The sequence below is a fragment of the Gambusia affinis genome, linkage group LG12, assembly GCF_019740435.1.
Source record: "Gambusia affinis linkage group LG12, SWU_Gaff_1.0, whole genome shotgun sequence".
NCBI lineage: Eukaryota > Metazoa > Chordata > Actinopteri > Cyprinodontiformes > Poeciliidae > Gambusia > Gambusia affinis.
This window is the reverse complement of record NC_057879.1, coordinates 3275532-3336479: the sequence shown is the minus strand read 5'-3', so window position 1 is coordinate 3336479 and position 60948 is coordinate 3275532. Positions and strand designations below refer to the sequence as shown.

Sequence of the window (60948 nt, the reverse complement as noted above, 5' to 3'; positions counted from 1 at the left end):
AACCCACCAAACCTCTGCAACACACATGCTGCCTAGAGCATCCACCCATCCATCCACCCATTTTCTATACACCCTTCGTCCCTAATGAGGTCGGGAGGGTTGCTGGTGCCTATCTCCAGCTGCGTTCCGGGCGAGAGGTGGGGTTCACCCTGGACAGGTCGCCAGTCTGTCGCAGCTGCCTAGAGCAGTGTTTCTCAATTCCAGTCCTCGGGGGGGGGGGCCCCTGCCCTGCATGTTTTAGGTGTTTCCTTCTGCCACACACATGGATTGAATCTTTGGGTGATTAACAAGCTCCTGCAGTACTTGGTGGCTGCAGAAGATGTCATCCAATCATTTGAATCAGCTTTTCTGCAGAGCAGGGGGGGCCCTGAGGACTGGAATCAAAAAGCACTGGCCTAGAAGTCAGCTCCACATGCTCACCAAGAGGCAGAGAGGAAGGAGCCATGCCTGTTTACGCTGCAGGAGCTCAGCAGCAGTTTGAAATGGGGAAACATGCATAGCATTCAGTCACCAACGCATGCAACAGTCAGTCACTGATTTTGTGAAAAAAAAAAAAAACACACATTTCTCAAAAATCCCAGGCCTATTGCTTCTGCTATCGCATCTGGTGCAGCCTGGATTTCTGCAACCGTTTGGCCACATTGAGGTTTCTGCTACAGTTCCTACAGCGCAGAGTTCTGTTTCTGGTGCAGCCAATCTAAACGTGCACCTGACAGTCCTTCAGATCACGATGTTAGTTTGATCTATGGGCACAAACAAGAATGAATTTCTGTTCAGTCAGGCAGACATTTGAAACATTGTGTTGAAGTTAATCAGCATCACCATTATACACAAACTAGTAGACTCCAGTAGCTGGGTGGTTTTGTTTTGTTTTTTTTGTCTGAATTTTACCAAACAGGATACTATTTGACAGGTGTCTAAGTACTCAACATGACCTATTTTTTTCTACGATGAAATGTCAAAGTACTATTTTTTTTTTTTTTTGTGGGTTGGTAGACCTCAACGTCAGCTAGCAATTCAAAAGCACCGTGGATGTGAGTTGTAGTAGAGATGGTGGATTTGTACACAAAATGACTTTTGTTTTTAACTCCCTCTTAACTCTTGGCCATTCTATCAGATAGTATGGCCATGTGATGGGAAATTTATTTGGGGATACATTTCCCAAATTAAATTGGGAATTTTATTTGCAGCAGACACATGTACACCCTTTAGAAAAACATTATACACACACACACACACACACACACACACACACACACACACACACACACACACACACACACACACACAGCTGCCAAAAGAAGTTACTTGTTATATTTGCTGTGATGTATTTGTGAACACACCCAACCCAAACACAAAGATTATGCCATATAGTAGCCATGGTAACAACAATCAAACTATCAAGATGATTCTTTAAACTTTTACAAAGTAAACTTCCTAATTAAATCCTAAATGTACTTTTTTTTTTTAAATCAGCTGAATGAATTATATAAAATTTAAAAACATTGTCATTCTCTATAAATGAATGCTACAGGTTTAGATCTATGGTGTGAGGTACAATTAAACCATTTCTAGAGGCCCCTGAATGTCTGGAGGGCCCCTACCAGTAGCCACAGAGTTTTCTTTGCCTTGATATTCCAGTCTTAAAATTCTAGATTTCAAAGGTGGTAACATCAAAACATTATATAGAGTTCACCCCTTTGTGCTTTTTTGATTTATAAATTAGTCTGCAGCCAAGTTGTTGTAGAGGTTAAATAGATATTAGGGCTTAATTAGTAAAATGGCAGCAAATCTGCTTATTTCATAACCAGCGACCTTCTCTCCTCTGGTCTGTTTAACACCTACAGTCTCAGATCAACTCAGACCTCCAGGACTATCAGCACCAGAAACAGCAACTTCCTGTTATATTTTACCCCAACAGGTAAAATATACCCGTTCCCCAACAGGTATATTTTACCTTTTGGGGGAAACTATACCACATTTGCTTTGCATTGTCCCCACATGATTGTAATAATATAGTAGGATCCAATTCTTGATAAATATGGGTCGTTGCTATGTTCAATGTGCCCCTTTTTAATTTGAGCCCATACCCCTCCAAAGGTCTCTGCACGGCCCTGCTGATATCACTAATCTTTTAATCATTTAGTGTACTTTATTCATACATGTAAATTGAAAAATACCGCTGCTTACCGTTTTTCTGAACTGTTTATTGAATATTTTAAGCCTGCTTTTGTAATACAAAAAACTACCATGTGTCATGATGGGTTCCAGTTTCTTAACCCACATGCGGAACACCACCAGGAGATCAGGTAATAGGATAAATAAAGTTTATTTGAACAATATGAAAACGTTGGTGAAAGGCTCTGGTCCTTGGTGGAGGCACACAGGTTCGTCTGCACACTGAAGAGCAGCAAGGAAGACGGTAAGTTTGAGGTAATCAGGAAACTGGAACTTTGAAAAATTAGACTGGTCTTACTTGATTTACAGGTTCCTTCAACCCAGAAGAGTAAAAGCTGTTGGTTAGTGGTTTTGGTATCTTTGTGTGTGTTCTTAAGGTGATCCAGGTTCCAGAGTGAGGTCTTGACTGAGTGAGTTCTGGGTAGATGTCGTGGAGAATGCGGTGAACCTAGACAGGTAAGTTCAGGCGTGGAGGAGAACAGAGGAGCGAGCCGACTGACAGCTGGGTAATCCAGGAACGGTTTATGGTTAATCTGCAGAGATGAAGAAGGGACTCAGAAAACCAGTGGGTAACTATCCACGGCATCACGAGGAAGGAAAGTCCAAAAGCCAGGTCAAGGGTTTTCACAGGGAAACTTCCAAGGCGTCACGAGGAATCACCTGAGAGAGAGGCAATAAGAATAGATTACTAGAAGGTCTGCTAAGGAAAACACAAGAGAGCTAACTCAGAGGGCTCAGAGTACCATTACTGGCAAAGGTCCTGACAGTCTGCGCCTCCTCTCAAACTCCAGGATGATTGGGTGATGAGTCACAGGTGCGCTGACTGAGTCAGCGGGCACGCTCCTCCAGGTGTGCAGCCTCTAACGTCATCTGGTGGATAAAGGATGAAGCAGAAGGCGATCAGTGAAAAACCCCACAAAGAAAACCAAAAACCCGATTCCCAACACGGCGATTTACCAAAAATAATAGCTAAAACAACACTGCTTTAATCATGCTATGACATGTTTGTGTTTGACTGCTTTCTTTATTGACCCTTTAACAATTACGCCATTCAGTCATTCGAGGCGCCATGATGAACGAGAGTATTGAACTGAGCAAATAAAGTTGTTTTCGCCAGTTTACTCATGGCTTTTACATGTTCTAATTAGTCTGTGAACGTAACCTGGTTCGACATAATGCCATATTTGATATCTTTCTAATCACACTTACTTATAAAGTATACGAACGTTAACCTTCTCACTCGGTTACACCGAGGGCTGGCAGTCATGAATGACAGCAGCTTTCCATCCCAAAGGTTATACAACAAAATAACAGGTTTTCACCCGTCTGTTAGTGCAGTCGACCGCACAACACTCTGTGGCCATTTTTACTGCGAAATCAACCAAATAATTGCAATATTAGGCTACCTTATGTGCGTTTCTAGACAGAATTTACAGGAGCTCAAAGGTTGTTTTGACAACAGCCGTCATGGCGGAGAGAGTGACGTCACGTGCAAAAGGTCAATTCAAAAAAAAATTTAAAAAATTATTATTTATTTATTTACAAAAAATATTCACTTCACGATCTCTGGAAACTGGAAGATGTCAGACTTAATTCAACTTGACCGTTATACATTTCGAATGCTGTGTTTGTCCCTGAATGCAAATTAAGTTAGTGTTTAAAAATAAGAGTAAAAACACAAGTTATTAAAGACAACCACAGTAAACAGGTAACCGTAAATTAATTTAGCAAGTAAAAAAAAAACTGTTTTAGCTGTGTGTCCTTTGTCTCGTGAAGAGAGTGATTTCTTTCTTTCTTTTTTTTTTTAAAGGCAGACCAATCACACGCGGTGGCTCAGCTCCAGAGGAGGAAATGTAAGTATCTCTGTTTCGCTAAGTGCTAGGCTAACGGTAACGTTAGCATCATAAACAACAGAGCAACTGGTGTACGAGGGTTGTTGGAGGAAGACGGGCGAGACCAGTTTTATTTCAGCACCCATACCACTACTTGTTGCTTAATCTGAATTGTGTTCTGAAAAAGTATTCATACCCGTTTGTCACTTTACCACCACAAAACATCCACGTATTTTGGGCATGCTATATGCTACATGAAACAGAATTTTCCAAATAAAACCCTGAAGTGTGGCGTGGATTCGGGCCCCCAGCAGCCGGCTGACACAATTTAGTTGTAATTTCCAGCAGCTTTGCAAATCTAGAGGAAACACCGCCGAGCTCAGACTGGGCGGAGAACTTCTCTAAAACAGCAAGTTGTTTCACAGACCTTGTACTTATCTCTAGACTTTGACTGGGCCACTTTAAACATATGCTCCGTTGTAGCTCTGGCTGTATGTGGGTAGGTAGGGCCGTTGAAAGGTGAGCCCGGGCCAGCCACCTTTGGCTGCAATTACGGATTTTTTTTTTTCTTCCCCGGGTTGTTCTGCATTTAGCTTCATCTTATCAGCTCTGACCTACTTCTTTGTCTCAGCTGACGAAAAGCGTCCCACATGAGGTTGACTAGCCACTATGTTCCGCAAAGGAGATGATGTTTTGATGTGGAGCGTTAGCTTTCTGCCACACATCACACCCCTCTCCATCCCCCAAACCCATATCTGTGGTTTGCAGAACTAATAATTACACCATCAATAGATGGTCTTTGGGTGTTTTCTAACAGGACCCTGCTTTTAAAAGTCTCATTGCTCTGGCTCACATGATCCTTGGTCCTCCATGATGCTGTTTAGCTCTCTAATGTCCTCAGTCAAACCTCTGAGGTCACAAACAGAAGATCTGCAGTTATATTGAGATTAAAGAAAAACAGTGATGTACCGTTAGGTGATATTTGAAGGGGTGCGCGGATTTTCTTTATTTTGGGAGATCAATGATTGGCCGATACTTAAGTGAAGCCAATCTTATCCACCTCTGCAAAGGTCTAAAAATCAGCTGCTGTCCCTTTCTGCTCTGCTGTGAGAGAGGTTTGACTGTTGGCCCCACTTAACATATTGTTACATGTCTGTAACTATAGACAATAGACATGTTGTTGCCAACTCAGCGACTTTTTTGATATATTTCCCAACATTTTGGGCAAAAAAAGAAAATCAGCTTCGGCTAAAATTAGAATCGACAGTCGGCCAAAAAACTGCAATAAGTGCACGCCTAATATGAAGGCAGTCGCTCGCACTTGATTTTATTTAGGGGGTAGCAAAGTGAAGGGAGCTGTATATAAATGCAAGCCACACTTTTAAGATTAAAAAAATATATATTTTGTTTGTTTTGTTTCTAATGAAAACTATCCTTTCCCTTCCACTTCACCGCCACGCGCTACGTTGAGTTGGTCTACCTCACAGGACGTTCTGTGGTTGGACTAGGACAAAAATGTGGAAAACATACTTTTGCGCGGCTGTATACCTATGGGTTAGTTTTCGGAGGTGAAAAGAGGCTGCATAGGAGTCGAGAAACGGTTGGTGTTGCCAAGTGAACCAGAAAAGGAAGTGTGAAACTGAACAACCTGTAGGCGCGTATGTGTGTGTGTGTGTGTGTGGTGTATTGCATTATTAAACTGGGACAAAGACAGGAGGATACGCAGGCTGCAGCTGCAGAGTTTCCAATCGGCTTCGTTCGACGGCCGTTTGAAACTCTCTTTGGGTCTGGATCCTCCGTTCCTCTTCCTGCTTCAGAGCCGGGCTGCTGTGAAAGCAGGAAGGGAGGGAGGGAAGAAAGGAGGGAGTGGAAACAGCACAGTCAGAGAACCTGGCTCTGTTTTTTTGTTTTGTTTGTTTTTTCTTCCTCGTTTATTACCAGCAACTTTACAATCAACGCTATCAGTCTCAGGCCAGGCGTCTGATTGAACTTTGACACTCTCTCTCTGACGGAGGAACAATGTGATCCTTCCCACGTTGGGTGGACTGAGAGCTGAAGCCTGCCCCACCTCCTCACCTCGGGGCTGACGCTTTACACTTGAAGCAGAAAGAGAAAGTCTTTCAAAGCGGAGCAGAGGGAACCGTAGACCCACTCCGTCGACCCGGTGAGTTCTGGCTGTGCTCCTTACTGTGGGCTGCTTCCCACCCGCGCCTCAACTCTGGGCTTCAACTCTTATCTATACAAGCGGTGACTCTCAAACTGTGTTTGTGAGCAACTCTGGTTTTAGAGTCACCTGTGAATCAGGAGTGCCGCCCGGCTTAGATCTGTCCTCACGGAGAAAACAACTGGAATAGGTATATTCTTTAAAAATCAGGAAACTTCAGTTTGGATCGATCGATGACTTCAGTCTCAGCTCACCACGCGGCGAAGGAGCCTGACTACGTACTCCTAAATATGTCCTCCTTCTTAAAACCCCAGTTTACTTTGTCTGCTCTCGCTGAGCTCCGGTTGTATTTATGTATTGCTGCTCTAGTTTTTCTTTTTAAGATGTTGGGTTTTTTTTGCTTCCCTTGCTAAAACGGTTACGTAAGTGCTGTAAGCTCTCACTAGTCTAGCGTCCTGAAGCTCTTTTGTACTCGATACGTTACTTGTAAAAAAAAAAAAGAAAGAGGTCTTGAATCCGACGATCATCTTTAAGTCTTTACGGAACTTAAAAGAAAATAAAAATAACAAACAGAAAGAGCTTTAAGGGGCTCGACTAGTGAGAGCTTGCCGCACTTACAAGTTGTTTGGACGAATTGATAACTGAATTAATCAGCTAACTTAGTAATCGATTAACCGTTAGCTGGAGTATACGAATTCAAAAAAAAAAAAAGGTGGCTGAAAGAAGAACATATTTATCAGTGGTTGAGCCACAACTCTACAAAAATATCTACATTTTGCATGTACGATTAAAGAAAAAGAATTATCGGTAAAAATGTTCCGCCCAGAACTCCCCAAGTTCTGTAAAACATTACAATGCTGCTAACCACTTTTTGTGGTCCAGTTATTAATAGATTGATAAAAAAGAGGAACAGATGACACTGTGTTATTCTTAAGTTCAGCAGAACGGCCTGGGCTTTTCATTTGTTATTTTTAACGTTTTAGCTGCATTTCCTTCCTTTGCTCCAAATGTTTAAGCATACCGCTGAGCACACAGCGATCAGCGACATGTTGTTGTATTTTAGGCAAAACAATAGTTATTTTATCATTTAAAGAATGAATTGAATAATTTGTTTATTTGCATTTTTAATGTTTTTTAAAATAACATAAATAACAGATTTTGTTAAGTGGAAAATCTGCTGGATGTAAATTTTTCTGTGCGATTAATCGATTAATCACCAGAATAATCCATTACTAAAATAATCATTAGTTGCAGTCCTGCAGGCAATAACATTTAATTTTTTTTTATACAAATTGTTATTTATTTATTTGTATATTTTATGTATTTTTAGTCTTGTATGAAGTAACATTAATTGCTTAAAGGAAAACTGCAGAGTGGGCCAATTGTTCTCTGATTAGTTGTCAGAATAATCTATAAAATAATCTATATTTATTTTAAACGTATTTTTACTTTTTTTATGTAAGTTATTTATGATGTATTTCTAATATTGTATAAATAACTTTAAATGGTTACATGAACAATCTGTGAAATTTGCTTATTTTTCATACGATTGTCAGAAAAATCAGTTACTGAAATAATCGTTACTTGCAGCCCGAGTTGTTTCCTGCGTGTCTCTGCTTGCATAAACAGGCACACGGGCATATGAGCAGATGTATGAAAATATTCATATAACATTGTATGAACAATGCTAAGATGTGTGCATGCACAGTTAATAAAAGTGAGTCTTGGTGTAGCCCACGGATGACACAGTGAGTAGTGACCTCATTAGGCCCAGAGTAGGCAGTGAAGTTTGAAAAGCCGTCAGGTCGCAGTGGGAGTCCTATGCCCTGGGTGTGATCCAATCCTCCCTCCCTCCCCTCCCTTCCCTCCACCCGGGATTCGGCTCTGGCCCAGGCGGAAACAGGCTCTCCTCATCCGGCATTGTGCCGCTTTCACGCGCTCCCATTGTGTCCGGAAGTTTTCCGTGACCCTCAGCGCTTTTCGCCTGGCTCGCGCCGTAAGCCCCCCCATTATAACCAGGCTCACATCGGCACATCTGCTGCGTTAGCTTTTATCTTTCAGCGCTACATCGCTTCAACCCCCGCACCCCCCTCCACCTCCCCCGTTTCCCCTCCCCAACTACGTTTTGACTTTTCAGCGTACGTCGCTGCTCAGTTTCCGCGGGTAAACACACACACACACACACCCACACACTCAGGTATTTTCTGCCGCAGAAGTCAGCGTTGCCAGAGAAAATTGGGGCTGCTTCTTGAACGCGTTTGGATGGGGGAGCGGGAAAACGGCTGTGGGCGGGTCATTAAAATTTTGGGCTGCTTTTCACAACAGTTGGCGGGTCTTTGGAAAAGTTACACTGGAAAATTCTTCTGAAATAGACGTCAGCGTGTGGCAGAATAGCACAAAGCATTTAATAAAATACCGTGTTATTTCACTTAACTTGGTTCACTTGTTTGGAAATCTCTAGGATCTGAACATGTCACCATCAACAATTTGTCAATGATTATTACTCAGGTGTCACTATGTATTGTAAAACACAAACGTCATGATTTAAAAGGACACGTGGCCACGAAGAACTCGAGTCACATTGTGTTCGAAGAGTCAAGTTCTCTGCTGTCCCACTGGGATCTGGGACCGAATTTAATAAAGGACAACCAAAAATGTAGTCGATGATGCTCGGGACACATGATTATTTAATTAATATCTATGTATAGATATTAATTAAGAAAACAACAGAGTTAGCTCTCTGTTGTTTTTTTGAATGGAAAATGTCAGTCAGGCTTGGAAACCCCACTTGTTTGCAGGTTCGCCATACCGCTGCTTTCACTGGAGTAACCTCGCTTAGATGAGTAGTATGTTTTTGTCTCTTAAAGTCATAACTCATCATGCAATGATTCATTCATTTCTATTTTATATGAGACTCAACGACCTAAGAACGTGAACACACACTGCTGGGAAACAGCAATCCTAAACTTTAGTTTTGTTCATTTTTCATCACGTTGCAACCACAGGCCTCAAGGTGTTTTATTGGAGTTTTATATGAAAGACCAAACAACAACTAGAAAACAGGGTTCATGAACCTTGTTGAGGGAGGGAGAAGTGGGTCAGTCATGCTGGCTCGACTTTGGATGTAGATGTGCTGCATAATGCGGCGTGTTTTGATTCAGTTTAGTTAAACAAAGGCAACCCACATACAAACTATCTGATAGGTGAGTCGTAGAGAAAGTTTTTAAAACAGCTAATCAACCACTGCTGCTCTAACTATAGTATTCAAGTCTACAGTTTAATAATCTCAAAAATAAGCATAAAGCCTGAAAACATAAAACTGTAATGGACTGACTGTTCTGTTCTTTGTGTTGGAAATGTTTGCTTGGTTTTTTTGGTGTTGAATCCTCACACATTAGTGGAGGAAAAAGGTATCATGTACCAACCTGTCTGAGTTACTGCGGCAGCAGGTCTGTGCGTAGCGTAGCCGACACAGAAAGCCACAAAAAAAAAGAAGAAGAAGAATACAAGTGATTTTGACTTGTTCAACGTTTGTTTCTGACACACTAAATTAAAAATGCCTACATCTCCAGGTTTCTTTTTGATTGTGGAATAGTTTTACTCCGGCTGCGCCGCTATTGATGGCAAGTGAAAGAATTAAAGTGTTTGCCTTCCAGTGTTGTATGCTTGTGTGAAATTTCCGGCTGTTGCATGAAACCTGTCCGTAGGATTTGCATACAGTCCAGGGTAGGGACGGACTACATGGCTGAAAAATGTGTCATGATACATTTTTCATTCCGAATGAATGTATCAACCTAAATGTTGATTAGTGTATCCTGTAGTAGGGCTGGGCAACAGATCAATAACTATAGCTATGGCAATAGACAGGTGATCAGTATCAATAGAATGTTTGTCTGATAGAATGGTCAATAATTTCACTGAACGCCAATCCACAAGCGTATTTTAGAGGATGTAGGCAGACAAAAGACTTTAGCCACTCAACCCCTCAAAGCCCACCAAGCAAGGTTACCTAACAACAACCTAACATGCGCAGCAGCAGTTTCAAGTTTTGCCACTGTGTTTCATAACTTCTTAAAAATAAACAATGGTGAGGAGTGAAAATCAATCAAACTTTCAATCAAACTTTATTTGTATAGCACATTTCAGCAGCAAGGCATTTCAAAGTGCTTTACATCAAATCAAACACAAAAATACAATGCAACATAGAATCAACAATAAAAACACAACATAGTCAGATTCCGTCAATAATTTGCAATTGATTACGTTTCAAATCCAACTCTAAACAAGTGGGTTTTTAGTTGAGATTTAAAGGAAGTCAGTGTTTCAGCTGTTTTACAGTTTTCTGGAAGTTTGTTCCAGATTTTTGGTGCATAGATGCTAAATGCTGCTTCTCCTCATTTGGTTCTGGTTCTGGGGATGCAGAGCAGACCAGAACCAGAAGACCTGAGAAGTCTGGAAGGTTGATACAACAGCAGCAGATCTTTAATGTATTGTGGTGCTAAACCATTCAGTGATTTATAAACTAACAACAGTATTTTAAAGTCTATTCTTTGAGCTACAGGGAGCCAGTGGAGGGACTTTAAAACTGGTGTTATGTGCTCTATCTTCCTGGTTTTAGTTAGAACACGAGCAGCAGCATTCTGGACCAGCTGCAGCTGTTTGATTGATTTGTTGGACAGACCTGTGAAGACGCCGTTACAATAATCAATACGACTGCAGATAAACGCATGGATGAGTTTCTCTAGATCTGGCTGAGACATTAGTCCTTTAATCCTGGAAATGTTCTTCAGGTGATAGAAGGCAGTCTTTGTGACTGTCTTTATGTGGCTCTGAAGGTTCAGGTCAGAGTCCTTCACTACTCCCAGGTTTCTGGCCTGATCACTAGTTTTTAGTTGTAATGACTGAAGCTGTGCACTGACTCTAGATCGTTCCTCTTTAGGTCCAAAAATAATAACTTCAGTTTTGTTTTTGTTCAGCTGGAGGAAGTTTTGGCACATCCATACATTTATCTGTTCTAAGCATCTGTTCAGTGATTGGATGGGTTCTGAGTCAAAAACGGTGGATAAAACAGGATTGGTCATCAGTTTGGCGGTATCTCAGACAATATAAACAAAAAGCTAATCTGTGGGATTAGGCCAGTACAAGAGTTCTAGATTTTCCCTGTAGATTTGGTCTAAACTGGTTTCAAAGCCAAAAAAATGAGTAAAATCACATCGTACCACATTTCAAGAATCGGAAGCCAACCTCAGCTTTGTGTGGTTTGGTGATTTCTAGAGCCCTTAGATGAGACTCCTAAGCAGTTCAACATGCGGGATTCCATTTTCCAGGATGGTTTAAGAACTGCAGAGCCCTGCCAAAACATTTGAGCCTGGAAAATCGTCGAATTCTGACATGCAAAATGTGTAGAAACCCTTTAAATAATCTTAAACATTGGAAAAGTGTGGCTTGCATTTGTACACTCCTCCCATTACTTTTTTTTTTTTTTTACCAGTAAATTAAACCCAGTGCAACCAATTGAATTGAGTAAGCATGCGGTCCCAGGCAATGTTTTTATTAAATTTTTTTTTTCATTTAGTTTTTTAAATTTGTGTGCAGATAATCTAGCACTGCATCTATCCTGAATTTCCAGCAGAGTGGAAACACTCTGGCCAATCTGACTGAGCTTGAACTCCTTGTGCAAAGAAGAAGAGGTGAAAATTGGCATTCTGGGAAAGACATTTCTGCAAAGTAATGACCCCTTACCTAAAGCCATGCACCATTAGCCTGTCTTGGGCTACATAAAATAGATTGTTTCTGGTTGTAACCTAAGAAATCTGAAGAGTTATGAATACTTTCAATAGGGGGCTGATCATAAGAGAACTTGGTGCTAAACTACAACACAAGGACAACCATTTATTTGCAACACTAAACCTTTTGGAGCCAGTCCTGGCCTAGGAGACCCACATATGTATACTTTCAGGTTCTGATCTCCATTTCCTGTTTTCAACACCGATTCCACTTCATTTTTGACAAAAGGAAATGAGAGTTAATCACAACAACACCTGTGTTCTCTTTTTACAGAACTACGGGCTTCATGGAGGGAAGATGATACACCAGGTGATTGACAGCTGTGTGTGTGAGAATGATTGCACCAAGATGGAGGCCGTTTCCACCCAGAACCGTTGACTCCCAACACTACCCTTACCTTGGACTGAATGAGCGAAGCTTAGGATGGAAGACCCGTCAAATGCTGCTCTAAGAAACTGTAGCAACACTCTCGGACTCCTTTACCTCGCCGCCTCCAAACACACCTCCTCTCCCACCAAACGGGGCCCACCGTCAACTGCTGGCCGACTTCCAGGATGTTCATGAACTTGAAGCGCATTCGAAAATGCCAGTTGGTGCAGCTGATGACAAGCTGCCTGCTGCTGTCGGTGGTAATGATCTGCTGGGAGCAGCTGGACTCAGCCGTTGTCAGCCACGTCAGGTCCTACTCCTTCCGCTACCTCATCAACAGCTTCTACTACGTTAATAGGAGCCTCACCATTCCTCGCGAGCAGGCCAGAAGCTTCAGTGACTTCCCCTACCTGTTGGACCATCCCGACAAGTGCGCAGACGAGGACGTCCTCCTCCTTGTCTTCGTAAAATCCTTCCCGGAGAATTTTGAGCGTCGAAACGCCATCAGATCCACCTGGGGCAACGAGGGGTACATCCAAAATGCCCTGGACGTGACGGTCAAGGTTCTGTTCGCCTTGGGAACCGTTGAGAGGAAAAATGCCGAGTCTTTGTTGAGCAAAAACGGCAAGAGCAGCTTCCAGAGGAAGCTTGCCCGCGAGGATGCTGTCTATGGCGACTTGATCCAGAAGAACTTCAAGGACTCCTTCCACAACCTGACGCTCAAACTCATCATGCAGTACCACTGGATGCACAGCCGCTGCGCCCACGCCCGCTTCTTCATGACCACAGACGACGACGTCTTTGTCCACATGCCCAACCTGGTGAGGTACCTGCAGGAGCTGAGCAGCCAGGGGGTCACCGACTTCTGGGCAGGGAGAGTGCACATTGGAGCGCCGCCCATCCGCAGAAAAGACAGCAAGTACTACGTTCCCTATGAGATGTACCAGTGGTCGGCTTACCCTGACTACACGGCCGGGGCCGGCTACGTCGTCTCTGGTGATGTGGCCCATAAAATCTACCACGCCACGCTGACCCTGAACGCCTCCCTCTACATAGACGACGTGTTCATGGGCATCTGCGCCAACGCGGTCAACGTGTCGCCACAGCGGCACGTTTATTTCGCGGGAGAGGGCAAGACACCGTACCACCCGTGTATCTACAGCCACATGATGACCTCTCACGGCCATGTGAAGGACATTTATGAGCTATGGCGGGAGGCGACGCACCCAAAGGTCCACCAGAGCAACTCAGGACTGTTCGGGAAGCTGTACTGTACCGTAATGAGAATGTATCTCCTCTGTAAACCCCAGTTTGTTGACACTTATCCTTGCAAAGCAGCATTTTTATAGTGCAAAGAGGAAGCAAGAGTCCACTATAACACCGACAGTGATGACAGATGGGTTCATTTCTAGAAGTATTACCTCAGTCCTTTCCCTAGGACCTCTACACACACAGTGGTTTACTGCCGCAGAAGAAGCCAGAAGGAAACAGATTGTGTTATCACTGCTGGAGTGAGACTGCCATCTTGTCTATGAATTTTTGTCGTGGTCATTTTTAAAGTGCAGGCGTTGTGGGCCGACCACCGAATGTGAAATTAAAGTTCTGCAAAGATGTGTCTTGTGTCGTGCTAATTTTAAACCCTAAGCCTCATGCGAATGAGGTTTTTATGTCGGCAGTTCTTCAGTTTTGGGTTTTGAAGCTTTCCACAAATGACAGCAATTTTGCAAAAAAAGAATCCACGATTAGCCTTCAAAGGTAAGAAGATATGAAGCAAGAAGCACATTTTATTTGCAAAATAGAGGGGAAATTCATAGAGGTGCTGGTTAAAAGAGATAAACTTGGTGCAACAAAATTGGAATTTTCTGACAGCAATAATTCAATCCGATCTGGAGCAAAAATGATCCGTTCAACCTGTTGCTACTGGAAAGTTGTTCACTTCCAGCTATTTCTATTTCTGCAAAGCAGAAAGGGCGGAAGTCCTTTTGATTTGGCTTCTCTATCACATCAACGGTGAAACTTAAAACTTGTCAATGCCGCTTTTGTGTTTACTCATTTGGCTGAGGTTCATAAAATGGTTTCCATTTACAAATTTGTATACATTTCTTCCTCGACCACGGCCGCAGGCGTGTCGCATGTCGCTTGCCGCAGGGGTTTTTTGTTGGCTGCAAAAGGTGTCAGCGAGTTCAGGGGAACAGGTGAACGGAAAAATTATTTACGTGTATACCACAAATCATGTCTGTCCGAAAAGAAAGAAGTGCATAACCAACGTTTTATTTTAGATTCAGTCGGGTTTATTATTCTTCTCTCGGAGGAGTGAGAGAATCAAAATGAATTGCTCGTCAAAAGCCGGCTGAATCGTACTCTACTGAGGACGATGTCTAATTCCAAAGTATTTATTGAAAAATCTATTCTTTAGTTGAAATACTTCAGGATTCAATGAGAGAAAACTTTGTGTTGATGATTTTTCCATGTTTAAATTCGATCCCGCTGGAAGAACCAGGGACGGCCCATTTTTTTAAATGAAAAATGTCCTTGCATGTGAAAGAGTCAGTGATGCCATGCTGATAGTATTCAGGTGTGCCGTCGTAGTTAACATCAGACATCTTCCTCTTTTGTTTCTCTAAAGCTCAGTCTTGGTCTCATCAGTACTAGCTAACGTGTCTGGTTTAGCAAAACCCGTAAGTTTACTCTTATGATGGGAGGACTGGGGGGAAAAAAATCACCCCGCTCCCCTCCGGCAACACTTCCAAATATCTAGTTGGCCTGTAAACATAATTTAATGATTTGTGGCATCATGCTGGACAATTCAACGTCTCTCTGCCTGACGTTCTAACCAAACGACCAGACAGGGATTTAAAGAGGAGAGGCAAAAGCAAATGAGGTGGATTAGCATTAGCAGTGTATGCCAACAATGGATGGTGACGTCCAGTACACTGAGCTGTTGGCATGACAACAATATTCAGTCAGAAATCCTTCATGGCTGCAGCATCACCATCCACAGCAACTGGGTTGCTTTGCATTTAATTTAATTTAAAGTGTTTCTCAGTGGTAACAATAATTTAGATTTTAGAGGGTTTTTTTCCCCCAGGACTTCGGGGGGAGAGACTCCAATTAAAAGTTGGATTCTTCATATTTTTTGGAGTATGAATTGTGCTCCTGCTGTAAAATAAGATTTTAAAAAATGCATTTCTTTATTTATTCTTTTTTTTTTTTTTTTTTTTAACCAAATCTGAAATAAAGATGGTCGGCGCTGTGGCCAGCAGTCAGTCCTTTCAGTACTGATGGCTCAGAAGACGCCATAGTTCAGTCACGGTTTCAGAGTTTTGCCTAATTGCAACCGAGAACTGCAATCAGGAAGTAAATTATTGTGTGTGGTCACTAATTAAATTAGTTCAATTTAATTTAATCACGGTGACCACACGGTAATTAAAGTAATTAGATCCTCTGGTTGTGGTGTGAGATTTGAGTCACAGTCACATTTCATTCTGCGGCGACACATAGCATCGATGCGATGCATGAAGTGTGAACGCTGCTGCACTCATTCAGTGACCTGGTAGACAAAATGTTCATGCTGCATCGTCAGGTGAAGTAAGGGTTTCCCGTGGAGTATCCCAAGGATCAGTGCTTGGGCCAATTCTCTTAACTATTTACATGCTTCCACTCGGTAAGATTATTAGACAGCTTGTCATGACGTTCCACTGTTGTGCTCATGAAACATGATGCTCCAGCTAGGTGGACGGCAGGTGTATTTAGAAAACATAAAAACAATGTGATGGTAATTCTTCTGCTCCTCTTCGAGCTGAATGGCCAGTAAATACGTCTCGTGTTAACTATTACACTCTACTTGTCAGTGGGGTTATTCTTGTTGCATGTCATAGGTAAAAAAAATTGCTTAGACCATTACTTTAGGAAGGTGACAACATGTTGTTTTTTTCTGTGGTTTATTGGTTCTTTGTTTATCTTTTTAAAAAATCTCTTTCTGGAAATGTAAAAACAGATATTGCATCATTTTCTGGTTTTCTCCTCAATTCTTACCACTTTATTTCCCCTTTTAGATTTTTTTATTTATTTTTTATTTTTTTTATTTTATTTTTTACCAGACTTCCCTTATTCTTTTTTTTTCTGCTTCATGTTCCTCTCCATCTCCGTATCCATGGCACTGAAATAAACCCAAAGCAATTCGTAATGAAGTTCATTAATATATATTTGTAGCGAACGCTGAAATGCTCCACAAGTGAAAGTAAATATGTTGAGCTTCACTTTGGCACTGAGACATTATTTCAGATAGCTACCAGATAGGGTATGCAAAACAAACAAATGAACCACACACTCTCTCTCTTTCTGTTTCTGTTTCTCATATTGCTTGGAAAACCACAGAGGAAGCCCAGAAAAGCATTTCCAAAGCAACCGATTTGTTATCAGTGACTTTATACACCGTGATCCAAATTTTTATGCAAATTGGATTTAAGTGTCCTAAAGATAATTTTTTTTGTTGTGCTATTGAATGTATAGATGGCATTGTGTGTCAGGGCTCTTTGAATCTCTATAATTAATTTCAGAGAGCTGGTTGATTAGTTTGTCTGGTGAGCTCAATTAAAGGAAATCTACTTAAGAAGGATGTTCCACATTATAAAGGAGGCCACAGGTTTCAAGCAATATGGGAAAGAGAAAGAATCTCTGCTGATGAAAATCATCAGATAGTTTAGTGAGGCATGACAAGGTATGAAAACATTAAATATTAAACAAAAAGTGAAGCGTCATCATCGTACTGTGAAGAGATTTGTGGCTGATTCAGAACAAAGATGGGTTTGTACAGATAAAGACAGAACGAGGGAGATTTTTGTTGGACTAATTCATCGGATTTAGAGAGCAGCTGTTAAAATCCCCTTAAAAAGCAGCAAACAGTTATTTGAAGCTGCTGGAGCCTCAGGAACCTCAAATTAAAGTGAAAAACAGCCTCTAACATCACTTCCTTTCCAGAATTTGGTTTATCATTGTGAATGCTACTTTTGTTCAGTCTTTTTCTTACTGTTGAATCAACACTGATCTTCCCACTGCTTCATGCTTTCTCCGAAATAGTAAAGGTTGGTTTAAATACTCAGAGATGTTGTTTCTATAACACCTGCTAGTGTGATGCATGTCAGTAAAAGTTCCTCATCTGTAAATTGATTTCTGATGTGACAGAGACTAAACAGGTCTGGGTGAGGAAACTCATATGTATATTTCAGCTTTCCCTAAAGTTGAATGTTTTTTAGATTGCACAACCACGCTGCAAGAGTTGCTCCAAAATGGGAAATTGGTTTATTACTTTTAAAATTATCCACTACTTTTGTCTCTGACTTACATGCTGTATGTTTCTTCCCTCCATCCATTATCTTACACACTTAAGTGTGTTCACTAACAAAATATAATACACATGTACTTGTTGAAGGTTCCGTTACTAAAGCTTATGAATGATCAATGTAAACCAACAGTCTCTATTAAAATATTTAATACAAATCTAATCTAAATATTACTTATTTACATTTGATGTTTTGATGTGTGCACTTGGATTTCTATCGACTTATTGAATGATGGTTTGTGTAAATATTTATCAAACTGAATGGCCATTCGGGTTTTATATTGTTTTTTTCTTTCTTCTTTTGGCGTTTGTTGCACAAATGTAAATATATGCAGGCTGTCAATCAACAATTCAATCAGTGAATTTGTGATTTTTCTTAAATACTCTCACTGAGACTTACTGACATCTTCTGACAACTAACCCAACTTATAATAACACTGACTAAGTTGTACTCTACAATACTGTGAATTGTAGAGTATAACTGATAACTTTCCTCTAGTAGCTAAACGTGTATAATGTAAATGAACAACTTTTATTTTCATTTATAAAGTGTTCTATCATTTGCGTGTAAAAGAAACAAAACTTAGATTTTTATTTTTTTTTCTCCTTACAGGGACATTTTGTCCTATAGAACGGACAAACAGTTGATTCTGTTAATCCAGAGGCTGCAGAAGAAGAGAAGAGCAGATCCAGTAGTGATGGATGATTAGAGTTCACTGTGATATTATTCACTAACGATAATGTAGCTTATTAGCTAAAATGTACTGTTGTGACTTATAAAGCAACAGTTTTTCTGGTTGTGGTCCGTGTTATTCTTTCTTCTTAAAACTTTAACATAATAAAAGCTAGAGGATGGTTTTGTGCGGCGGGTCGGTTTAGCATGATGCGCTCTGATTGTGTCTTAATGTGATTTTTACTACGAGACTTTGTGGAACTCCAGTTGTGTCCAGTAATAGTGTTTCAAGCTCTATCTTGGTAGATCTAAAAACCAACCTGTTTGGGATTGTATTTAAAACCTAATCAATTACAAATGTATTGATGGAACGTGACTTATTGTCGTGTTTTGATTGTTGATTCTATGTTGCATTGCGTCTCTGTGTTTGATTCCATGTAAAGCACTTTGAAATGCCTCGCTACTGAAATGTGCTATGCAAATAAAATTTGATTGATTGATTGATTGATTGATTGGTTGATATAAACAAATTTGGGGGGAAATTTCCCCCCAAATTTCTTGGATGGTGCTTGGAGGCTCAGAGTGACACAACCTAGTGTTGGGATAGATGGAGAAGAGTTAAGCAAGGCTGGGATACTCCACGGGAAACCTTTACTTCACCTGACGACGCAGCATGAACATTTTGTCTACCAGGTCACAGAATGAGTGCAGCAGCGTTCACACTTCATGCATCGCATTGATGCTACATGTTGCTGCAAAATGAAATGTGACTGTGACTCAAATCTCACACCACACAGAGAGGCTTTAATCACTCTGCAGCTCTGTGTGATCACCGTCAGTTCTCGGTTGCAATTAGGCAGAACTCTGAAACCGTAAATTAACTACAGCGTCTTCTAAGCCATCGGTACTGAAAGGACTGACTGCTGGCTACAGCGCCGACCATCTTTATTGCAGATTTGGTCCGTGATAAAGATTGCTTCTCGGCCTTCTGGCTAAGACACCCTGAAGCATCTCCCATCCATGTTAGTCCTGGGGAAGAACAGAGGCTATGTCCACTATCAGGACCAACCCAAACTGTGCTGTAAATGCGGCAATCATGGTCATCTGGCTGAAGCACGCGATAAGGTTTTTTGCGGGAAACGTAGGGAGGTGGGACACATAATGTACGAACGGCCGAAAACGTAATCTGTGTGGCGAACGGGACAACCTGTTCAGAGACTATCCAAAATCTTTTGTAAATAAACTGAAAAGAGGAAAAGAAACAGAAACGGAAAAGGTAAACGAGCAAATTGACGCCGCTGGGCCAGAAAATTCAAATCTCCCGCTAATCCCTCTGATTGGAGGAGAGGACGAGATAGTGGGAAACGAGAAGGGGAAGGAAGCGACCCCCCAGATCGAAACATTTAGTGAGAGGGGGAAGAATGCAGACTGAAGGCGGAGCTGGCCTGGACTCTGAGGAAACACCGTCAGACAGCAGCGATGATCCCCCTTCCCCGATGCCCAGCTGGCAAAGAGGCCAGCATCAGAGTCGCCCTCTGAGGTCACCAACACGGTGGAGGAGAGAGGAAGACTGGAGGAACTCTTCGGTTCATTCGGAGAGGAATCCAGAGTCTTCCTCTCTGACTCACCCAATGAGGTCTCGTTTTGAAACTTTGCTCGGCAATCAACCCCGGAAAACTCTTTAAGGGTATCGGTTTTAGAACAGCGACCGAAACCAAGAGTCCGAAGGGGGAACGGAGCTCCGGCCCGACCTGCACCACCATGCGAGGTTGAGGAAGAGCTCTGTTCACAGGACAGTCTCTGAGTCCGGGTTTTAATCCTTTAAAATGTCTTACCTGATTTTTAGCCACCATACTCATGACTCTCACCTTCTCAACCATTAATGTTAGAAGTGTGAAGTCGCGAGTTAGAGTTCTAGAGTTAGTGTTTTATCCGTTTTAAGTTCTGTACAGTCGGATTTGTTTTTATTACAAGAAAGTGCACTTCCGTTTTTAAAGAACTACACCCGGAGTCCACGACCGTCTATACGGAGTGGCTTCAACGAACATAAAAACGACGGCGTGGCCATTTTAATAAACAATCCTCACGTCCTGGTGAAGGGGAGCACTGTGGTGAGAGAGCACTTTTAGCAAATCTGACTTTTAATGGACAGGATTTAAACCTCTTAAATATTTATGGCTTTAACAATAAACATGACAGGTATAACTTTTTAGAGGAACTGCAGCCCCACATGCCAGGAAGAAAACCACTGATACTTGGAGGGGGGATTTTAACTGTATTTTAACCAGAAAAAGACAGGAAAAGAACCAGACAGGATTTTAAAGTAGACATCGCTTTTATTAAAGTCCACTAGAGATTTTAAACTAGTGGACTGTTTTAGGCCCATGCATCCTGGAGAGGAGGGCTAAGAGAAGTAAAAAAAAAAGAAAGAAATATCACCTGCATAATAATTTGGAACACAGTGTATATAATCTGCACTTTTCTATATTAGTTTACATAATTATATGAATGTGTTTTTATGGAAGCATTAAAGCTAATCATGTAGCCTATCTGAACATCAGCTGGCATTACCAGGGTATGAACGTGAAAGTTTCCTTTTTTTCCCCCAACTGTGTTTACTCACAGCGTCTGCAGTATGCAAAACACAAACAGTTCACACTTTGCTGCAGCCTTTGCTGCTTACCGCTGTAAGTCCTCCAGTGTGCGGTTTAAAAAAAAAAGAAAGAAAGAAAAAAAAAGTAGGTCTTCAAAATGTCATTTTTCCACGCTGGGGTTAGCGATGACAGAATGGACCTTGTGCTTAAAAGGGGTGTTTTACAATGAGCACCTTTTTACAGGTGAGGAACGTTGCATAAGGTTGGTGTGTTTTTAGTCGGCCGTCGGTGTGTGTGTGTTAGGGTGACCAGATTTGGGTTTCTGAAAAGGAGGACACTTCTCTTTTTGTTGGCGGGGAGGGGGTAGAATCGGCGGACAAACATGCGCCAATAGGTACCAATAGGTAACACTATGTAATGTGTTTTGAGGCAGTTCACCAAAATCCCGGACGATTTTGAAATTCCCCCCAGACATTTTTTTAGGTCTGAAAAGTAGGACATGTCCGGGAAAAAGAGGACGTCCGGTCACCCTAGTGTGTGTGATCTGTGGTGACGTCTCACGCAGCTCGCAGCAGAAGCTGGGGCTGGTACCGTGTGAACAGTTACGTCTGGTAAACATGCTAACCCTTGGGCTCGGCCTCAGCCACGAGGGACACTGAGTCACCAAGTCCAGCTCGTCAGCTCAGAGTTCCCATAAACCCAATTTATTTATTTATTCTTTTTCTCATAGACGCTTATCTTCAATCTAGGCCGAGGTTTCATTGCATCCGGATCATGTGCAAACACATATAATGTGTTTTCCAGGGCACACTGCCATTTCACAGCACAATCAAGTAACTATGTTACCCTCAGTTCTTAAAAAAATGTTACATATATCAGATACGACTTAAAAGAAATGTGACTTCATAATTTAACGCCTTGAAATTTAATCTCTGTCTCTTTGATAATCTCCTGCTCTTTTCGACACGTTGATGCGTGAATGACTTTATAACTTGACGTAAAGCTAAAAGAAAAAAAAGAGGCAGATTTTACTTAATGACCCCAGAAGAAGTTATAAGTATTTGCATTTGGAGCTACTGCTTTTGTCTGCAGGTTTCAAATTAGCCCTAGAAATGCGAAAACAGGAAATGGAAACAGGACACCCGCAACAAAGCCTGTTATCTGAGATTTTCATTACAATATAGCTGTAATGCAGAAAAAAACACTTCTGTCTTTTTCACTGGAGAGAAAAATGTAATCTACTATTTACAATTACATAAAAACTGTCATTGTTGCTGTTTATGTTTATATGTTTAGTTGTAGGCCTATAAATGAACTTCTTATCATTATGGTTCTTATGCTGCATTCCAGTTGTACTCAGAACTGGGAAATTCCTACTTCCCAGTGAGAAAGATCAACTTGAACGCCCTCTGAAGTAGGACTTCCCGCTGCTGAATATTTAGCCAATATGCAAATTAGCGTGCCGGTAAGCGGAAGTGGAATGTCAAAAAATAAAAACAGACACAGCAGTCATAGAGAAAGTTAGAGCAGAACACCAAACCAGAAGGGAGCGAAACTTCCGAATCCAGGCTAAGAACACTAATGAGGCTCATTCCACAACAGGTGTGGCCATTTTAAGGGAAGTAATATTGATGTGCGCATGCGCGTTGCCGCAAGGCGCTGCTCGATAAACCGCCACAGCTACGCTACTACAATAACAGGCTAGGCTTTAACATTGCCTTAGGAAATAGTTGGCCTCATGCAGTGTAAACTTAACTTAAAAAAAAAAAAGAATTATGGAGAAATTTCATGTTGGGGATATTTGGAGAGAAAAATATCCAGATGACAAAATCTTTACCCGGAGCAATAAAACGGGATCCAGGCTTAGAGTCAGGCTATCAGGGGTGTTAATGTATTTGTCGCTCCTCTTTACAGATCAGAGAGTTGTTCACATAAGTGTCCAAGTTTGTGCTCCTGATGACACACCTTACAAATGTTCTTATCGGAAACTAAATAATTGATTGCTTCAATGTGAAATAGTTGAAGTTCAAATTAATGAATGTATCATATATTATCGGAATAAGGCTAACAAAGAAAGGTCCTTCTGCAGCAATCAGAACTTTTCACATTTGAAATTTGCCAATTCTTAAGACACATTTTTAAACTGAGGAAAGCTGAAGAGAAAGAAGGAATAAGTAGGATTTTGTGGAGGAAGATAAGTCAGATTTCATAGAACTTCAAAACAAACTGGACACCTTGTATCAACTCGAGGCTGAAGGCGACTTAATGGCTACTGGAGGGAGAACTACATCCTGCTTCCTTTTCTGGACTTGGAAAATATAGAACCAATTTTATTTGCAAACTTAATACTAGTGCTACTATCTCCAACAATCGTAGACACATTTGATGAGACACAGTCAGGGTTTATGAAACAGTCACGTCTTTATCATATCTGACTAGTTTTAGACCTACTTGATTACTCAGGCTACCTGATTAGTTATATTTTCTTTCTGGATTTTTTAAATAAAATCTGGTTTTAGAAAAAGACTGTTACGCTGTTAGTTTGTAAACTAAATATTTAGCTTGTGAATTAAATATTTAATTTGAAACTCTGAGATATTTAAATGTCGGAAAGAAACCTGTTGAAAATCAGACTTTTTTTCCTCTGTGACAGGCTAAATAAACCAAATTTTCCCCGTTAATTATTTATTGCCTAATTTTACAAACAGCGCCCTGTATATATTTAACTGAATATGCGATCTGGAGAAGGCCTGTTGGATTCCACTAAAACTGAGCAGACGTTTTTGAGAAACTTTAATAGGGGAGGGGCAGGGCAGAAGATTGTGTCGTCGGCGTAAAGATGAATACATAAATCTACGATGGAACTTGCTGTACGAAAAGGGCGGGGCCAACTATTGAGCCCTGTGGGCCACCGTTGGTTCTGACTGATCATTTGAGAACCAGCTCTGCTTTGTTTTTGGGTTTTTTTGGCTGCTAGTTTCTGTTATTTTCTCCTTTGATTGTCCGTCATATCTTGCCATTAAAGTTTATTCCTCATGTTGGTTCAGTTATCTTCGTGGTTTGTGTTTTGGATTTGCGTCGTCCGATTGGTATTGTATTTCTGTTTGTTGTTCTGGTTTCTTTTCCCCCTTTTCAGTCTCTTGGGTTCTGTTTGTTTTTTTCACTTCTACTCGGCAACCATTCTACTGCCCATCTCAATTACTAACCACTTCAATATTTGCCTTTGCCCGCTCCCTTCTCCAGCTGCATTCATTCACCTCTTCTGGTTCGTTTGTCATTTCCTGTCTCTCTTTTCAGTTTACCACACCCTGCTGTCTGACTGCTTTTGTTGTCATCGGGTTTCCCTGCACTATTGTCCAAATTGAGTTGTTTGTTTTTGTTTAATTAAATCCTGAAAACTGTAAAAAAAAAAATAATAATTTAAAATACTCTCCCCCCTCTGCATTTTGACCCATCTACTACTTTATAATAATTTCATAAAATAAATGCATTATTTACTTTATTTATAATTTATAAATTACGCTTGTAAAAAGTCTTTTACTTTTTTTTTTTTAACCTAATAAAGTCTCTTTTAAAAAGTGCCATTTTGTTGCTCACTCTCTCTTCGTTGTGTAATCAGACACCGCCTGGATTAGCTGTGCGGCAGTCGGCTGATTTGGTTTCCAAGCAACGCTCGCATAAAGAGAAGAGTCCAGGAGTCCGGACTCGACAATCTACCCGGGTTTTACCGAGTCCCCTTACTGTTACTTTAAAGGTGAAGTGGCTTAAATACAAGATGAACATTTTTGAACTATATATATATTTGCAACGTTGAAATAAGTTGCTCCTTCATCACCGTCCTTCCGTGCATCCGTTCTTCATACCTGCTTCATATCTGCAGGCTTTCTGGAAGTTGGTGCCTGTCTTCAGCTAGTTAGTGATGAAATCATAGGTACATATTTTATTATATCAAACCACTTGGCCTTAAAGATTTTAATTTTTTCACCAAGTCGATGTTGTATTGTGCCTTTAAAGCAGCTTCTATCTTAACAATGATTGCTTCACCGGTTCCTTTCAGCACAATTATCTAAATAGCAAAATGAAGGCATTATGATTAATAATGAATCAGAGCTCACTGCCTGTGGCGTGTGAAATGTACTCTGTTGGTCAACATCCTTAATAATTCAAATGCTCTCCGGTTTAATGCCTATGAAACAAAGGAGAGGAAAAGAAGACAAACTGCCATTTCAGTTTGTGAAATGGCAGTTTGGCAAACTGCCATGTCTTTGTCACGACTGATTAGGAACAAACTAGCGTTCTGCAATGGGGTCCAGTGTAGAATCAACCTGTTCGGAAATGTATGGAGTTTGATTTTATTATTGTCCAATGGGTAGCATGAAAACTAAACAAGTATGCATGCAGACAATAGATATTTTTACATTGAACCAAAAAAATAAAAATAAAAAGTCAGTTTGTTTTTTGAAAATAAAGAGCTCTGGATGGTTGTATTATTTTTTGTTATGGCTCCGGGACCCGAAGGTGGAGACGGCCAGGTTTAAATATTCTGTGCTCCAAATGAACAGATTAAACACACCTGTAAAGAGGAGGAGCATAAGTGCACACACCCCTCCATATTTTCTGGCGACACATAATGTGTTCCCGGGAGATAACAGATGTCTACAGAAGATAGAAAATGCAAAGTTATTGTTTCATGGCCATAAACCATTTTGGAGTGGTCACTTTGCTGCTTTTACTGCTCTGGTTAGTGTTTACTTTTGTTTACTGGCGGTCTTTCTTCAGGTTTTGTACAGACAACTTCTTATTGGCATAAACGTCTCTTAATTTGGTAAAACTTCGTATTTTTTCAGGACTTCCCCTTTTTGTTGTATTTATTAAGAACTGGTTATGAAACATCTTCCCATTTTCATAGACCTTTTACATGACATGGAACCTCCTCTTTGCAAACTCTCTGCACGTAATAACCTGCTCTGGTCAGTCTGCTTGTTGCAGAAGAATCAACCTGGACTTCCAACATTTGCTCACACTGTGTGATAGTTGAAGATTTTTGTCTGAGTGCATTTTCAAACTGTAATATTTCTATATTTTTAAAACATGTCTACGTTCCCTCCTTTTGCGTCACGTCGATCCAGAACTTTTCTCAGTGTGGATAATGACCGTCTCAAAATGATTCATTCCTCTGACGCATTTCGGCTAAACACGACTCATTCAGGAAGTTTGTTTCTGATAGGAAATTAGAAGCTTCTCTTTAAAGGCAATAATGTAACATTAGATGAGCATCAGTTTAAAAATAGAAACTGTTTTTGTGAAAATTGTCTGACTAAGCTTGAGCTTCAGTTGCAAAGAACGGGCAAAAGTTTGCAATGATGCCTTTCCTTCAGTCAGTAGTATTTACCGAAAGAAATGAATCATTTTCTCTTCCCTTTTACAATCATTCGTTTTGATCCATCACGTAAAACCCCAAGCAGACACATTCCAGTCTGTTGCTGCACAGAGAACCAAAACTGCATGAGAGCGCCCTCTGACTGAGGAGAAGTGAAAGACTGAAAGTGAAAAGAAGCCACCAGATTCCAGACCACTAAAAACCACACTGAGGAGACACATCCTAAGTTTCTCTTTGTAGAGGAAGGGCCTTAATATTCCTCTTAACACATATCGCAATGAGTTTTGATTGAAAAAGGTCTAAAAGGGGCAATATTATGTGCACATAGAACCCAGTCAAGTAAGTTAACTTGAGTTATAAAAATGCTATACGTATCAAATATAACTCAAAAGAAATTTGACTTCCTAATTTAGCTTCTTGAAATTTGGCCTCTGTCTCTTTAAGAAACTTTTTTGTCCTTCAGGAAGTCATCCCAACATGGCTCCTCTATTAACCCTTTAACAATGTTTTTTTTTTTTTTTTTTGTTTTTTAAACCAGAGTTGCACTGAGAAGTAGCTCCTTTTATGTGCTCAACAGACATTCAGCTCCACCGGGTGTTTGCTAATTGCTGCTGGCTAGTCTGAAGGATCAGAGTGGGGAGAGTCACTGGGGAGGAGGGCTCTGTTCGCTCTGGAGCTGGGTCCACCCAGATGTTTTCCACAGCGGAATGGTTGCCATGGAGATTAAAGGATTTCTCAAACATGCATGATAGAATCAAAGCAACACTCCAGGTATGTTTTTGATGAGCTGAATAATAGTATAAAATTATGCAAAGCTAAAAAAAAAAAAAAAAATCATATTGCCTCCTTAAGGTCAATTATTAAAATGTGTTTTGTGATACTTTGCCCTTTTAAAAATGATAGGCTCATGCCTCTTTACATATCACGCATGCTGTATTGTTGCAAAAGACTTTTCTGAACAGAAAAGTCAGTGCTTTTCAATTTTCAATTATTTGAAAATGCTAAATAATTGCTTTGCCTGCAGAGGGCGCACAACGTCCAAATCGAATGCTGTGCGATAGGTAGTTCAATGGAATTGTGGGTAATGCAGTCAAAAGGTTGTAAGAGAAGAAAAAGGCTCAGGGGATTTTAAAAATGCTGAATTAGCCCTTTAATTTTGCAGAGTCGCAACTTGTAAATTATGTCCAAATGAGATACCGTCTTCACTCTCAAGGAATATTTTACAGTGCATCTACTGTGCGCACCACATGGGGGCGCCATTTCCCACTGCTTGGCCATCAAAGCAAATGGGAATCTTGTTCTCGGCCCAGATTATCCAACATCAGTTTTATGGTAATTACAAAAACTGCAAATATTTCATACTATAATATGAATACCCTATAAACACGATACAAAAGATCATCTGTTCATCTTCAAAACCATGTATTGAAGCCTTTGATCAAGTGTAGAATAATTATAGTTGACTACAAAAGTTAAAGTAGGTAAAGTTGACTTGTATAATTCCAATCCAAAATATTAGCATGGCAGTTACAATAACACATTTTACTGAATCATATTTAGTCCCATTCATAACTGTATAGTTTGTATTGTTTTAAATCCATTAACCATGTTACATTCATCACTAAAGAATGTAAACTTTCTGCAAACTCACAACAAAATTACTAACTATAGAATATTAATGCAATGTTTAATTAGGGTTTTCTTTCATAAGTTAAGATATTTTTGCCTAAACAAAATACCCACTTTTAGATTCTACAGACACAATGCTGTTCTGATTTACTCCTGGTTGCCTGTAGAGGGAGCTCTACGACCGTCACACATTCACTGACCCAGACACCAACGACAGCACAATATATTTACTTACAGCAATTTCTGTTTATTAAGACATTCATACACTTTAGGAGAGGAGGGGAGAAAAATAAGGAGTCAGTGGGGAGTGGAAATGGCAATATACTCTGTTAAGGGTAAAACCACGGCAGCAAAATATGGCCAACCTTTAAGGAACTCTGATATAGCATGTGGGATAAAAAAAAAATATATGGTACATTTAAATTAAACACATTCACAAAAGAAACAAAAAAAAGCAAGTGAATCTACAGTATAACATGACAAGTGCCTCTATTAATCAGGCCCACAAGACATCGCACATATGTTAGCATAACATAATTTGCAGACTTTATACAGCACTTATACCTTTTAGTCCACAAGTAGGTTACTAAACGGTGGAGAACATCGAATACACGCATCTTATTTAAACATGAAAAGAAATACCTGATAAGGACCCTAATGTTTACACGCCCCATGGCTCTGTAGCTCCAACCAGCCGGCCGACGAGGTCAGAATTTACAACTGTCCAGGAGGGACCACCATATGAGTCACCTCGCTTTTAACGCACACCAAAAATCTGATCCAAGGTTTAGCATTGAGAAGTTGTTTTTTTTTTTTCCCCCTCGAATAATATAAGCACAATGCAAGTGGACGATCGCTATCACTGCGTAAAAAAAGGAACAAAAAAAAGGATAGACCTCAGGTCTCAAATCAGGTCGGCCACATTCATAGGCATCTCCTCCACGGTGGTGTTGTAAAACGTCTCAATGTCTCGAAGAATCCTCTTGTCCTCCTCAGTGACGAAGTTGATGGCAACTCCTTTTCTGCCGAAACGGCCGCCGCGACCGATTCTGTGGGACGGGGAGCCGTTTTAGTCCACAGCAAACGGTTCAACACAGTCCCTCCACCATGTGGAGAGGGGATTTTCTGATTATTTTGGCCTAAAATTACTGATTTTGGGGCCTTTTATTTTTCAGAAAAGGTCTCACATTTTTAAGCATTATTGTTTGTGCTACAAGTGAAGATAAAATTGCTGCAAAAAGGCAAGTTTTTGCCATACATAGTTAATATTTAAAGTGCAAATAACATTTTCATGGACCTTGTTGAAATGGCAATCTGGTCACAAATAAAATCCCGTCACAAGGAGAACTTGAACTGCTCCAACTCACCTATGAATGTAATTCTCACGATTTGTAGGAAGGTCATAGTTGATGACCAGGGAAACCTGCTGGACGTCGATCCCACGAGCCTAGAAAGAACACACTCATATGAAACCAGCACCAAATCCCACAGGTCAACAAAGTTCACGTTTCAGATTGTCGCCCGTGTTTAAGTAGCAGGTTCCCACGTCAGCAGAACCCACTGTGGAGAACGAGCCTTAGTCTCCCCAACCTTCCACCTGCTTGGCCATTTTTAGACTGCTGCAGCGTTTTAAACCATTTGGGTTGCTTCTAAGAATAATAAAAAAATTTTTTTATTTTTTTAAAATCACAAAGTGTATTATCATTTTGATACTAACCAGAAGATCAGTTGTGATCAACACTCTGCTGGACCCAGAACGAAACTCTCTCATAATTACATCCCGCTCCTTTTGGTCCATGTCTCCATGCTGCGGATTAAACAGTCGGTTAGCTGAGGAAAAACCAAGCTAGCATGCTAACATGCTAACGGGACGCCATACCAGAGCAGATACTGTGAAGTCCCTAGCGTGCATCTTCTCAGTCAGCCAGTCGACTTTTCTCCTGGTGTTGAGGAAGATGACCGCCTGGGTGATGGTCAGAGTTTCATACAGATCACACAGAGTGTCCAGCTTCCACTCCTACAGACGGACAGAACGGATGTACATTACCCTGACAGGTCACAGCTTGACGCAGCAGCAACACTGGATTTAAACTAGGCCTGGAACATATGGCAGAAAAACACTAAGCGTTTTACATCAGTTACTTGATAATTATTGATTAGTTTTTTGTCCTAAATATATGAAATAATGACAAATTGGTGCCGTGATCTTTCCTGTTTATATTTAAGCAGTTATGAGGCAAGGTGGGAAAACCAGGTTGTTGCTAGGTAACAAAAAAGAAAGTTAATGGACTGATTCAGAATGAGAAGAATTTTGGAATATGTAGGCAGAAGAAAGGCTTTAGCTGCTCAACCTCTCACAGCCATATAAGCTGGGTTGGTGGCATCAACTAACTCACTCTTTGGTTACCTAGCAACAACTTGTATGCCAACTTGCGCAGCAGCAATTTCAGGTTTCGGCAATAAACAGCGAGGAGTGAAAACTGCGGATAAAACAGGTTACAAGTTGGGCAGTATTTCAGACACTTAAAATCTAATCACTGACTGAGTTCTATTGTGACTGATTTACTGTCCAGTCCTAATTAAAACACACACAGAATGTGTAACACAGGATCTTGAGACTGAGGAGAGCAGACATTGAGAAAGAGGTCGCTCCCAGCCTCGTCTGCGACCCCGTGAACTTTAGTCTCCTTCCCTGGTGTACCCATGCTTACACGGCCACAGGAGCCGAACCCGATTGGGTCGGCTCGCGCGGTTTCAGCAGGGTGCTTTGGAGAGAAGAGGTGGACTGGATGGAACAGAGGGCGGACGTGCAAACCAACCTCTCTCTCCACGTTAATGTAGAACTGCTTGATACCCTCCAGGGTAAGCTCCTCCTTCTTCACCAAGATGCGGATGGGGTCACGCATGAACTTCTTGGTCACCTCCAACACGTCAGCGGGCATGGTGGCGGAGAGCAGGACCACCTGGAGAGGGAGGAAGTGTTAAGAGTGGAGGAGACGCAGACAATTGGCTGTAGCACTTCACCTCGAGGCCGCAGCCAATGAACATTAAGAAAGAGGTTCGGCTGCGTCTCGTTGGCGGTTCGGTGCACGATAATCTCCTTCTGCGCGAGACTCTGCTGGCATTATTGCGTGAAACAGATCGACTGGGTCACACAATTACAGCAGACTTCTGTAGATGCAGAAGGCTTCCTGACTTCACTTTCTGGTCAATTTTAACCAAGTGTAAAGAATAAAACTGAATTTATAGCAATTGCAACACAGATCATTGTAAATACAAAATCTTAAAAAATAATAATAATAAAAAGTAAAAAAAACTGAAAGAAGAAAGATGAGGAGGGTTGAACTCAGAGCTGGGCGATAAACTGATTTTATCAATGTATCAAATTTTTGCTTTAAGTTTTAGATTTTGGAAAATGTGAATTTTCCTCCCATAAAGCAATATGATGGAATATTAGGGTCGAGGTAAGAATTTTTTTTTATTTTTTTAAATTACAAGAATAAAGCTGTAATTGTACAAGAACTCCAACAAGAAAAACAAAAAGTTAAAATGATTTACTTTGGAATCAGTTTTAGAAAAACAATATGTATCCTTTAACATCATCATCAAGTTAGCAGTAGCCGACTTTGAAACAATTCTGCAAACTGAATCTAATTTGATGGGGACAAAAAGTGCAAACTAAGCCTTTTTTTTTTTTGCCCCCTCAGTAAAACACTTTTCTCATAAGGTAAAAATTTTCCATCTTTCTAATATTGTGTCTATATTCTCATAATTAAACAAGTTTTTGTAAACAGGCCCTGACACGCCATCATACAACTCTAAAGGATTTTTTTTTTAAATGAAGGCTAATTTCTGAAAATGTCATTTGTAATTTGTTTTTTAAAGAAAACAAAGAAATAATCTAATTTTACTTTTAAGCCTCATCACCCAACTCTAGTTAAACCTGGATATGAAGTGGATGAAAGGACACGTTGACATGGACAAGTTACAGACAAACAGAACAAAATCTGGAGTTACATACTTGAATGTTTGTGCTGAGCTTCTGGAAGATCTCATAGATCTGATCCTTAAACCCTCGACTCAACATCTCATCAGCTTCATCCAGAACAAACATCTTGATCCATTTTGGAGCTGAAAGATAAAAATAAAAACTGCCAAAATGTCCTGAACTAGAGGGCAAAATCAACAATGCTACAGGCTGCGTTGCTTACACAGATGCCTCCTGTTGAGCATGTCGTACACGCGGCCTGGAGTACCCACCACTATGTGAGGGGCCTCGGCCTGGAGTTTCTGAATTTCGCTGCGGAGGTTAGTGCCTCCAATGCAGGCGTGGCAGGTCGCCCCCATGTAGTCACCCAGAGCCAGAATGACCTTCTGGATCTGCGGAGGAGAGAGATGAGCACGGGTTCAGGACGGCCGAGTGTAGACCGGAGGTCCAGACGAGTTCGCAACATCTGCTCAGTGATCAGTAAGTCAGAAAGGATCTCTCCATCTCAAGAGTCAGTCCCGAAAGATGGTATGCCATCACATCACTCAAGCTCTCCACAGACACAAAGAAACTCAGCCAAATGATCTTTCAGGCCGATGTAGCCATGGACAGAGACTACACCAAGTCACACAAAGATCTTCTTAAAAAAACAAAACTACAACAACAACAAAAAAAAAAAACTTTCAGAAATTTGTGACAAATCCATAAAAGATGGTACCTTCGCATCTGAACAGTGTCCTCAGTATGCTGCCTAGGTCTGAGACACTGTTGAGGTCACATGACCTCAGGAACAGCATACCTGCTGAGCCAGCTCTCTGGTGGGAGCCAACACCAGAGCCTGAGTTTCCTTCTGCTCAATGTCCAGCTGCTGCAAGATAGAGATGGCAAACGTGGCTGTCTTGCCAGTTCCTGACTGGGCTTGGGCAATGACATCGTAGCCTAACGGTGAGGAAACACATTTAATATCCCTTCATAGAGCATCCTCACACAACACAGAAGTCAGCGTTAAATCGGACGATATTGAGTGATCAGTAAGGTAATAAAAAGTATCCCCATTTGTTGGGTAAGTCCCGAAAGATGGTTAAGCATCACTTCACTCAATCACAAGGCGCTGCCCCTGTGTTCAGCACGATGCCTGTACCTTTGATGCACGGGATGATGGCCCTCTGCTGAATGGCAGACGGCTTTTCAAAACCATACGCGTATATTCCCCTGAGAAGAGACTCCTTCAGGTTCATATCATCGAAATTGTCTGTAATCTCATTCCAGTTGCTCTGGATTGGCAAGAAAGAAAGAAAGAAAGAAAAAAACAATTGAAAATGTCTGAAGGCATTATGTGTCCCTACATTAAAAGTGAAATGAAGAAATCGTGTTTTGGATTCACCTCGATGACACCATCAGGCTCCATTCCTTCTGGCCCCCCATGGTCTCTATCTCTTGAGCTGTTTGGGAAGAAAACAAGTCTGATAAATGTCTTGTTTATACGTCGCTCAGGTAAGCAGCCTCATCACATTTTCAGAGTTTCTCCTACATGCGATTGATCATTGCACACCTTCAGAATGAGGTTCGTTTTAGAATATGCTAAAATATAACACAAAACCAACACAGTCGGCTCCTGTGCGCTGCGCTTCAGTCAAGAGTGAAGTAAAACTAGACAGTTCGAAGTAGAGGGAAAGAAACGTACCTAAGCAAGGTTGAGTTGAAGGCATTTTTAGTCAAAGTATGTGAAAACGACGCTAACTTTAACATATTGTCACCTTCTTAAAATAATGGCCTAAGTCATCTTTTGCCAAAAGATGACTTAGGGCATAATAAAGAAAGATTTAGATTTTAGAAGGCTGAACAGTAACGCAATTGATAGTTTGGATATTATGCATAAGGTTTCAGACATGTTCAGAAGGCTCCCTCACCAACACCATTTTTTTTTTTTTAAAAAAAGGAAATTCCTACAGGAAGCCCTCATTTTTATATTTTAACACCTCATTTTACTTCACTTGCTTCCAAAAATGTTGGATATTTTTGTTTGAAGGTGTAGAATGTGTCAGTTTGCGTAAAGTATTGGAAAAGCAGAGGGAAATTAGTAATATTTTTTTCACAAGTACACTTTAAATTCTGCACTTCCAAAGTAAATATATTATATTATTTCATGGAAATTAACCAATCAGGGTTTTTTGCCTATACGGCTTCCAATTCTATCAATTTGGATTTAATATTTGTTCTACAGTACCAGTGACAAGAACGTGTTGCGTTTTGAACCCAACTGAACATTAATCCCATCAGTTAATGTATAAAGTATGCCCCTAATCCTTTTATTCAATATCAGACTGTGAATGAGCAGTCTGATATAGCTCTCTGTTGATGCATGTTAAAAACAAAGGTTGCATGAATGTTTACTGTGGAAACATGTGAAAGAATCAGAAAAATCTCCAGAGCTACCACTTTCTAGCACATATATGCTCTAAAGTACATTTTGTGCTACTACATAGCAAACCATCTAGGTACATGTAAACAAGTTAACAACTGTTATACACGTTTATGTTTAAGAGACCTGTAAGGTTATACTTCTGGAACCAGTGTCGAAATTTTCAGTGGCACAAATTAGCCACTAGCTGAATTGTAAATTATAAGGCATTGAGTGGAAGGGGGAAGCAGCCCTGGGAAATGAGGCTCTGCCACATTAAGTGAGAAAACCATATTACACGTGTAGTGAGTGTGCCCGGAGCGGTCCGGGTCGCGCCCAGAGGTATCTCATTACCACAGCCCGGAGCCTCAGTGGGCGCACGTGTCAAATTCCACGAGCCGGCCGTCTGACTACCTGCCCGACAAGTTTTTGGTTATATAACCTCAGAAGGGTTCGTTTAACCCCGGGAGAAAAAGAGTCACAAGCCACAATTCGGGTGTGTTCCACGTTTTTCAACATGGAGTTCCGCGTTTGTGCCTGTATCTCTGACGGCCAATATGTCGGATAATTGGGCCTGTACGGGCAATGGTGGCTTCTACCTACAACTAGGCCGAGAAGCATCCTGGGCCAGCGGTTCCCCTGGCAAGCACCCGCCACTTTAATAAAGAAATTAATAAAACTTCTATGTAAGGGAAGACGAGTGTTAACAGTAGCTAACGTTAATTAAAAACCATAACGACTAATCCAAATAATGCACCATAACGTTAATTTATAGCACTAGTGTTTCACTGCGGCTAACTGCGGCTAACTGCTGCGCTAGCAACCAAATCACTCCAAAAGCAGTTAGGCCTAACTGACCCGATATAAACTAATACGTTGTCATGCAACTTACTGAACACTTCCGGCCGTTCGGGTACAGTTAAATATTAGTTTATGTCTCAGAAGAATCTCTAAATGTAGCTCTTTACCTGTTGTAATCAGCAGAATCGCTAGACATGATCCGTTCACCACTTCAGCATGCGACTGAAAAGATCGCTGATGGCGACGCCAACTGCCTTTAATGCGGCTGGACTATTTTCGCTGACATTTCTTATGCCCAGTTTTATTGGAAAAATAGTGGCAATTAACTGAATTATTGCATTTACCACAGTTAACTTTGTATGATAGCATAATATCAAAATGAATATTTTATTAAGTGATAATATATTTTAAAATGTAAAGACTATATTTCTCAGCGGAAGGATAATGCAGTAATAGGTAGTGCATCGACTGCTACAGCGTCTCTGACAGGTCAAAACTCGGCGTGACAAGGTTGTGCAATTAATTATAGAGCTAATTTTCTGTTAGGGATGGAAAGTTGGAGAAATGAAATACTTTCAGAACAAAATAAACATTTTGTCATATATTGTATAGATATTTAAATAGACACAATCAACGTGCGGCAATAACGCAACTTTGCAATACCTAAATTATCTAACGGTTTTTGTTCTTATAGTAGTTTAAATCACGTTTTCAAAACCAGACATCGTCAAAAACAAACTGTACAAAGAAACTTGTCTTGTCAATCTCTGCTCCTTTATTCAGGAAGAGCTACACACTGCTTAAATATCATGTAACCACAATCACGCTATCTTATCTTGGACTTAAGACTTTCTAATATTTTGGATTCTTGCTCCGTCGGAACGCATCCAGCATCATCATACAATGATGTCTTAGTGATTAAAATGTTGGAACGCAAACAGAACATACGTAGGCTACAGCTGTTGACTCTTGAAAACAAGAATATGGTGATTACCATCTTGACCATTTAGATTTTCTCTCATCAAAATACCTTACAGACTTGAATACACACCTCTCCACTATTTAGACCAAAATCCAGAAGCATGTTGTAGAGAAACCACAGATGTTTGTGTAGCCATCAACAACTTTGCAAAAATCTGGTGTGTGTTTGGCATCATTGTCTTGCTGGCACTCGGTTTTGAAGATGTGGCACTTTAAAACAGGCCTTTCTTTCTTGGACAGCACCTGTCAGTGTAAATCTTATTTTAGACTAGAGTCACTCTGGTGGTTCCTGGATTGCTTCCAGACATCATGACTGATGTTGTTTCACATGAGGTTCACAGAATGGATCCTATTCTAGATGAGGTTTGACCTACCAAGCTACAATGACAATAAAATGTGTTTAATGAAGTCAATGTGAGGCTTTTACATCAGCATTGTAAAACCAAACTAGTTCTCCTTTCATAAAAAAAAAAAATATACATATGCACATTTCTTAGTTTTCATGTGCCATTTCAGTGAACGTAACTTATCTTAGTAAATCTGAGCATGCAGAAACGATTTAAACAACACCCAAAGCCAATTCATTTTTGTGCGTATAACCCCAGATTTATTCCAGAAGCACATTCTTTAAAAGACAATTTCTTTACTGAAACAGCTCTTGCCTTCTGCTTTTTATTACTTCTGTCTACTCAAACTTTGACAGAAATCACTGATATTTTTGCCCACCATTTTTTCAGAAAAACAAACACGACCTCACACTCAGCTAGAAGGAGATGGTCATGAAAATGAATCTATAGCTGCTCACTCGCGGTACAGTTTCACAAATATACGTCCTGAAAAATACCTAATAAGTGCTTTGACAGTAAGCTCGGTCTTTATAAACTGACTACATAGTTTATAAAGACTACATAGATGAAGATTTGAGCCTTCAGCATCTTAAAGCTGGTTTATGTGCTGTGGGATACCTCTCTGGCCAGTCCCAGTCACAGCTCAATTTTAAAAATGTTTTTACCTCAAAAAGCCCTTAACTTATTTAATTCAAATGTTTAGTTTAACTATATATATATATAAAACAAGTTCCAATAAATCCACTTAATTTAATTAAAGTCAACATTGTAATTAACGCTACACCTCATTTGGACTTTGAATGTTCGCAAAACCATGATGAGGTTTGTATTCATGCAGCTTTTTCAGTTAAATGCAGTGGTACAACTTACAGTGTCATAAATCCTTGCTATCCGTCAAGCATGGTGTAGGTAGCATTAAGCTGTTGGGGTGTTTCACTGCTTTTGATCCTACTGGTGCATCACACGACTTGGGTGGAACAAATGAGAATGTAAGGTCTGCCCCCAACGTCTACAAGTTCATCCAAAGTAAACAATAAACATGTAGACGGTGAAAATGTGGAAAAAGTGTGTTCCAGTAGGAAAATCGTCCCAAACACGTAGAAACTTGCTTTGGAATAGATAAAGCGGGCCGACAGTAAATTTCTACAAAGTTCAAAACTCAACCCAAAACCCGCTGACTGTTGTTTGGTGACGTCAACCCCTTTAAATGAACTTTATGACGAGTGATCAAATATTCATACGTGTAAATTAATTACAAATATAAATACTCTATGTCTGTTTGCTTCTGGAATGTGTGCCTTTTGAGAGATGCTTGCAGGAAGACATCTAAGCGTGTCAAATTTGGAGCTGATACCAGATGGTCTGCAGGAAGAGTGATAACTGACGTGGCAGAATAAACAATGGATGATTAAGGGTCGAAGCATATGAACCAGAGACAGAGGAATGAGACCATGAGACCACGGATACACAAGAAACTCCATTGTTCTGTGAGTTCATCAGTTCCTACATTATTTCTACAGAAGGAAACAAACAGGTACTGAACTCTGAACTTTGCACTCTACTTTACGGCAGGTTGCAGGTGTAACACATCTGTGACTCAAGAGAACAGAAGAAGCAGCTACGCTATGTGATTAACTCAAGATAACCAAATAGGCTATGTAACTAGGACCGCCCTAAGGAAATAAAAGAAAGGGTCTGACAGGAGCTGTTTTAGAGCTGGTAGGAGATTGCAACTGAAGCACGCTCCTGTCTGTTCTCCTTGCAAGTAAATCTAAAACTCACTTGTCTCTCTCTTCTTTTTCAGTTTCAGAATGCTTAGGTAGATGAACCTAACAAATATCCAGACCTAGACTTAGACAATCTAAATATTCACCTTAAAGCTGCAGTATGTGACTTTTATGACAAAAACATTTGTTGAAACCGTCACAACACGGGAGGTGACAGATAATTTGTGGAAAAACACTGATCTCTGCCTTCTCCCAGTGCTAATCAGAAACAAGATCTTACCAAGTGATTTCGGTCTAGTTTCTAGTGCACATACATTAATACACTTGAAATAAGACAAAACTAACTTCAAAGTAAGTTTTCAGCAAGATGTAGTAGCTTGTTTTTACACGAATAGCTGACAAAGTACTTCTTCTGTTGGCAGATTATTTAATTTATAACAAGACATTTTTTCCCCATGTCTTAAGTGAAATCATCTTCCGTTTATATCAGTATTAATGAATTATTGACTCTGAGCAATCACCTGATGCTTAAACGTTACTTATGTCTTAGTTTTGTCTCAGTTCAAGTGCACTGCGATATTTGCACAAGAAACTAAACCAAAATTACTTGGTAATATTTTGTGTGTTTTTTGCAGTGTGCCACAAAACAAAGTGAGTGTGAGGTCAAATAAAAATCGCAGTGGATTAATAAAATGGCGGGACGCCTGCTTATTGTGTTGCATTTTTTTTTTGTTCTGTATTTACTTCTTTCTTTCTTTATTTTTTTTTGTAAGAAAATGTGAATATTTTCAGCGCACAATGGTGTAGTAGTTGGAGAAAAGTTCCTCTCCTGCTCTGATGTCTCTGAGCGACACCAGGACCACGCAGCGCAGAGGTCTCTGGGTACAGTGCTGGCTGTAGTTGACGTTTGGCAGATACTGGCGGAGCTCCAGGGGAAAGCTGTCCGGGACGTCGTACTCCTGGTAGCAGACGTTGGCGGGCCTTTCGTTGGAGCAGTTGTTGACGTACTGACCCACGGCCAGTGGGTTGAGCGGACTGTCCGTCAGCCAGCTGGCGTCACTCGTCAGGTATGGACCCATTCTGTCCCTGCCACTGCACGACCTGAACACCATCCTGGAGATGCCTCTGTCATTCCCATCCACTAGGACTCCGTCGATACAGCGGAACACGAAGGGGTTTCTGATGGACTGAAGGAGGATGGGCTCGTAGGGCTGATAAATTGTACCAGGATACATGGCAACTGTTGCTCCTTTGGGTACGGCTCCTCTGGTGACAAACACCCCGGTTCCTGCAAAGGCTAAAGAACTGGGCCTCCTCTCGATGCAGAATCCCAGAGTTTGAAACAGAACGTCTCCTTCGTTCTGCTCCTGGTGAAGTGGAAACCGGGGCGGGAAGTTCGTGTGGGCTCCCAGGAGCAGCCCCCCGCTGTTCCTGAGGAGGGCTCTGAAGAGCCCCAGGAGGCTCTGTGAGACCTGCTCATCTGGGATCACTTTGTCTTCTGAGGGCTCCGTCACCCGCCGCAGGGTCTTCTCATTCTTAGACAGGTTAAACACAACCCAGGGCACGAAACGGTGTCTGTAAGATCTCCATTTCTCTCGAATCCGCCGGAGAGCCGTTGTAAACATCCAGGAACCAAACGGGACAAGGAAGCAGTTTGCTTGCTGCGTTCACGTTCCCTCGAAAGGGAACTGAGAAGTACGTCACACCCGATATAGAGCATTCAAGCTACAGGTGGAATATTTAAAAATAATAACAAATAAAGGCAGGTCGGAAACCATAGGTTGCGATGTAGGTGGTAATTTGTAATACTAACTACTGGTAGAAATAAAAGTGAACTGTTAGAAGGGCTGCTACATTTTATGTACTTTGCTGCCATGTTAAACACAAGGCTCCTTGAACGCCTTCCATTTTCCAAGAATTTTGTTATAACATTTCTATCTTTCTCTTTCTCTCAATTTCTCTCTCTCGCTACACCTCTCTTCCCTTGCTAGGAACTCGGAACTAGGTATTCCGGGCATAACTTGAACGCACTTGCGCTCTTACGTCACTTCCGAAAAGTTTTGTATCAGTTTAGCTTTTTTAAAAAAAACAAATAACTAACATAAGATGTTTAATTGTCTGTGTTGAACAGGTATATCCATCTGTTGAATGCAACTCACGAATATAGTTTCACATTTGACACGACTGGCCATTCGTGAGGGTTTTACTTTTATTTTGAAGCGTAACTTTGCAACCGGAAAAAGGATTGTAGTTCAATTTGTAAAAACTCAGTTGCTAGCTGAATGGGAACGAAGAAAGTCTGGTCGAGACAAACATGGCAAGAAAATTCTGTCTTTTTTGGTTCCTAATTAGAATAGTAGTAGTTTGAATAAGGCACCTCTCCTTACAATAGCGAAAACAAATGTAGCTCGCCTTGTTAGCGCTAGGTTAGGTAAGTACCTAACCCCCCGTGTTTAGTTAGCTTGCTCTAGGGAAACTCCTCACTCTTATTGAAGGTTTTGTAGCTGCAAATAGTGGACCAAAACCACAATTAATCCTTAGAATCAGGAATAGAACAATCTTAAAGTTAATATATGTGTGATGGCAAGTAACCTGGTACTTTTAGAATTATAGTGCGTTTTAATTAAAATTGGAAGCAAGTACACTTAACAAACATGTGCATGTCTCAATCATTTGAATGTGTCAAAAGTCAAAAGCCTTTTTAGTTATTTAAATGTAATATCCATTAGTTAAAAATACGAACTTATGTTAGAATTGTAGGTAATTGTTGTTTTTCTTTTTCTTTGTCATGTTTAAGTGTGATCATAAAATATAAAAAGGTAGTAATTTCATGTTTCATGTGTTCTATGGAGGCCTTACATAAAAAAAAGAGATGTTTGCACATACTTAATAATTGCAGTTTATTATTGTGTGTGTTGTGTTTTTCTTCACTGCAGAACAAGCTGAAATCTCTTCAGAAGGACAAGGTTCGTCAGTTTATCATTTTTACACAATCCAATGAGAAGACTGCGGTGGCCTGCTTGTCTCAGAATGACTGGAAGCTAGACGTCGCCACGGACAAGTTTTTCCAGAACCCAGAGCTCTACGTTTCAAATACTAAGGGGGGCTTGGACAAGAAGAGGCTGGAGCAGCTGTTCAACAGATACAGAGGTAAACAAGATGTAGGGTTTCCCCCAGTGTATTATGTATTTTGGTTTAGCTCAGCTCAGTCAGATACACAACATATCTCGTGGTGTTCATTATCCTGCGTTGGCGTTTGGTGCCACCTGAAGATAACGGTTTCCAATTAAATCCATTTTCACAGTCACTGATAAAAGGAACAAGAGCATCCATCTTCTTTAAAAGTTTAGCATTTCCAGACACGAAATGATTTGTGACTGAAGAAAGATCTTCTGGCGACCTTGTTCTGTTAGTTGACCTTGAAATCTCTGAAGTTTTAACAAAAACAACGGGACCTCATTTGTGTTTTGGTTACTTTTATTCCTTTAACCTCTGAGTCTTGAACCAATCGACAAGGTGTCTTTCAGACCCCATCCCAACCAGGTATTGTTTCTGAAACTCAACTCTGTGGTCATTCACAGAGAAATCCAATTTCTGTCATTGAGTTCAGTAGATGTCTGGTAACGAGGCATTCATTTGATTCAGGTGGGAAAATAGTTCAAAATGGATGAGGAAAGAATTTTTTTTGTTTTGTTTTATGTTGGAAAAATATCCAAACAGAAATGACTCTGTGCTTTGGTTAAATAAGAGTTTCAATTAAATTAAATATTTTGACGATGGCAAATAAAATATTACCTGGTGATTGAAATCGGTTCAGTGTTCAAAACATTTTTCGGTGTAATAAGTTCATTTTAGGTGCAACAATGTACTAACCTAGTCGTTTTTGTAATTCAACTCAATGGAATTTATTAAAAACTAGTTTACCAATTCTTAGTCTTTTTTTTTTTTTTTTTTTGCAGTAACAGAAAGCATTGAGCATTCCTTTCAGATGTTGATCAAGTTGTTTTTTTTTTGTTTGTTTTTATTAAATTGCTGTTTGCCTTTCGCATAACAATGGTCAAATTAAGAACCACGTACTTCTACTCAGCTATGAGGTAATTCCACGTTTTTCCATTCCTGATTTTTAGAACCTCACGATCACAACAAAATAGGCGTCGACGGGATCCAGCTGTTCTGCGATGACCTGGGTCTGAATCCGGCCAGTATCAGTGTCCTCCTCATAGCGTGGAAGTTCAGAGCAGCAACACAGTGCGAATTTTCCAAACAGGAGTTCATGGATGGCATGACCGAACTGGAGTGAGAGCATTTTGTTATTTAATTGTGGGGGGAAATCCTTTTGTGAAGCGTTTGTCCACAAAACAACAGCTGCGTTTCCATTGATCTTAAAATTATGCAAATTGGAATTCTGAAAAAAAAAAAAAAAAAAAATTCACAGCAATTAATAAAAAAAAATAAATAAATAATCACGTCTTTTGATATAAACTTCATGGTTTCACCAGAAAGCCTGGGGGTAGAGGCCCCAATGGTCCGCCATGTTTTTGAGTAAAACTGTTTAAAGTTCAGGGGAAATATCGGGAAGATTTTGCGCACATTTGTACCGGAAACGCTGTTAGTGAAACAAATCCTTTCTGTTCTTTCAAAGGTGCGACTGCACAGAGAAGCTGAAATCTCAGCTGCCAAAGGTGGAGGAGGAGTTAAAGGACCAGGGCAAATTTAAAGGCTTTTACCAGTTTACATTTGATTTTGCCAAGAATCCTGGTCAGAAGGGATTGGGTAAGAATCGCCTGCCGCCCAGCAGGTTTGTTCTCTCCGCCGCAGTTCTACTGACCTCATGCTGGGTTTCATCACAGATCTAGATATGGCGATTGCATACTGGAATTTAGTCCTGGCTGGGAGATTCAAGTTCTTGGATTTGTGGAACCAGTTCTTACTTGTAAGTTGAAATTCTGATATACATCTAGCTGGGAATTTTCTCTAAAAGTGAAAAACACAAGACACGCACACACACAAAAGAATAATTATAAAAGAAGTAACTTAAAGGAGTGCAGAATGCATTAAGATTTTATTAGGGGTGCAAAAATAAACTGACTGACATGTAAATCGACCCCGATTTGTTTTTTTTCCTTCCTCTTTTTAATATAGATATACTTTTAAACATTTACAGTTGTCACACTGGTGTTGCCAGCTTACACTGTCGTTGTATTCGACGACTTTTCATCCCTAAAGAAATCATCAGGTCAGGCTTTTCAATAATCGATCTCTTCCAGAAAACTGTAATCAGTGCACCCCTAAATTTTATGCAGTGGATCACCTCAAGTTGGTCCTGAACACACCCTGCCAGCATCATGCTGTAGGTGTGTTTGTCTACGGCAGGGATTTGCTGTTTTATAAAGAAATGAGCAGCCACTTTAGTCTCCTGATGAACAAAGCTAGTAGACACATAACCAACAATTATGTGCCACACTTTCCAGATCAATACATATATAGAAAAACCTTTTATACACTTTCATTCGCTACTTTGTGTCGGTCTGTCGTTTAAAACCCTGATTAAACACATTGAAGTTTGTGAAAAGATGAAACATTTCATTAGGTATGAATAATTAGCAAAAAAAAAGGGAAGTTGAGACCAAAGCACCAGACTGAAGACTTTTGTCATCCAGCTTTTGGTAGAGAGAGAGAGAAACAAACAATAACTGGAAATGATTTGAGTTAGTTTTAATTCATCATGCAATTAATTGATTTATTTATTTTGGCAGGCCTGTTTCTGGTTTCTCAGTAGTCGACGCGTACATGTAACTACCTGTAAAGCAGTGGGTTAAAATGAAAAGTCATTAAAAACACACAAATGGAAAAAGAAAATAGAAATTTGCTCAGACCAGCTCTCTCTGTAATTGCTAACATTGTGCATTTGATTACAGGAGCACCACAAGAAATCTATTCCTAAGGACACCTGGAATCTCTTACTAGACTTCAGCACAATGATCACAGATGACATGTCGAATTATGACAAAGAAGGTTAGGGAAACTGTTCACTCAGTGATCCGGACAGAAAATCCTTCAACAGTTTTTTTTTTTTTTTTTTGTCAAACCCTCATGTTCTGCCTTGTTCTTCCCCAACAGGAGCCTGGCCCGTCCTCATAGATGACTTTGTAGAATTTGCACGGTCGCACATGGAGACCAAAAGCTCCAGAGTTTGAGGTCCAACTGATGGAAGAGTTCACAGTTTGTTGAGCATGCTGGGATTATGACGCCTTTCACTCAGGACTGAAATGCTTTTTCACATCAGACTTTATATGAGTGTGTTTGTGACCTGCTTTGTTGTTTGTGGTTGATGAGTTTAAAGACTTCAGGATGTTTTATGTGCGCTCAAGCCAGCTGGAGAACCATCAGCGTTTCCTGGTTATGGTTGTCTTTAAAGAACACGTGGATTTACTTTGAAATTCTATTGTAAATTCTTGGCTTCTTAAAGGGATATTGTATTTTAATACTGATGTACGTTTCTTGTTTTTTTTTTTTGGTTTTCTTGTCTGTGTGTGTTATGATGCATTTGTACGTCTAGCCAGTTTAAAGCACTGGAATTTTTAACACGGTACTGTTTAAAAATAATTGTTAAAGGGATAAATAAAAGTGACCATCTGCTCTCATTATTTTTTAGCCTCGTTTTAAGAAGTCTGCTTAGCGGAGTTTAAATCACATTTTCCAGTTTTAAGTACATAATTTTTAAACATTTTAGTTTTGAATCTCACATTTGTGGCATACCTATGGATGTATGCATGTCCACAGACATTATCTTTAATAAAAATATTCCCTTCTGATGTGAAAACTATGGAGTGCCCAACATGATGCATTGTTGAATTTTTTTCTTCTTTTTTTTTAATACAGCTAAAATGAATTTGAAATTATGTTTATTGTTGCATGTATTTCATAATTTCATAAAGGCTTATTCAGAAAATCATTAATGAACAATAGATTGCTATGTGAAAATCAAATCAAATTAATCCCAGATTTCATTGTTTAGTTATATCTGTGCTGCAGTGCATCATGTGTGGCTGCACACAATAATAAAACTAATAATGCAATTTCATGTGTATCTGTTAAATTACGTTTCCTATTTACAAACAGTGTAATACATATGTTACTTGTTTTCATTTTTAATTATGGGACACATGGTCATTTGTTATTATTGTTGAAATTTTTGGAACATAATTACGTTTCCTAGTTTCATTTTTAGCTGAAGGATAGTCATGCCACTTTTTAAAAATCTGTTTAATCTATGCATTTACCAAAAAGGTGTTTTTATTGTTGTCTTTGATGCATTTAGGTGATTGTGTCAAGACCCATTGGCAATTTCTCACGTTTCTCACGTTTATTGAGCCATTATATTGTTGGTTTTAATAACATAATTTGACTTGTTATAAAATCTATCACTTTTCAGTTATGGTTTATATTTACAGACCAGTCTTGAGAATTGTATTATTTAATTGTAGTTAACGTCACTTTTCCCCTCAACAATATAATCTAATGTAAGTATTTCTTTTTAAGTAATTAGTGACAAATTGAAGCACATATTATATTATGTCTTACAACATTACATTGTGGCACTTTTTGATCACCAGAGGAAACGCAGCAAGACGTTGAGCTCAGTTTCTCTTGCAGCCCTCTTGTGGTGATGTAAGCGCGTTCGGTTGCCAAGGGCGACTACTAACAGTGCAAAGGACTAAAACTGCTTTCCTGTTGTTTCAGGACGTTTCGGAAGACTTCGCTGTCAAGCAGGACAGAAAAAAATGGATAACCCTAATGCTAATAAGTTTAGTGACCCTGAGTTTGAAAAAATATTATATGAAATTGGCTGGGATTTTAGCTTTGCTCTTCCTGAACTGAACAACGCCAACAAAGCTCTCCTGGAGGAGGTAAGGCAGTCACGGACAGTTTAAACTCCCTCGAGCTACCTTTGTACGCGCAGCGTATATTTTACTCAAATGTAAAATAAGCTTAAGCTAAGTATAGATATCTGTCTGGTGGCTAATTGTGAACATTAAAAGTCAAAACAGGTCTTCAGCGTGAAACCTTATAGCGTTTAAAAGCACCAAACTTTTGAGAGCTGTTTGAAACATTTATCAGTTATTTGAGAAGTAGAGGTAAACTCATATCTTGCCAAACAATGTAATTTACATTGAATGTGTTTTTCTTTCTTGTTTAATTTGAAGGATGTTGTGCTCATTTTAGGAGGTTGTTTCTCAGGCATTTGTCTTTTGTTTACTTAATGGAGCATTAACTCTAATTGGGGCCTGCCATAGCAATACATAGGGACAGCTGTTTGAAAAATGTATCAGTTATGTTTATCGGTTACAACTGCCGAAACGCGGAGTGCAACTGACACTAAGTTCCGCTCGTTAGAGTGAGAGTTAGGGTGGATTTTTGACCTCCGGCCTAAACAATTTTTAACTCGCCCTAACGCCTACAAATATCGCTCTGTTGGTATAAAAGTCGATCATGACATCGCACCGAGTGTGTACTTCCGTAAAATGTTTTTGAAATTTCGCCAGAGCTTACCGTTTTTTGGCAAGGTGCTTCAGAGCGAACTGATGTCACAGGGAAAACTCAGGCTCCCAGCTATTCATTTTCACCTTTTCTCTAAAAAATTTCAAAGCTCAGCAAGGTACTATCGAAGCCTTGTGTTCAGTTATGGCGGAACAATCAGTTACTTACTACAAAGGAGGGCTTAGCTCCCCTTTAGAACTACAGTGATGGCGGAACACTCAGTTTATACAAAAGAGGGCAGAACTGGCATTTAGAAATATATATATATTTAGAAATATATATATATTTATGACTCATGAAACTTGATACCTCTTAACTGACAACCACATTGGACTGTCAAAATAAGAGCATCACACACCCTCCAAAATAAAAGCCTTCACATATTTCGCAGCAGGTGATTGCTATTTTGGGCTTTGTATGACTGGTTTAACCCAATCAATGTTACACATGGGATTAGTGAGGCCCTTTAAAATGAAGCTTACTGAAAATTTCAAAATAAAAGCTTTAATACACCTCTCAGGTCTGTGCTGGTGGTAAGATGAGGAGATGGTGGTAAAAAACGTACTTTTCTGGTCCCTATAGACACTAAAGTAAAACAGACTGAACTGAAGTGTTTTATTCAGCAAGAATTATTAAGTTTGAGTTTCAACATGACAAAACTGTATCCTTTAGTCCTTGTATCAACAGTTCGGTATGCTGCTGGTGGTGTAATGGTATGGCATGTATTTTTCTGTCACCATTTGGACCCTATACCAATTGAGCATCAACTGAAGTCTACAGTCTACCTGTTTATTGTCGTTGACCATGTCCATCTCTTTAACACCGAGGTTGCAGTTTCAGTTTCTGATTTCTATGGCTTTGTCGCCAACAGATTTATAAAACTGAGATGCAGGTTATGCGAGAGGAGAATGAAATTAGACAAATTAGAGATCGACAGCGGCTTATGAGTGAAAGCCACCAGAGGAGTTCGCTACAGCTGTTTAACAATGAGGTGAGTGTGTTGGAACTAACCTTATGTCATAAATGTGCCACATACACTGGCTTTTTAAAGTACATGTTAAAGTATATAAATAGTATAAATAATGGAAACTTTTCCACCTGTGTTGTGACACATATTCTGTACAGTTTCACTTTAAAATGAATTCCTGCATTGACCCAGTTGCACAACCGTGCAGATAGGTAAACTTACAGATTCAGCTTTTAGTCTTCTTGAGTTCCTACCTGTTGTTATTTCTATTCTGATCAAACTGAAGTAGAGACCAACCATCCTAGTAGGACGTAACCTCCCGTAGCTGACACCACCGATTGCACAGAAGTTGCAAGTTGATTTACAATCAGGAAAATCCTGAAACATTTCTGTCAGAATTATACTGGATGTACATGATGACACTGAATATCAGAGCCAAAAGTTGTGAAAAATATAAGAAAAGAGAAACTTTAAAAAAAATCAAACTTTTCTCCAACACTGATGAAAAGACGAGGCTCAACTGGTCAGAGAGGCTGCCAGCAACACCAAAAGAGCTGTACGTGTGTCCTAGAAGGGGCAATTATCAATTTAATTAAAAAGAGCTCCAACAACAAAGATATTTATTGTTTTTAATCTGTTTTTTGGGTTATTCAAAGATCAGATTGATGAAAAGTGCCGTCCTACACATTTAGCTTTCAAGGGTTTCAGGAACCACTGATCATTGATGGAGCTTCTTTAGAAATGTAGACTGTGGACGCTGACATTAGCATCGGGGACGTCTGCGCTGCTGCTACATGTTTAGCGTTGAGATGCTACTTTCGGCTTGTTGGGCTAACTGCTTTCAGCACAACTTGAACACAACCATAATCTTTTCCAGTCTCCCCATCAGATTGCTTTTGGAAGCCAGAATTAACCCCCCGTGGGTCAAGAGAAGCGGCTTTGTCATCCATTGCTGATGTTAGCAAATGTTGCTTATGTGTCAGAAATGCAGGTTTACCAGAAAGGGAATAATTATGTTACAATTTTAATCTTACAGCAATTAAGTCCTAGTCATTGGTGTATTTTTCTGTACAGGATATATGCGTCACTTTGTGTGGGTCAAAAGTGACCCACACAAATCGTTTATCATTTATCGTGAACTTACTGAACTTTGGTAGAAAGGTCAGTATAAGTGTCAGACAGTGACTGTGGGTCAGTGTCTGCCATTGCATGGTGTTTTAGATGTAGAGCCGAGTTATGTTATCACATTGTCTGTTTGCGTACAGGCTCTGACTAAGGCAATCGAAAAAGAGCTTGAGGTGACGAAGCATCTGAAGACCCTGGCAGAGAGAGAGCGGGAGCGCTACGGTCAGCTGATAGCTAAGGCCGAAAGAGAGATCAAGTCTTCATACGAGAAGATGGACAGGATAGAGGTCTGAACGCTGCACGACTTGAAGAAGAGAAACCAATACAGCGGCAAAACGTGCCTGTGATTCTTCTTTCTGTGTCTTCAGAAAATCCAGCTAAAGGCAACGCAGAATCTGGAGGAGCTGCGGCTTCGGATGGACCTGGACCAACAGACCATGGAGAACCTCTTTGCGGAGGCAGCTAAAAAGGATGACGACTTAATGGTCATCATGAAATACACCCAAATGGACGAGCAGAAGATCAAGGTTGCTAAGTGACACTTGCAGCTTTGCCGTCGTCCTTGTGCCTCCTCAGCTAACATCCATCTGTGTGTCTCATTTAGTCGCTCATTCTGATTATAGAGAAGAAGACTATGGAAGTCAAAGAAAAGCGCAAAGCACTCGACAAAGAGCTAACAGAGACTAGGTCTACCCAGGTAACGTAAAACCACACAGCAATTATACTGCGCATGTTACTGAATGTATTAGTTTGGTATGGAAAATATTGATCTGGCATTTGTTTCAATATTCCATTTACTTTGTGGTCCTCATGGGTTTTTTTTTTCTTTGTTTGTTTTTGCATAGTGTAAATTAGTCTACATTCGGAAAAGGGTTACAACTAACGATTGTTTTTGTAATTGATTAATCTATCTATTTCAATTGCTTCTTTAAACAAGAATTTTTATTTTTTTTTAAAGTGAAGCATAACAAGAAATAACATGTCTTATGTTTTACTTATAACATGAATTTTTTCCATGTTATAAGGAAAATAATACCAGAGGAGCTAGTATTTTTTCATCAATATGAAGGAATTATTTGCTTAAAAAAATATCCTATATCTTGCTGAAAAATTGTACTAGAAACCAGACCACAAAGGCATGGTAAGATTTTGCACTTTTGTAGTGTTCTTTCAGCAAATGGCCTTTCTTTGAGCCTGTTAGCGATTAATCGATTACTAAGTTATTTGACGATCATTTCAGTAATTGATTAATCGTGATTAAAACGATTAATAGTTTTATCGCTAATTTGGAGGCCGTCTTTGTAGTTCTCTATTATTCTGAACATTCTGTCCATGCAGCTAGCGTTGGATAAGACCATAGAGAACATCCAGCAAGCTCGCGCTGACATCCAGCACCTCTTCCACCTGTGTGAAAACACCATCAAGCAGAAAAAGCAACTCGACTCAGACATGGAGCGATGCTCACTCGTAAGACGTCTACAACCGGCTCTACTTAACTGTATTTCTACATCAAACTGATTTTGTCAGACTTTTGCAACAAAAGCTTATTGTTCTTTTTTTTTTTTTTCTTTTTTAACTTCTCTTTTCTTTAAAGCAAATCGCTCAAGGCAGGCAGAAGACCAGGGAAAAGAACACCTGTGTTGCAGAAATGAAGCACAAGCTGGAGACGGAGAGGAGCAACAACAGGGAGCTGCAGAGGAACATCGCCACGGCGAGGATGCAGAAGGCCATCCTGCGGCAGGACCTGAAGAAACACCAGGAAAACCTGGCCAGGATGCAGGTTGAGGTCAGTTTCTCAAAGCACACGCCGCTCTTCCTTGCTTTTGTCATTCGTGATTTGTAATTTTTTTAAAGACTTGATTATCCTGCAGCTTGATAGTTACAAGACCACGCTGAATCAAAACAGGTCCGATATGAAGGCTATTACATCCCAAATCTCCAAGATGAAGATGGACATCGACGTCAACAACGAAAGGTCAGTGAGATACGAGGAGGCATCTCTGAATCTAAGACCCTGCACATTACTGCAGTGTGTTTGCATGTGTGTGTTGTAGGTTAGTAGAGCGTGAGGCCTACCATGCTGCGCTGCAGGAGAAGCTGAGGATTGTGACAGAGAGCGCTCTGAGTGAGGAGGAGAGAGCCGCTCACATGGAGCAGATCCTGCTGGAGACAGAACAGGACATGAAGGTGTGCCACTGGAACGCCGACCACATACTGCTCTTATCTAGCTCCTAAAAAATTTTTATTCTTAGCTTGTCTGTATCCAGATATATTTATGGACTTTTACTTTATTTTCACCTGGAACCAAATTAGCACGTTAATCCATAAAATATTTTAATTTGAAGTGTCTTTATGTGTGAAAAAGATGTTCTTTATGATTCACTCAGTCAGTCTAATACTCCTTCCTTCCTTCCCTCCTGCAGATGCTGGAAGCTCAGCAGCAAGCTCTCATGGAGGAGCTGTTCCGCCAGAAACAAAGTTTCCAAAGTGCCAAATTGAAGGAGAAGAGTCTAATAGCCCAGGAGTCCAAGAATAGGTTCACCATAAACAACTTGCAGAGCCAGCTCACTAAGATGGAGAACTCACTCATCAGACACCAGATGATCACCAACAATCAGGCATGTTGACAAAACAATCATACGCACAGATGCAGCACCCTGCACTCAAACTGTTCGGCTTTTTCCACTCTAGTTAGTGTTTCGATTTCATTCTCTGCTCTGCTCTGCGTAGGAGGCAAAGATACTGATGCTTCAGAGGAAAGTAGCTCAGCTGTCAGGTGCCAGTAACACCAATGAAAGCGAGATGCTGGAGGTGAAGGTTAAAGAGGTGACCGCCGATCTGGAAGACAAGAAGGAGACGACCAAAATACTCAAGAATGCACTCAATGAATGCGAGGTCTGTCTGAGAAACACTTCCTCGCAGATTTCCCTTTGACGTTCCAGTGGAGTTATTACATTTTACATATGGCGAGTGTGTCTCTGGCAGCTCGATATCCGCTGTGCGAAGAAAGAGATGGAGAAGTTAGAGGCTCAGAAGAAAGACCTGACTGAGGAGGTTGACTGCCTGTTGGTGCTTTGTGTCAACAAAGAAAAAGAGTTGAAGAAGCTCAAACTGAAGAAGCAGGTGAGTGGCGTCCCATTCCAGATACCGTTAAACATTAAGCATCTAAAGGGGGAACAATGAGCCAGAGGAAATTAACTCAGGAATAGTTTTTGGCCGGCTTAAACAAATACAGTAAGAAGCAGTTCTTGCTGTATTTTCCTACCTTTTTTTCTGTGTGAAGTTAAATTACGCCAGAAGTGTCCAAACATTTTGGTCCAGAATCCCTAAGTTGGAAGTATTCACTGGCCATATTGTTTTTCTAACTTATGCTAAATCATTTTGTTGTGCTTTTTTTTCTTTCATCTGCTCAGAAATAAATTAAGCCAGGCAACATTTTAAAGAAACAAAGAGGGAATTCTTTTTGTCTTAATAAAAGGCGGGGCAGATTCTTAACTTTTTCGGTCAGTTTTTCTTTTCAGTTTATTTGATCCAGAAAGCTTTTTCCAAGAAACAAAAACATCTTCTATTAACCAAATACAAAATTTAATAGAAGAATTAATTTGCTTTAGTGCTTTTTTGAAAAAAAAAAAAGAAAGAAAAAGTACTGGATATTTAAATTCATACTTGCTATTAAATTAAAATGTAAAGAAAGCACAGCTATTTAGAGAAACTACTTTACATCTTCTGTTAAAAATGAATTAAATGTGTCAAAATATTAATTTCTTCAACTTTGCAATTGTGTTCTGCTTGGTGTTAATCTGTCGCACCAAATCTCAAAAGATGCATTAAAGTTTGTGGTTTTGACATGAAGGAAATTTAAATACTTTTGTGAAGTGTGTGTTCATATCTGCATAAAAATGGGTGACTTTATTTGAGCACAATGAACAGTAAATGTCTTAGATGAGTCTAAAGCATTGAGTCATATTGAATTCAATCCACGCATTAATTGTACATTACTGGGATCATTACATCTGCTCATGTAGGATCATAAAAGGAAGTATTTGAGAAGTTTTTGTTTTGAACTAAAGACAGGATTGTAGCAAACTGGCTTCTTTGTCTTAGTGGGAAAAAAAGTGCATAGTGTGGTTATTGGGTGGGGGGAAAGGGGAGTAATCATGAAACATATCAAAGTTATTTGTGTATTTTCCATCAGGATGGCTTAGTGAACTACAACCTTTTGAAGACAGAGGTGAAGCGCATCAGGGATATCATCTATATGGACGCGGACAGCATGATGTCATGGGAGATGAGAAAGGTAGAGCTGGAGAAAGCCATGAAGGAGCGGGAGGAAGAGATTCACGTTTACTCCGAAATGCTCAGACATCAGCTCAAGATTACCGAGCAGGACAGGCTGAAACTGAGGCAAGAAAACCCGTTCTCCACACACTCTGCATTCATCATATCGTTTATCGTTTATCATTTGTCATTTATTGTGAAAAAAAAAAGGTCTCGGCGCGACAAAAACTGACTGTGATTGAAAATGTTATTTTCTTCACGAGAGCATCAATAAATATTCAGTTTGAAAATATGATTACTTGCAGTCACAGTGTGCAGCTTAGTGATATAAATCACACTTTTTTAAGTGGGAAGCCTTTTTTACAATAGCGCGGGAGGAAGAGATCTATCAATCAATAAATCAGTCAATCGAGTGTATTTGTATTGCACATTTAAGCAACAAGGCAGTTCATAGTCTTGAAAACATGAAAACATCATAAACACATTCATCATATAATCAACAACTGTGAAAATCAGTTACAAACATTACATTCTGTCAAGTGTCATCATTAAAAGCATAAATAAACATCAAATATGTTGGTCAGTGTAACTTTTAATATGGGCCAAAAGCAACTAAACATGTTTCTTGATTTAAAGGAACTCAATGTTTCGGCTGTTTTGCAGTTTTTTGGAAGTTTGTTCCAGATTTGAGGGGCATAGAAGCTGAATGCTGTAAATGCAGTGCCAGGCAGTCACCTAAAGAATAAATAATATATAGGGTTGTTTTTTTTTTACCGTCATCATTTTCCTTATCACAACAATACCACAAAATAAAACAGTCAAATTTTAAGACCGTATCGCTCACCGCCGCAGTACTTAAAAATGATGCTTTAACGTGTTCTTTTAATCATTCTTTAAAAATTTAAAGTCTACATAAACAACAGGTTAATTTGTCCTTTTATTCTGTCCCAGCATTGAATTAAATGAAGAATTAGCGAAAGTCGAAATGGTGAGGAACCGCTTTGAGATCATGGAAAGTTCACTGGCGGGCTCCGAGGGCGAGAAGTCCCAGATTTACTACATCACTAAGGTGAGACGCCTTTCACACGTACGGAGCCTGTCGTCTTCCCCGCGGCGTCTTGAATTGTTCCGCGTGTTTTCTCCACCAGGCCACGCTGGACAAAGAGGAACTCAGACGGAAGTCAGAAGACATGAAGTGTCGCATCCACAAGATGGAGCTCGAAACCAAGGCCCTGGAGAACACCATCCAGTTGTTTACGGGTCGCTGCGCCGGTTACAGCAACAGTCTCAGCCAAATGAAGAAATTCAGTATGTGTGGAAGGGAACCGGGAACGCGGTGCTTGTGAAAGTTGTGCGATTGCTGTAGTAACCTTATGTTTTGGTCCAAACCAACACCGATTATGCTTGTTTAAGGCGAAGAGTACCATGAAAAGGCGCAGCTGGAGGAACGGCTGAAGGCCGCCGAGAAAACGCTGAAGTTTAAGAAGCAGCAAATTCAAGAGCTCCTCCAGGAAATTCAGGTTCTGTGAAAAGCAAGTCGGCTGCTTCCCTACAGGGTTTAGGCAAAAAGCAAGTGCATGTCAGAAACTGGTAAACAAAAACGTTAATATGAACTGAACGACAGCTAAATATTGCTTATTACAATGTGCGATTTAGCAAAAAAAAAAAAAAAAAGGGGGGGGGTGTTGGGGTGGAGAGACAATCCTCTATATTGACTTGATTAGTGGTAGGACTTGATTCAAATTTCTAATGGAGTTAATTGCAGGTCTGTAATGAATTAATCACATTTTATTTCCAATTCAAAATACCTTTTTGCTGCTAAAATATTGAATAAACAGACATATGAGCTCAACAATAACAACATTTAATACATTTAATAAATGGATTTATTTCAGGAAGCCCTGATCGTTCATCTGACTTATTTAAAAAAAAAAAATCTTTTTAGAAGTTTGAACTGTGGATGCTGACTGTTAAGCATTGAGATGCTTTTCTAGGCTTGAATAGCTTTGCTGATTGGCTAATTCCTTTTAGCACAACTTGAACACTATAATAGTGTTTTTCAAATGGATTTTGAAGCAGAAATTTCTCCCCACTTGTCCATCGTTGCTGTTTGCGCGGATGTCGCTTATTCATCACATTTATCTAGTTACGTAAACTAATTAGACAAATAATGATGTTTTAGCACCTCTCTTTCTCTTCATCATGACGTTGTGTTTTTATTATCTGCTTACAGCTAATAAAAACACGTTTAAAATTAGAATATTACATGAGACCAAAGCAAACCTACTTTTAAAAACAGAAATGTGTGTTTAATGGAAAGTATGTTTGATAGCTGCTCAAAGGTTGTTATCTTCAAGAGGCACTTTTAATCTGACAAACGAAGAGTCATATATTCTAATTTGTAATAGAGGTGCTGTTATCCATGTTATTCTTATTCGTGGTTCTCATTTCCTGTATGTGGAAATAATTGTTACTATATTTCAAAATCCAGCTCAGAATATCATGACTAATGAAAAGTCCTTAGTGTGACATGAGCTCTGGGACTCGTGTCACACCCACCTGGTGTGAATCTCTGTCTGGGTGAAAGCCTTTGTGCCTTTTGTGTGTGTGTGTGTGTGTGTGTGTGTGCGCGTGTGTTTATGTGTGTGTCTTTGTACCGGCCTCCGTTTCCAGGACATGGACAGCACCTGGGAGAGCCTCGTGCTAGAAGAGAAGGTGGAGAAGGAAAAGACACGTCACATGCAGGGTTTTATTACTACTCTGAACAAAGAAGCAGCTTCTATGCAGGAGAAAATCGGCAGAGTCACGAATCAGGTTGGAGAAGAAGTTGTGACACTTTGACAAACACTTTTTACATCTATCTGTACAGGCAGGTGGAACAGAATAAGACACAGGTTTCCAAAACAACTTTTCATTATAAAGAAAAAAAAAATATAGAAAATTAATCAATCTCCTTGGTAAGATACAATTTTACTCTAATCTGTGTCCAACATATCTATCTATCTGTCTGTCTGTCTGTCTGTCTGTCTGTCTGTCTGTCTGTCTGTCTGTCTGTCTGTCTGAACAAAGCAAAATATAAATTACAGAATACAAAGAGATAGTAGATAAGAGAAGAGTTGGATATGTATTCACAAGTATCTAAATAAATACTCCAGCCCAACTTCATATTCAAACTTTATTTGAACTTTAACCTGAAATTATCCTGCTAAAGTCTTCGTTAGATTTTAAAAGGTTTTCCTGAGTGAAATTTCTGAGGTTTATTATATATTATTGCTTATGTCTGTCCAACTGTTTTTTTTTTTGTTTTTTTTTAGTACACCAAACTGATCAGAGAGGTTCGCTCAGCACAAAGCACCAGAAGTGCAACTCTTGAGGAGCAAGACATCAAACTGAGAGAGTTAAAGCAGTTCAACAAATCCATCGACAATATGTTGAATAAGGCCATGGAGGAGGATCCTGATCTCAGACCCGTTCTGGAGGAATACTTTCAGAAGGTGCAGATAATACGCTCATTATTTAGGAATCTACTACGATAGAACTGTTAAAGTTTGCTGCTCCTCTCTTCTGTTTCTCTCAGGCCAATCTGCCGTTTCCACCTCCGACCTCCACAATCAGCAGCCAGGGTAGTTACAAGATGAGCTCTACTCGAAGCTCCCTGTCTTCCAGGTCAGACTTTACATCTGTGGTTTGTGTTGCAAATGTCTGACCTAAGTAGATGTTAGGTTTGCTTTCAGATGGTGAGAACCAGAGTTCACCCTGTTTGGGAACTCTGGGCTGGTTTAATAGTTTACGTCATGCAGCATAGGATGTATTGTGAAAGTTCCACAAAAGAATTAGGACAAAGTTAGTGTTAGATTTTATCGACTCCTTTATTATCCACAATTTATCAGCGGCCTGGCATATTTTAAGAAAAATGTTCTTTACCAAGTTGTTTGTTGCCAATCCATATATGATCTGGGCAAAAAAATGAACCTTTTAAGCATGGCACTATGGGAGTTATAAGAGCAGAAATCTATAAAGAGACTCAGAAAATTTCACAGTTTTTCTTATCCGTGATTGTTATACAACGGCTCCCATTTTCAGAATTTCTTTCAGTCTTCAATTCCATTCAATGTGGCTATAAACAGTCTTAAATTTGACTTTCTGAAACATGTATAAACCCTGATTCTGCTTACACAGCCAATATTAAATCCACAAGAAATCAAAACTTAAGTATTATCGATCTTTTATCTGCCCACCATGGTAAAACAAACAAACAAAAAAACAACACCCTTCAAATAAATGATTAAAGCTCTCAATTATTTTGATATTCATGCCTTTGATGAGTGGCTCTGACAGCTCGGTGTCTTCCTGATGCGTTCCAGGTCTTCTGCGTCCTCAGCTGGCAGCGGCCATTCAAAGTCTTTTCCTCTCTCGCCTTGGATAAAACCGGTGAACCTGAACCTGGATCTGAGTGCTACCTATCCTGCTATCACTTCCCCTATATGTCCCAGCTCTCCGAGCAGCAGTGACAGCAACTCCAGCAAAAAGTCGAGGAAGCCCTAGCTGACCTCTCGCTAAGATTCAGCTCGTTTTTTTTTTGATTTTGTAAAATCAAAAATGTTGATTTTACAATGATTTTTCATTCCTTACAGATGTGAAGTTTTGTGCATTGTTCATAAATATGTAATATGTTTTGCCTAGATTAGGTTGCTGTGGTTTTCTGAGTTGTGATTATCTATTGAGCGCAAAGACGCACCAATAAAAGTTAAAAGATGAATCTTTTCTTTTTTTAATGTTTTTATTTTAAGGTGCAAAAGACTAGAAAGTACATAAACAACTTCAGTAACATCATTTATTCACCGCAATTCGTTTACTACAAACTTTTTTGATTTACTCCAGCCCCTTTGTCTCCAGTTTGATCTGAAATATCTTTAATAAGTTCACAAGAGAGCTGGTGTTAGCTGGTTGGCCGGGCTAATGTTGATCTTGTCTGAAATCTGTGGCCACGCAGTAACCACAGTGAGCTGTGAGATATTTGAGACCAAACTAGAGACATAGATGCTGGAGTTGCTTAACAAAAGTTTGTAGGAAACAACTTGAAAGAACTTCTTAAGGTTATTCTCACACTTCCATGATTAAGAATCGAAGCAGCCCTAATCCCGCCACCACTGATTGGTTTGATCTCAGCGCTGCACTGAGAAGTAGCTCGTACAATGAGCTCAGCAGATGCGCAGTTCCACCAGGTGTTTGCTAATTGCTGCTGGCTAGTCTGAAGGAGCTGAGTTGGGGATGGCTGCTCTGTGAGGCGGGAGCTAAGAAACTTGGAAACTTCATCTCTGAGGAGGAGCTTCATCTCGAAGGCGGAGCTAGGTCCACCGAGGTGATTTTCAAAGCTGAATGGTTGCCACGGGAGATCAAAGGACTTCTCAAACATGAATGAAAGAATCAAAGCAACAGTCCAGGTATTTTTTTGTTTGTTTGTTTTTTTTTTGATGAAGGAATGACATTATAACATGTAAAGCTCAAAAAAGTTGATTTTACATAATACTGCCCCTTTAACACTTGGTGTTAAATCGAACTTTCATTTCCTTTACAAAATTCTGTAAAACATGTCGCACTCATGGTGATGAAGCTTCATGGAAGTTCTTCTTTGTTACTTATGAGACACACCCTGCTGTAAAGGCGCAGCGTCCTTGAATAGACCAAAACCTCGCCAGACGCTCAGCAGGACCAGAAGGATCCGTTTCCTTTTGACTGGACTCAGACCTCAGCATGTCACTTTTGCTCCTGCTTATCGGCTGTTTGGCCTCAGGCGCCGCACAGGCAGGTGAGCAACCCCTGTTTACATCAGTGGAAATGTGATATCACATAGCTGTTTACCAAACTGAAGTGGATGTCTATGTCTTCTGAGTGTCCTTTTCTCCAACCCTGGCGGTGACAGATCCTCCTGCTGGGCCAGCACCGGTCCTTCCTTCAGCGAACTCGGCAGACAGCGGTGAGCGTGATTTTATCATTAGTCCGACACAAAACAGGAAGCCTTCTCTTAAAACCTGCTCGTTGTGTTTCTGTTGCAGTGCTAGTATTCTTTCAGGCGACTATCGAATCCCACCAGGAGCTGAATAAAACCATGCTCGAACAAGTCGTAAAGATGGTAAACTATTAATAGTCTTTATGAAAATAAAAAAAACAAACTCATACAATCAGGTGAGATTTAAATCCAAGAACTCTCATGCATCCTGTGTTCCAGGTTCAGGGACTCCTGCAGAGACTTCAACCTCACGCTGATCTCCATCTGACGCTGAAGAAAGTCACCAAAGTCTGAAACTTCACCTTTAGCTGCGATCGCTTGTTTTCATATGGGCATTAACTAAAAAAAAAGTAAAAATAAGAATCATTCTATCTAATGCACCTATTAAGATTTATTCACTCATAATTAAGTAAGTAAGTCTGTCATGTTTTAGATATAAACTTGATAATGGGAAATCAAACAAACGTTTAACTCTGTACTTTCTTGTCACACCACCAACTGAATCTTGCGAAACAAAATCAGAAACTGTTGATGGAGAGCTGGTGAAGTGTCATGTAATTCCTCATCCAGCTCAGATCTACGTTACAAAGCAGTGAAGCAGAAGGAAAATGAGACATGGTTTTCAAGTTGTTTCTTTTTCTTTCTGTTTTTTTTTTCTAATTAAAAGTCTGAAAAGTGTGGGGTGCTTCTTGAAGTCAGCCTCACGGAGTCAATAGTGCAAGTCTTTTGGGGGCGGGGGGATTCTGAATTGGATTTTTACTTTGACAGCTTGTTTTAAGTAAATAATTCCTTAATGTTGAATATTTAAAGAAGTACTAGTTCCACTAGCTCACTTAGAATGAGAGATTTTTCCCATGTTATAAGTGAAATTATCTGTCCCACTGACAGATAATTTCACTTATATTTATCATTCTAGTTTTACCTAATACTTTTCATCAAATTAAGAAGATATTGACCCAAAACAAGCTCCTATGTGTTGCTTGTAAGTTAGTTTTATCTTTTTTCAAGTGTACAGAGATATTCACACTAAAATAGGCGAAAATACGTGTTGAGATTTTTATTTTTTAGAACAGCTGCATTTATACTTAAATGGAGCTGCAAACACAGAGATCTTTATTTTATGGACTTTATTTAGGAGTTTCACATTAGATGGGAATGTTGACCAATGCTCACGTTTTGTTGTTGTTGAAAGTAATAATAATAATAATATATATAAAAAAAAAAAAAGAGTAAAGTACTCACATCTAGCTTTCCAATTTCCAAAATGGTGGAATGCGACTCCGGTAAAATACGCAGAAGTTTGTGGTCGCAATGTGACAAAATGTGAAACATTTCATAGATTTAAAAGCGGTACTCTCGGGAACCCAGAAGGAGCAGCCGACGCTGAACAATAAAAAAAAAAAAATGGATGTCCCAGATTGTCGGCCTTCATGCGGTGTCAGTTTCCCTTTGTGTCTCTCAGTGGGCGTCATTTGACCGTCGCGGCAGGAACTCCTCACGTTCCAGGTCAGAAGAGTTTACCAGGAGTCAGGCTGTGTGGCTCCCCGACTCCTGCTTCTGTATTTGGAAATGATTGTCCTCTAGTTCCGGCTCACTGTTAGACATTGACCAAGGCCTGCTTCTGTTTTTGTCCCTCAGTTGTTCAAAACTGTGTTGTGTGAAGTGGAGCTACTTCATAGCACTGCTGTGTCCCACCTTGTGTGTACGAGTTGAAGACGAAGTGAGGACGTCACACAATGAAGCAGAGTTCTTGAGGTGTTTACAACCCGCCACCTTTTCCCTCTCTGTGTGTGTGTGTGTGTGTGCATTTGTTTCTAATACCTTGTGGGGACCAT

General features: G+C 40.0%; 6 protein-coding genes, 1 long non-coding RNA gene and 3 other non-coding genes across 13 annotated transcripts in view; 4 read left to right on the top strand and 6 right to left on the bottom strand.

Moving 5' to 3' along the window:
* Positions 1–2253: 2253 nt before the first annotated feature.
* LOC122840610 lies at positions 2254–3670 on the bottom strand. 2 transcript variants are annotated; one of them, XR_006372263.1, is made up of 4 exons: positions 3388–3558; positions 2922–3048; positions 2477–2838; positions 2254–2400 (listed from the first exon to the last, which is right to left on the bottom strand). It is a non-coding gene; the product is annotated as an uncharacterized LOC122840610 (long non-coding RNA). The 2 variants fall into 2 exon arrangements; XR_006372262.1 differs by lacking the exon at positions 3388–3558 and adding an exon at positions 3585–3670 and having other exon boundaries at positions 2255–2400.
* Positions 3671–3757: 87 nt separating this feature from the next.
* On the top strand, positions 3758–13943 carry LOC122840609 (lactosylceramide 1,3-N-acetyl-beta-D-glucosaminyltransferase A-like). 3 transcript variants are annotated; one of them, XM_044133129.1, is made up of 4 exons: positions 3758–3886; positions 3989–4031; positions 12235–12408; positions 12482–13826. In XM_044133129.1, the coding sequence occupies exons 3-4, from the start codon at positions 12296–12298 to the stop codon at positions 13677–13679; spliced, it is 1311 nt and encodes a 436-aa protein (XP_043989064.1). In that variant the 5' UTR covers positions 3758–3886; positions 3989–4031; positions 12235–12295; the 3' UTR covers positions 13680–13826. The 3 variants fall into 3 exon arrangements, with proteins under 3 accessions (XP_043989064.1, XP_043989062.1, XP_043989063.1); XM_044133127.1 differs by having other exon boundaries at positions 12235–13943; XM_044133128.1 differs by lacking the exons at positions 3758–3886; positions 3989–4031 and adding an exon at positions 5788–6174 and having other exon boundaries at positions 12235–13943.
* Positions 13944–28173: 14230 nt separating this feature from the next.
* eif4a2 (eukaryotic translation initiation factor 4A) lies at positions 28174–35429 on the bottom strand. Its single transcript, XM_044133126.1, has 11 exons — positions 35305–35429; positions 33320–33377; positions 33077–33209; positions 32735–32874; positions 32159–32327; positions 31969–32078; positions 30767–30910; positions 29827–29964; positions 29665–29754; positions 29315–29394; positions 28174–28996 (listed from the first exon to the last, which is right to left on the bottom strand). Exons 1-11 carry the CDS (start codon positions 35331–35333, stop codon positions 28852–28854), a joined length of 1236 nt encoding a protein of 411 aa, XP_043989061.1. The 5' UTR covers positions 35334–35429; the 3' UTR covers positions 28174–28851.
* Positions 30543–30727, bottom strand: LOC122841865. Its single transcript, XR_006372462.1, has one exon. It is a non-coding gene; the product is annotated as a small nucleolar RNA SNORA81 (small nucleolar RNA).
* Positions 32407–32482, bottom strand: LOC122841866. Its single transcript, XR_006372463.1, has one exon. It is a non-coding gene; the product is annotated as a small nucleolar RNA SNORD2 (small nucleolar RNA).
* LOC122841867 lies at positions 32958–33034 on the bottom strand. The gene has a single exon (XR_006372464.1). It is a non-coding gene; the product is annotated as a small nucleolar RNA SNORD2 (small nucleolar RNA).
* A 470-nt stretch (positions 35430–35899) lies between the features above and the next one.
* Positions 35900–39880, bottom strand: setd9 (SET domain containing 9). Its single transcript, XM_044133124.1, has one exon. It carries the CDS (start codon positions 39815–39817, stop codon positions 38981–38983), a length of 837 nt encoding a protein of 278 aa, XP_043989059.1. The 5' UTR covers positions 39818–39880; the 3' UTR covers positions 35900–38980.
* A 449-nt stretch (positions 39881–40329) lies between these two features.
* On the top strand, positions 40330–44839 carry dcun1d1 (DCN1, defective in cullin neddylation 1, domain containing 1 (S. cerevisiae)). The gene is made up of 7 exons (XM_044133125.1): positions 40330–40509; positions 41129–41342; positions 42320–42488; positions 42835–42965; positions 43043–43125; positions 44111–44207; positions 44313–44839. The coding sequence occupies exons 1-7, from the start codon at positions 40507–40509 to the stop codon at positions 44387–44389; spliced, it is 774 nt and encodes a 257-aa protein (XP_043989060.1). The 5' UTR covers positions 40330–40506; the 3' UTR covers positions 44390–44839.
* A 942-nt stretch (positions 44840–45781) lies between these two features.
* ccdc39 (coiled-coil domain containing 39) lies at positions 45782–57862 on the top strand. The gene is made up of 20 exons (XM_044133123.1): positions 45782–46102; positions 47605–47724; positions 48966–49112; positions 49194–49352; positions 49430–49522; positions 50164–50292; positions 50420–50611; positions 50697–50800; positions 50880–51012; positions 51249–51443; positions 51556–51720; positions 51811–51948; positions 53021–53229; positions 54055–54172; positions 54252–54411; positions 54517–54623; positions 55777–55917; positions 56418–56597; positions 56681–56769; positions 57468–57862. Exons 1-20 carry the CDS (start codon positions 45977–45979, stop codon positions 57646–57648), a joined length of 2886 nt encoding a protein of 961 aa, XP_043989058.1. The 5' UTR covers positions 45782–45976; the 3' UTR covers positions 57649–57862.
* Positions 57863–60658: 2796 nt separating this feature from the next.
* Positions 60659–60948, top strand: part of wu:fc46h12 (uncharacterized protein LOC568958 homolog) — a 6301-nt gene continuing 6011 nt past the window's right edge. Inside the window, exon 1 of the mRNA XM_044133121.1 lies at positions 60659–60868. The gene's annotated coding sequence lies outside the window, so the exon portion shown is untranslated. The remainder of the gene's footprint in view (positions 60869–60948) is intronic.

Coding starts and splice junctions, on each gene's coding strand:
- setd9 (XM_044133124.1), bottom strand. CDS start 39,817: ATGTTTACAACGGCTCTCCGGCGGATTCGAGAGAAATGGAGATCTTAC.
- eif4a2 (XM_044133126.1), bottom strand. CDS start 35,333: ATGTCTAGCGATTCTGCTGATTACAACAG. Junction 32,079..32,158: donor GCTCAACAGGAGGCATCTGT/GTAAGCAACGCA, acceptor TTTATCTTTCAG/CTCCAAAATGGATCAAGATG. Junction 29,395..29,664: donor TGATCACAACTGATCTTCTG/GTTAGTATCAAA, acceptor TGTTCTTTCTAG/GCTCGTGGGATCGACGTCCA.
- ccdc39 (XM_044133123.1), top strand. CDS start 45,977: ATGGATAACCCTAATGCTAATAAGTTTAGTGACCCTGAGTTTGAAAAA. Junction 50,612..50,696: donor TGGCCAGGATGCAGGTTGAG/GTCAGTTTCTCA, acceptor ATTATCCTGCAG/CTTGATAGTTACAAGACCAC. Junction 50,801..50,879: donor ATCGACGTCAACAACGAAAG/GTCAGTGAGATA, acceptor TGTGTGTTGTAG/GTTAGTAGAGCGTGAGGCCT.
- LOC122840609 (XM_044133129.1), top strand. CDS start 12,296: ATGATTGCACCAAGATGGAGGCCGTTTCCACCCAGAACCGTTGACTCC. Junction 12,409..12,481: donor AAGACCCGTCAAATGCTGCT/CTAAGAAACTGT, acceptor CTCCCACCAAAC/GGGGCCCACCGTCAACTGCT.
- dcun1d1 (XM_044133125.1), top strand. Junction 41,343..42,319: donor GCTGTTCAACAGATACAGAG/GTAAACAAGATG, acceptor CCTGATTTTTAG/AACCTCACGATCACAACAAA. Junction 42,966..43,042: donor TCCTGGTCAGAAGGGATTGG/GTAAGAATCGCC, acceptor GTTTCATCACAG/ATCTAGATATGGCGATTGCA.